Raw genomic sequence first — 60,948 nt, forward strand, 5'->3', positions numbered from 1 at the left:
ACTGGTGATCTATAGCCTGTTTTATATTGTAATGTCCTCAATAGGATATTATTGTAAGTTACATCATAGCTTTAAATCTAAAACTGTGATATTCTTGTTACTTTACATAGCATAACCTTAAACATTATTTAAGTATGATCAATTTTAGTCACGATATGGCTGTAATATTGCCAAAGTGACTTTAGATTTTAACTCACTCACTCACCTTTGATGTTGATAGCACAAAACAAGCATTCAGAATACTGACACCGTCACATGATGACGCATGTTAGAAAATAAATGGCACAATACTAGGTCTTCCCTCAACCGATAATATTTATCAATCATATTGGGATGGCGTGGTTTGATTAAGGCTTGTCACGATAGAATTTCATTGGGTACGTTTGTCTGATAACTAATTCTCTTGTGATGCATGTCAGCGGTTCAGTAATACTTTGCTTAAAAGGGCCAATGACGTTGAGAGAATCTCAATGTCAATGTTGATTTTGCTGATGGTTTAGTATGGCTGTACGGTACAAAAGTGAGTGTTAACCATGCAAATTGCCACATCAAATTGGCACTGGCTCGGGGTTTTCAAGGGAAGACTCACTGACGATCGCTACACTGAGGTTATGCGCAGCGTGTTGTGAGGAATGGCAACCTTGCTGAGTCATTTGCTTTGTCAGCCGACCTGAAAAGTAAAACAGGAAGTGTTCTGTTTACTGCTCAGGTCCAGTCCCTTCCCTTGATTTTGTCAACACGAACATTTATGATTTGCCTATTGAACGTTTGACTGTGCCTATATCTATTCTGCTTGCACGTACTGAATTGTGTCACCCCATCAAACAGAGACCAATTTGGAATACTAGCTAGAAGTTATGTGTAAATTGGAAACGTATTAGTGGATCCACCGTGCTGCATATTTTGCAGTAGACACAAAATATACACCTTGCATGTTGTGTGGTACGCTAAAAATGCCATGCCTATAATATACGAAACCAATAAACTACACAATGACGCGGTTTACATGAAATGCACTAATTCACATTTTTGTGACAAATATACAGTACATCATATAAGTAATGGTTTGCGAAAAAAAGGTAGAATCAGTCCAAGATTTATACAATTTGAGTAAACCTTTCTAAGCAACTCCCATTAATCTTCATTTGTTTACCCTGAATATAATGGACTAATACACGTCTTCATTTTTTTCAGATCGAAGATACTGATACTTGGAAGAAGGGGGGTTTCAGAGTAAGAAATATATCATTACTGCAGTAGTTTCCACTGTTATTTCCTTTAGTTCTGATTCCTATTCTTCTTTATTATAGACACACTAAATGTTTAAAGTGTAAATGAAATAAAGATATGAAGCATTCGCAACAATAGATTATGTCTTTTGTTTCAACTTCAATACTCCGGAAAGGTGCTTGAGACGTGACGCCCTGTTGTAACAGAAGAAACCTTCCTGAAAGCATTTTCATAAGCCACGACCATTGTACCATTATGTATATCCAGTACCTTTGACCCGATGCACTCTACATGTACTTACAAAACAAGGTGCGACTGTATCAGAACCAGATGATCCAGTGATTTCTATTGGATAGGCATATAGCAAGCATGTCAATGATAACAAGACTCCTGAGTCACCACATACGGCCAGCATACATTTGGGACTGAAGGTGACACACAGTCATGCACGTGTTCTCAGTCTAGATCCCCGTTATGGCGGACAATCCTTCTTCTATCAGGTGGATGCAGTATCCATACCATGACATCTGCAGGCATCGCTGCACACAAAGCATAAGACTTACAATATTTGGGTGAGTGGGTGAGTTTAGTTTTTACGCCACTTTTAGCAATAGTCCAGCAATATCACGGCGTGAGACAGAAATGGGCTTTACACATTGTACCCATGTGGGGAATCGAACCCGGGCCTTCGGCGTGACGAGCGAACGCTTTAACCACTAGGCTACCCCACCGCCCTAGATACAAGAAAGACGTTTGGAGACCCATCCGTACATTTTCCTACATGCCCCCAAAATGTACCGCCAGTCACATGAAACATCAGTAACACAGTTTAGATGGCAACACTTCGGGTCTAGGAAAACATAGGCACAGAGCAGTACAACACACAAATACATTTCAACGGTTTACTGTGCATACAGATTAAATCAAGTCTTTCCAAAGACGACCTAAAGTGTTCTGTAGCGTAATCCGGCATGTTTGACGAGTTGAATATTACTGTATCTGGAGTATAATAATCAAATTCAATTATCTACAGCTGGTCTCGTTCACATTCGAGACCAGTTCGTAGTATTCCTGGACAAGCCGAATAGTTACTCGTGCCCCACTTTAAGGATTTCAAAATGACGTATGAACATGAGAACTACTTCAAACAAGAACGATAACACTATTCCTGTTTGATTCCAATGGTACTTAATATCACCGAAGTATATTGTGTTGCTGGGTTAGGTTGTTGTTTTGTATTTCTGTCTTTTAAAGAATTAAACCTCTTTGATACAACTAAGCGAAGGAGAAAAAAAATGTTAAACACATATCCTAACGTAATTAGTACCAGCGGCTCACCATATATACTACCCATCAAAAGTTTAGACTCGCTTAAATCAATCACTATAAGTTATGTATGTGAGGTGAGGTGAAATTGGGTTTGACGTCGTACTTGAGAATATTTCGCTCATATGACGACGTGTATGCGTGTGTATGTGTATGTGCGGCTGCTTGTACTAGCCCAGACTTAAGCTGGATTTATAGTGCTAGCCCACTGAGATACCATGCCGCAGTGAAGCATGAATACCCCACTCAGACACATTATACTGACTCCGAGCCGACCAGTCCTTGTTGTACCCATTAATGCCGAGCGCCAGGCAGGGACCAACAAGTACCATATTTTAACGTTTTTGGTATGACGCGGTCGGGGATCGAACCCACGACCTTCCGCTCTCCGGGCGGACGCTTTAACCACTACACCACGGAGGCGGTCAGTTATGTATGTACATATGGTTACAACGAAGATGAATTTCTCCACTAACTTGGAGGAAACATCTGCAAACCTTATGCAGATGATTGCATGAGGAACATGCATCAAATTGCTGAAAAGCATGTGCAAATATCGTGCTTGTGAACAGCTGCGTTTTGGTGTAAAGTTTTGATAAAATCGCCATTTGTCACCGAGTTTCGTCATTTATTGAACACATGACAATAAACTTTTCAACGTCACGAATTTGTTTTACAATACATCAGTTTATGTGTAAACAGTACCTTTAAGCTGTATGAATTATTTTACAAAATCTCGTTCTGAACAGTTGACTGAAGTAAGTGGTGACATTTACACTAGCGAGTCTAAACTTTTGATGGGGAATATATTCCCAAAGGCATATTTCAGAATAGGGTTTAAGAATCATAAATGGGATTTGCGTTATGGAATATGCTATTAAATTGTAAACATATTATAAAATATCTATAGAAATGTGAAATGTAGGCCTAAATGATAAACATTTAAGGGGATTAGTGATATCATAATATATTGTTTTGAAAAGCGTTGCGCTTTACAATATATATTTCGTAAAAATGTCGGAAAGCGGACATAGAATCTCTGTAACAATCCCGTGACATCGTCAGAAAAACACTCACTTGCAACCACGATAGCTGTTGTGTACACAAATGCACGGGGTGTGTGCATTTGAATCTATCCCCGTTCATGGCACACCCTTATTAATAACTTCGCGTTAGGAAACAAAGTTCTGTTCTTTGTTTTCTATCCATCCGTTTAGCACTGAAGACAGACACGGAAGATACTGGCTCGCTCGGTTATCAAGTCAAAACCAGGCGCGTAGCTCGCCAATTTTTTCGTGTAAGCCCGATAGATTGCAAAGCGTTTTACTTACATAGTTTTGTTTATTGAGCAACAACAATACTATACCTACATATATTTTGGTTATGATGTGACACGTCATTTTGGTCCATATGCGATGTGCGCTACGACTGACGTCTATGTTAGGGTGGAGAGTGTCCGTTCCAATACTCTCAGTGGTTCTCTGTGGTATTTGGTATATTACTAGTGTTGCCATTCTCTGGAATCACCAGAGAATGGCAACAATGAAAACGTTGCACTTTCGCTCGTTGGTCATAAACATATTCCATATCAATACCTACCACTTGACGGAAACGAGGAAGGCGAGGCAGACTAATCACATGAAAATCATAACAATAAACAACAAACAATCGAGTAACATGATAAGAATGATAACAGATCAATACAGTTCTATAAGCACAGGCATAGGGCTGTCTACATGTACGTACAGTCTTGTCCCAGCATACGACATCAATAACATTATGGAGTACCTCATATTGGAGCGTGGCACAAACGAAAACTGAAATAAACACATATACTTTATACAAAAGCAAAACATAAAACAGATAATACCACACTCGGAAGTTCATGTCACATTACAATATCACAAAACGTGCACATGACATACACATTGTTTCAACTAAACCAGCTAACTGCCATACAATAGGTTATCCTAAACTTAGACACGGAATGTGACTGAGATAATCAGGTTGATGCATAGACAAGTTTTAGGGGTTACCTCCTCCCACCCACCCCGTGCCTTCATTTGAATGACAGTTGTAAAACCTTTCCATCATTTCGAAAACAGTTCGTTTGCAAAACAATGGATCTGCCTCAGGTCATAAATAATCGATAATTGATGTATCAGCTGATAAAAGTGACACTAAAACACTTTTTGTCCGCATTGACATCTATTAAAATAATTCTTAAACCAACTACATGTACACTCTTTTTCTCCATTTCCCTTGACATCATTTGTGTCAGTTATCCTGATTTCGTATTAAAAGTGTTTATAGTATATGATGATGACTATCAACATGTTATAAATATTTATTGAGTGAGTATGCATAAACGCCTTCTTTAGCAATATTCCTGCACTATCACGGCGGGGGACACCAGACATGGGTTTCACACTTTTACCCATGTGGAGAATAGAACCCGGGTATTCGGCGTGACGAGCGAACGCCTTAACCACTAGGCTACCCCACTGCCCCTTTTTTAAAAATAGGCAAAAATACATTTCAACGGTTTACTGTGATTACAGATTAAACCAAGTTTAGTGTAATCTTGCATGTTTTACGTATTTTACTATATCGTTTGTATAATAATCAACTTCAAATGTCAACAGCCGGTATCGTTCAACAGGGAAAGGGAGGCAAATCTGATTCAGGCGCATTTTTCTTATTCGTTCATTTTAATTTACCTTCAATTATTATAAAACTATAACTTGATTTAGTCACGATATTGCCGATGTGACTTAAACATTTTACTCACTCACTCACTATTCGTTTATTTCTCGCTACACACAGACACGGACGATATTGGCTCGCTCCGTTATCAAGTTTATGTCAATAAAAACAGTTTGCAGTTCGAAATGCGACGCCAAGATCTTCAGGCAGGGTGATTGTACAGACTCGATGGGAGAAAGAGGACAGTTGTTCACCTGGCAGGCAGCGAGGAAGTCACATCGGCTAAGCTGACGAGAATTGTTCCCGCCAAGTCCATCGCAACTACGGGCGAGTTATCCCCCTTGGTTGATGATCCGGCAAGCAGTTCTGAAGGCAACATGGATGTTATATGTGCAAGATCCAGAAATACTGATGTATTACCGCAGAATTTTGTTTCCTCAGTGTTATTGATATTGCCGTTGATAGCGGTGACAGGTGCTGTTCCAAGGACAGCTGGTTCTAGTCAGCCCACTTTGATGAGCATGACTCCTCCACGTTCACTTCTGCTGAACCATGGTACTCTCTTACAAAAACTTATGTCATGTATTTTCTGTCTGATTTGCATTTTTGAAGTTTGTAAGTGACCAAAACGCTATGATACATTACGGATGCTAACTTCTTTATCATATTATGATACGGCGTTTTCGGTACTGAAACTCCAGACAATCCTCAGTGAAGTCGCACAGAACAGACCTAAATACAGGACATCAGTTATCATCTGAAATGGAGAATGTGTTTATGATGTGATGTCTGGCACAGATAACATTCTCTAGTGGGGTAAGTTGGTGGTAGCCAGTGCCTGGCTGAAAGTGTCTTTACAAATGGCTGGTCTGAAGAGGCGGTGTCTGGCTGGCCTATGCATATTTACTTGACTGGAGTTGGTGGCTTGTTGATTCAAGCTCGGGAGATACCACTCATCTTTAGTAACTCCAGTGAGACAAACGCTTAATCTTCATACTGTGAGCTATGAGCTGCGATCTGCTGACATCTGATTTATTGGCATCAGCCAATAATATTTTGTTTTACAGAATAAATATTAATGCAGCAGAGAGAGGTCAAGTGGTCCAGGAAGAGTCAGACCGATTATCATCATCTCAGGTACCCTTGCTACACGCAGTTTAAGTTATGAATGGGGCCTCTCCTGTTATGATTCCCTAATACCGATGCTTCTGCATTACCTTGAGTGTCAGACGGGCAGGGTATATTTCTGTGTCAATAGATCAGTACAGATCAAGGCACCGAAAACAATAGGGAACCAGACGACAGTATGTGGTATCAAGTGAGACATTTGAAAAGTGAGGTGCTTACATTTATTATACATTTCATGAACATTGCCATTCACATTGTCTTCAAAAGAGACAAAATATTCAAATGCATTTGCTTGATCAAACGGTAGAATTATTTCTGAGGCTGTAAGTGGGCCTATTCCAAAGAAGTTTAACAACGTCATTTTCCTTGAAGCTGTGTTGGCGTAGCATGTTGTCAATGTTATATGTGGGTGGAGGTTTGTTAGGTTTAATCAAAGAGTACAACTGTGGTTTAGTGGCCTTAATTGAAAATTGTATATTGTTATTTGTTAGCCATTGCTGCATATCTAACTTCTTTGTATTGGAAGTTGGGCACCTATTGTTTGGATCTTGAACACTGTGATAGGGAGTATTGTCCATGACAACAAGACTTTTGTCAGGCAGAGCTGGCAACAGTTGTTCCTCAACATACTGTGTGAAAACCGTTGAGTTCATTTCTGTATGATAGTCCCTACCATCTGTGCTCTTTGACCGAAATACCAGATCACACCCAGGTAGGAATCCACGGTGGGAACCAGCATGAAGAACGATTTAACGTTCACCTTTGCCTGTTGGTATTTTCCTACCATCACTGGGATCAGTGGGTAGCCACTGTCTGGCAGCAGTATGGTTTGCATTGACCCAGGTCTCATCCAGATATATGGGTTCGAACCCATCCTCTCTTGCCTGCTTAATTTCTCAGATAGTTACACCTTATTTTCACAATATCAGATCTCTCACACATTACAAGTTTATGGTTTGCTACCTTCTTGTACTTGTATCGAAATTTGAGCAGTAGTTTGCTTCGCATAAACCTAGAAACATTAATGTCGTGATCCTCTGCAAGGATGTGTTTTAACTTTCTTGTGGACAGGTGTTCATTACTAGCAAATAGCCGGCGAATGCCATCTCTGATGACCCTCATGTCAAAAAGAATCTAACTTTGGATGCCTACCTTTTTGTACAAGGTTTTGTTTATTGGTTGTTGGTTTATTTTTCACAATTATTAGCACGATGTTCTTTTTCATGCCAAGAGCAAAAGTTGTACGTTTCATGTAATCCGACACCTTATAAATCGGTTTGCTACGTTTGCTCTCTTTTTTAACAAAATTCAACACATTTCTAATTAAACGTTTAGCATCATCTGAATAAGCTTTCACGATGACAGCTAGAAGTAGTCAATGTGAATGATCCAAACGGTCTATCACTGTGCAGTGCACAGGTAACTATCATGAACTGCATTTACCTTTATGACCCAACACTGCCGCTGTTACAGGTCATTGGCTCCCCTCCCTCTGCAAGCCGTCTGCGTTCTGCTGTTTATTTTGTTGACAGTTACATAGACAGATTCTTTAATACAAATGCATTAAATAGGTGATTTACAATGTGATTAGGTTGTCTGACACAACATCCACTTGCACAGTTTGAGATCGATTGGGTCATTGGATGAAGAGATATTTACCAAAAAACCGGGTCCACATGCATTTCATGCAAAACTATAGGGCACATGGTTTATCTCCCTCCAAGAAAGTGAGGGGTAGATTCCCTATCAATCCACCTAAAAGATTGACTACGGTCTAATTTTAATGAAATACTGATATTATTCTAGGATCTAACACCATCATCATCATCATGTTACTGCCAAAGCAGCACTCAACAAAGCTGTGACACAGTTCTCATTCCATACTCCGATTACAAAGCTACCGTTAGATCGTGCATTTGTTATCTGATGCTGAAGAAGTTGGACACTCACGTAGGTATCAAAAATTACATGCTGTAAAACCCTATATTGGTTACACCTATTTGGGTTGTCAGTCCAGATCTGAAGATCATTTTAAGAGGATGTCGACCATTCTCGGTATACTCACGACTACCTGGAGTGTTAAAAGATGAGGTTCCTCTCACTGTATCCCTTGTGATGAAAGAATCACGGTCAAACATGATTTTTCTATCACAAGAGGTCGACATTTCACAGTTTCATCCCTAAAGAATCTCTTTAATGTAAGTCTTCTTTTGATCATCAAGTCTTTAAAAAAATTAATTAATTGATCATTTTTTTCATGTATTGTAATCAGTTAGTGATTTAAAATTAGAAGAATGATTGAGTTACTATGATTGTTAGTGGCTGTACTTTTAAATCGGGTTGATGTACTGTGCAATAATTGTCCCACTGAAAGGGTACATCAGACCCATTTTTTTCCATCACAAGGGATAAATTAATTCAATGTCACAACTGTGAAGGATCTGTTTAATAAAGTAAATTATCATTAAATCATTGAGTTTCTAAAAGAAATATTCGATCCCCGACCGCGTCATACCAAAAGACGTTTAAATATGGTACTTGTTGGTCCCTGCCGGGCGTTCGGCATTAATGGGTACAACTAGGACTGGTCGGCTCGGAGTCAGTATAATGTGTCTGAGTGGGGTATTCATGCTTCACTGCGGCATGGTATCTCAGTGGGCTAGCACTATAAAACCAGCTTCAGTCTGGGCTAGTACAAGCAGCCGCACATACACATACACATGCATGCACGTCATCATATGAGCGAAATATTCTCAAGTACGACGTTAAACCCAATTTCACCTCACCTCACCTCTAAAAGAAATAGATTTGATTGATAAATTTTGATTTATATGCTTTGTGAATAGAATTTTTTTTTTATTATCGGTAGAATACATTAGCAACTAAGTTAGTGGCTGTATCCTCGAAGGGGTTTAATGTACTGTACTGAGAGGGTACGTAAGTCCCAAAACTTTCCTGGTCAATTTAGCTCTACACACCTTTTTTAATCGTAGAATATTTGTTGTTTATTTGTTGGCTAATTATCAGTACAATCACCAAAGGCTGAAGGGATGGTATACATCCAGCTAGGGTCCATGCAGGTAGCGAAAGCACTGTAAGTCCCCATGGTTCCTAGAGTGGTGATCTACCATCAGTTCTTGGCGATCAGTAGCCAATTTTTACGTTGTATTGTCTAAAATAGTTTTCTTTACTGTGTATCTTTACTCTTCATCATCAACAATTTCTAATTTTATTGATGTTTAGAATGGTAAATGATTATTCTTGTAACGATATGGATGACATGTTGCCGATGTGACGACAAATATTAACTCGCTCACTCACTCAATTCAAATTGGCTTCGCCTTTGCTAAAGAGGTCGATGTCTATCATGTAAAGGAATGAGTAGGCTTTGTTGGGGATCTGTGCAGCGGAGGTCCAGGGTGATAACGTACCTATCTATTGAGGAGAGAACGCAATGAAATGAGAACTAAATTAACTCTCCTGGAATATGCCCCTCTGCTTCTGTCCTTGCGAGTACACCTAAGCTTGAGACGACCAGCAACTAACAAAAGACTTTCGTAAATGAAGTAGTCATGGACTTCCGTATCCATCCGTCGTATGCTTTTTTAGTCAATCCAGCAGATGGAGAGGTTAAGGTGGTGTGTTTTGGCCTCTTCCAAAATGTGTACATGAAAATAACCCTGGTATCCCCAACATCCCTCCTCGCTAACGTCTGCTCTTTATGAAGTATTGTTGGAAGAGCAGTAGGATGACACAAGGTTTGTCAACACCCTGTGAAGATCTTATAGTGTATAGAACAACAGTTTCTGTGCTGAGTGGAGTTTAATGTAGAATAAACACACAAGAAGGTGGATAATTGAGAGTAATCTTTATCTCATATAGTTATGTTGCATGGTACATTGTTATGTCAGCATGTTATTTTACATATACTATGCACATGTAATGTCATGAGGAATATATTACGATGAAGTTGTGCAAGGTTTTACATGACACGTGATTTCTGCGTATTTGATTCAACAATTTTGGACCCAAACTAATTTCATACCAGTCACAGCTGATGCAATATTTATTTCAAGTAAGTTTATCTTGAGTGAGTGAGTGAGTTAATATTTAACGTCACATCGGCAATATTTCAGCCATATTGTGACGAGAACATTTTACATTGTAATGGGAAATGTATATATTATAAAACCTGTCATCGAAGGACAGTAAAACAACTAGAATATCACAATTAGATTTAAAACTAGTGTGGAAGGTTAAAACTAATAGCACTATTAGGACAATACAAGATAAAAACAGGCTATAGATCGCCAACAACTGAAGGTAGATCACCATACTAAGGCCCATGGGGACTTACATTACCTTTGCTACCTGCATGGACCCTAGCTGGATTTACACCATCCCTCAGCCATTGGCGTTTATACCGAGAATTAGCCATACATTAAAATGACAAAATACTACGATTAAAACACCTGGTATACCTAAATGTACTTGAAATGTTTTGGGACTTACGTACCCTCTCAGGAGGACAATAATTTTACGCTACGTCAACCCCCTTTGAGGGTACAGCCGCTAACAATCTCAGTGACTAATTTAAATTACCAATAATAAAATATTTATCTATTTACAAATCAGTTAACAAATCTAATTCTTTTAAAATTCAACTATTAAATGATAATTAACATTATAAAAAGATCCTTCAATGTTTTGACATTAAAATACTTATCCTTGTGATGGAATATTCTACACAGTCAAGCAGGACATGCTTGACCGTGATTCTTTCATCACAAAGGGATACAAAACGGAGGATCCTCACCTTTCAATAGGTACTCATGAGTATATCTTGTGTGGCCAATACGACATCGTCGTATGATGACCTCTTCAAATCTGGACTGACAACCCAAGTAGGTGTAACCGATAGTTGGTTTGATTGCATGTAATTTATTGATACCTACTTGGGTATCCCACTTCTTTTGCATCAGATCGCGGATGTATGTTTTAATGCTGGCTTTATAATCAGAGTATGGGATCAGAAGTGGTGTCACAGATTTGTTGAGTGCTGCCTTAGCAGCAAAATCGGCCATTATATTCCCAGAAATGCCAACGTGGCTGGGTAACCAACAGAGGACGATGTCGTATTGGCCAGTTGCAAGATCATTATATAATTCTATAATTTCTATTAAAAGTGGATGTTTACAAGAAATATTTTTAATGGCCTGAAGGCAAGAAAGAGAGTCAGAAAATATGATATATTGTTTATATTTAGGGTGTCTATTTATATATTTAAGAGCTGTTAGGATTGCGTTTGCTTCAGCTGTGAAAATTGAACTGTCATTGGGTAATCTGGAAGATATTGTTCTGGACCCAATGACAGTGGCACAAGCAACCGCGCCACCATCCTTGGACCCATCTGTAAATAAGGATTTATATGTATTATATTTACTTTTTAATTGATTATATTCTTGTTTATATTGCAATTCATTAGTTTCTGCTTTCTTAAACTTAGTCAGTGTGAGGTCGACCTGTGGCCTAACCAATTGCCAAGGTGGAGAAGAAAGAAGACGGGAAGGAGATATATTTTCCAGCTCAATGCCGGCAGCAGTAATGAATGGCTTAATCCTGAGCCCAAGAGGCGGAACAAGAGAAGATTTCTTGTTGTACAAGTCCTCATAAAGAGGATTAAAGATGCACTGAAACGCAGGATTAGACTCGTTAGAATATAGCTTGGTAATATACTGTAATGATAATTTTATACGGCGTTGGGTAAGAGAAGGCTCATCTGCCTCGACGTAGAGACTGTCAACAGGAGATGTTCTGAAGGACCCAATACAAAGTCTCAGACCTTGATGGTGGACTGAATCTAAGAGTTTTAAGTTGCTTTTACAGGCTCCACCATATACGATGGAGCCATAATCAAGCTTCGAGCGGACAAGTGATCTGTAAAGGTGTAGGAGCGTAGTTTGATCCCTTCCCCACCTTGAATTAGACACGACTTTCAATAAATCGAGTGCCTTCAGGCATTTAGTTTTTAGGGATTTAATATGCGGAAGAAAGGTTAAATGAGAGTCGAAAATCAGACCCAAGAATTTGGCCTCTTTGACAACCTTGATGGGAGTGCCATTTAAAAACAGTTCTGGGTCTTTATGAGGCTTATATTTTCTACAGAAGTGTAGACAATTAGTTTTTGATTTAGAAAATTTAAAGCCGTTTTCAAGACACCATTTATTTATTTTATTTAAACACAACTGCAGCTGTCGTTCAATAGTGTGCATATTTTTACCACGACAAGAGATATTAAAATCATCCACAAATAATGATCCATCAATTGAATCATTTAAAACTTTTGATAAACTATTTATCTTTATACTAAACAATGTGACAGACAAAATACTGCCTTGCGGCACACCTGATCCTGATTGTAATGGTCAGACAGGGTTGAACCCACTCGGACTTGAAATTGTCTGTCTTTTAAAACTGTGATATAAAAGAGGTAAACGACCCTTAAACCAAAATCATGTAAATCCTTTAAAATGCCATGCTTCCAGGTGGTATCGTACGCTTTCTCGAGATCAAAGAATAGCGATACTGCATGTTGTTTATTGACTATTGCATTTTTGACAAAGGATTCTAATCGTACCAAATGATCAATGGTACTACGATTTTTCCTGAAACCACATTGAATATTTGTTATGAGATTATTGGTTTCAAGATACCATGTTAATCGATTATTTACTATTCGTTCCATGGTTTTACAGACACAACTCGTTAAAGAAATTGGTCTGTAATTAGACGGATCAGTATGATCCCGGCCAGGCTTTGGTATAGGGACTACAATGGCATTACGCCACGAAGGTGGGAAATTTCCTGAAGTCCATATTGTGTCAAAAATATTTAGAAGAGTTTCCAAACATGATTCCGGTAAATGCTTCAAAGAGCTGATAGGTGTATATTATCAGCTCCTGTTGCTGTGTCATGAGCTTGCTCAAGGGCAGTGTGGAGCTCATGTAATGAAAATAATTCATTATAGTCTTCGCCATTGTCCGAGTTAAAATTTATTCTTTTCTTCTCCTGTTGTTTCTGATATTGTTGAAATTCAGGGACATAATTTGACGAAGAAGAGTGTTTGGCGAGTGTTTCACCAAGCTTATTGGCAATGTCAGACTTACCAGTTAACAAATTATCACCATCCTTTAAATGGTGAACGGTAGATTTGGAACCTTTGCCCTTTATTCTTTGTATCATGTTCCACACCTTTGAAATCGGTGTGCGTGAATTTATTTTGGAAACATAGTTTCGCCAAGACTGGCGCTTATTTTGTTTAAAAGCGCGTCGCGCCTTGGCATTTAATATTTTAACTTTATCTAAATTATGGACAGTAGGATGTCGGCGAAAATATTTTTCTGCTTTCTTCCTACACTTTCTGGCCTGTTTACATTCGTTATTGAACCATGGTTTACGAATATGTGGAACTGCAGAGGACTGAGGAATTGTTCTGTCAGCAATGCCATTAAGGATATCAGAAAACGACTGAATAGGATCTTCACTGTTCCGAAAAAGATCATGCTTCAAGTGTTCAACACACAGAGTCTTATATAATGACCAATCAGCCCTGGCGAAGTTCCTTCTTGATACAGATGGATCAGCACCAGGGCTGATGTTTTTGAGAATGGTGGGGAAGTGATCACTCCCACATAGGTCATCAGAGACCATCCATTCAAATTCATTATATAAGTTGGAATCAGCTAGAGATAAATCCAGGGAAGAATATGTTCCCGTAGCTGGATGTAAATAAGTGGCAGAGTCGTCATTGAAAATGCATAAATTATTATCGGAAATGAATTCCTCAAGGATTTTGCCTTTATTGTTAGTATGGACACTTCCCCAAAGCGGGTTGTGTCCGTTCAGATCGCCATGATAACACATGGCTTTGGAAGCTGATCATAGAGATTTTGAAGATCCGATTGTCGAATATTTGATGAAGGAGGAATATACAAGCTGCACAGGGTCAATGCAATGCGCAGGGTTAAACGAACAGCAACTGTCTGAAGATTTGTATTAAGTGGGACAGGGCTATGTATGACACCCTGCCGCACCAAAATTGAAGCACCTCCTGTTGCTCTATCTCCTGGAGGAGAGAATGAGTGATAATCACTGTACTGTCGTAAATCAAAATTATCTGTGTTTTTTAGATATGTCTCTTGGAGACATAATGCTGACGGGCGAAAATCTTGAATTAGTAACTGTATTTCGTTAAAGTTATTTTTAAGTCCTCTGCAGTTCCACTGAATTATATTGGCCAACTGAGTCATGGTGGCTCAATTGGGGATCGTTCACGGGTATGTGAGGAGGAGCTATCCCTCCGCCTGTCCTGTGAGGACAGAGCAACCTCCATGTCTAGAGGTTCAAACGGGTTTTGAAGAGGAACCTCGGAAGGTGAAGAGACAATAGGTGGTTGTTTTCTGTTTAACTTTTTTTCCTTTTTTCTTTTTGATTTGGTCAGTAGCTGGTTGAAAAGTAGATGGCTGTGAATCAGACGTCTTGGATGTCGCAGGCTGAATTCCAGTCTGAGACCCAGAAGTAGACTGAGTGACTGGTGAAGTAGGTGGGTTTGTTGAATAGACAGGTCTGTCTGACGTGACCCACGTCAAGTCAGTCTGACAAGCAGTAGAGGATGTTGCTACAGTGCGGGAGACTGCAGCAGAATAAGAGATATTCAATGGAGTTGAATTCTGACTTGTAAACAGTTTTTTTGGCTTCAAGGTAGGAAAGGTTTTTTTCGCATTTGATTTTCATTATTTTTGATTCCCTTTGATAAACAGGGCACGACCTGGATGAAGCAGCATGTGGGCCTTCACAGTTTGCACATTTATAATCATTCACGCAATCTGTACTCTCATGATTGTCACCACAGCGGTGACACACCACAGAGTTTCGACATGAGTGAGACCCATGACCGAAATGCTGACACTTGTAACACCGGAGTGGATTGGGGACATACACATCCACCCCGATGTTAACATAACCTGCTTTTATTGACTGTGGAAGGGAAGATCGCGAAAAAAGTCAAGAGATAGGTGTTAGTTTGAGTGATAGTACCCTCTTTCTTGAAGGTGAAACGTTTCACCGCTGTAACTCCTTGTTCCTCAAGTTCTAGAGCTATCTCCTCCTCTGACATATCACAGAGACAACGAGCTCGGTCTCGTATGATACCGCGGCAAGAGTTCAACGTTCTGTGCACAGACACAGCAACCTCGATATTGGCAAAGGTCGTGATAGACAGCAGATTGAGAGATTGCTGTCTCCGTGCACACTCCACCAGAAGCGAGCCACTACGGAGACGGGTAACGTTCTTTACCTCTCCACAGATTCCAGAGATAGCTTTCGAAATAGCGAAGGGATTAAGTTTGATCGGTAGAAAGTCCTTAGATTCGATCACAAGAAATCGAGCCCAGGAATCCAAGTTTACAGAAACAGTTTCAGCTGGACGATCTATTTCAACCAGACGCCTCTTTTTTTCATAACGAGATGAACCAGTTTGTGGGGATGCCATAATGAGAACGAAAGAATTCAGCATCCCTGCTCCCCACCCACCAAAAAGTCTAGTAAATACAATATCGAAGCAATGCATCAGATTACTTACAAATAATTACAGTATCACAAAACAGGCTTTGACAGCCATTGCTTGATTCAGAATTAGTAATGGAATTATTTTCTGACAAAATATTTTCATGACTCGCACACGTATCTATTAATACAAGGAGCAATTTTCCTATTTCTCAAAGTCAATGTAGTACAAATAGTACACAATTCTAGTACCCTTGTAACTGATTTAAATAAGGAAACACGTGAACATATGTTGTGGTAGTATTCTGCTTTCAGTAAACAAATTAAAAAGATATATACAATATATCATGATGCAGTAAAGGAAGGCCATACAGGGCCAAGTAACAAAGCCCAAAGCAAACTTAACATATAATCTATATACAAGGCTTCAGGGAAAGAACATCCTACATTCACTGTCATAGAATATTCAGTGTTAAACATAACAAAACAAACACAGCTGTGATAAAAATTGGCCTTGCCAAAAAGAGTATCTAAGATGAAGGAAATAATGCAATGACACGGTAAACATTGAAATGACAAGATGAATTGTTTTCACAGTTCCCTAGTAGCGATTGTAAATTATCTAGACCAGTCAACCCAGTGATTGACATCATGAGCACTGTTCTACGCTGGTTGGATACAATGACCAGCATTACCCAAGTCAGCGAGTCTGACCACCCGATTTCATTATTCGCCTCTCCAGCCTCTGGTGTTTACATTTCACAACCTTTGAGGTACAATCCAGCGTGTTCCTTTTTATCAGGATTTCAAAGAGTGACATACCACTCTTGCTCAGAAGTTGTTTGATCAAGGATATAACATTCAAGGCCTCAGTTTTATGGTAGACATGTGAAGGACATTTCCAAATTTGATGCATCATTGACAAAAATTATGTCCGATGCAATTCTCTATTTTAACTAATACTATGCGTTCCCGAATTATTTGAGGTCAACAACTGACTAGACTTAGCATAAGTTTATGACGGGTGCCTCTGGCAGGATACGCTCCCCTTTAAGCGAACACCTGGCATCATTCCCATTTCATAGTGATTCATAAACACATGCTCTGTTATCGTATCACATAGTGACAGTCACTGGATTGGCTGGTTCAGACTCGATTTGTTTACAAACATCATCATACAGCTGTAATGCTGCTGAAACAAATACATGTATATGCTCATGATGTGGTCATTTTTGTACAATCGACTCTGCTTTCAGCAGAGATATCTTATGAAATGGAAAGGGTTTGTCGCTTCTATTTACGACATGCATGCATTGCTGAGCACCAATACTAACTCGGATGTTCACGGGTTATATGCATTTAAACCCCTCCAGATACACATATACATACAGATCAATACACTGCTATGAATACTGTAAAATATAAGCTGCCATAGCAGTGGGTAAACACAGTAAACAGACAACAAACAGAACCTCCACTCCCACAGCCAGTATTTTGGCGTCCGCTAGTACAGACATCCCTTTATCATTGCCCCCTCCGTGCCATTGTAAAATGTCGCACACAGATAATGAAGACACATACCCACACAGACATCTTTGTCGATACCTCACGTTTACGTCAGTCCAGTGTTCAGAGGCTATTTGCTGCTGAATATACATGTACATTTTCTTTTCCATTTTTTGACATCACTGATGTCAGTCATCCTGATTTCGTATTCAAGTGTTTATAAAGTCAATGGTGATGGTGTTGCTTTATTGGGTGAGTGTCGCTTTTAGCAATATTCCAGTAATATCACGGTGGCGGACTCTTGAAATGGGCTTCACACATTGTGCCCATGTGGGGAATCGAACCCGGGTCTTCAGTATGACGAACGAACGCTTTAACCATTTTCATCCCCACCGCCCCAATTTGTTTAAAAAACCCGTTGTTAAGCAAGTACATGTATCTTCAAGTGTCGAATAACTTAGTGGCTGTTGTCAACATACCTCTGAACCTTCTCTAGGAGTAATCCGATGGCTGACGATATCCCTTGTTCACTAGGAAATCCCAAACCTTACTCGTCTGTGCTGCATACATCACTGGTGTTTTCCCATTGCTGTCTCTGTTATATATGTCAGCTATCCCACGCGAGAGAATATACTCAACAATACCTACATTATCACCCAAACATGCAGCATGTAGAATGTTTCTACCCAGAGCATCCACCACCGACAGGTTGCATCCTTTGCTCACCAGCAGATCAACAACTTTCTTATTGCCCTTCTGTGCTGCATACATCACTGGTGTTGCCCCCTTCTTGTCTTTGCTCTCTATGTCATATCCGGTAAGATCCTCAATAATATCATTGTCACTCAAACATAAGAATGTTTCTACCTAGATCATCCACCACCGACAGGTTGCATCCTTTGCTCACCAGCAGATCAACAACTTTCTTATTGCCCTGCTCTGCTGCATACATCACTGGTGTTGCCCCATTCTTGTCTTTGCTCTCTATGTCAACTATCCCATGCCGGAGAAGATCCTCAACAATATCTACATTGTCACTCAAACATGCAGCATGTAGAATGTTTCTACCTAGATCATCCACCACCGACAAGTTGCATCCTTTGCTCACCAGCAGATCAACAACTTTCTTATGGCCCTGCTCTGCTGCATACATCACTGGTGTTGCCCCATTCTTGTCTTTGCTCTCTATGTCAACTATCCCACGCCCGAGAAGATCCTCAACAACATCTACATTGTCACTCAAACATGCAGCGTGTAGAATGTTTCTACCTAGATCATCCACTACCGACAAGTTGCATCCTTTGCTCACCAGCAGATCAACAACTTTCTTATTGCCCTGCTCTGCTGCATACATCACCGGTGTAGCACCATCCTCTCCTCTGCTTTCTATGTCAGCTATCCCACGTGAGAGAAGATCCTCAACAAGGTCTACATTGTCACTCAAACATGCAGCATGTAGAATGTTTCTACCTAGATCATCCACTACCGACAAGTTGCATCCTTTGCTCACCAGCAGATCAACAACTTTCTTATTGCCCTGCTCTGCTGCATACATCACTGGTGTTCTCCCAGTCTTGTCTTTGCTTTCTATGTCAGCTATCCCACGCGAGAGAAGATACTCAACAACGTCTACATTGTCACTCAAACATGCAGCATGTAGAATGTTTCTACCTAGATCATCCACTACCGACAAGTTGCATCCTTTGCTCACCAGCAGATCAACAACTTTCTTATTGCCCTTCTGCTGCATACATCACTGGTGTTGCCCCATTCTTGTCTTTGCTCTCTATGTCAACTATCCCATGCCGGAGAAGATCCTCAACAATATCTACATTGTCACTCAAACATGCAGCATGTAGAATGTTTCTACCTAGATCATCCACTACCGACAAGTTGCATCCTTTGCTCACCAGCAGATCAACAACTTTCTTATTGCCCTTCTGCTGCATACATCACTGGTGTTGCCCCATTCTTGTCTTTGCTCTCTATGTCAACTATCCCATGCCGGAGAAGATCCTCAACAATATCTACATTGTCACTCAAACATGCAGCATGTAGAATGTTTCTACCTAGATCATCCACTACCGACAAGTTGCATCCTTTGCTCACCAGCAGATCAACAACTTTCTTATTGCCCTTCTCTGCTGCATACATCACTGGTGTTGCCCCATTCTTGTCTTTGCTCTCTATACCAGCTATCCCACGCGAGAGAAGATCCTCAACAATGTCTGCATTGTCACTCATACATGCAGCGTGTAGAATATTTTTACTTCGATCATCCACAACCGACAAGATGCACCCTTTGTTCATCAGCAGATCAACAACTCTTTTATTGCCCTTCTCTGCTGCATACATCACCGATGTACCTCCATCCTTACCTCTGCTTTCTATATCAGCTATCCCTAGCAAGAATAGATCCTCAACAATATGTACATTGTCACTGAAACATGCAGCATGTAGAATGTTTCTACCTCGATCATCCACAACCGACAATTTGCATCCTTTGTTCATCAGCAGATCAACAACTCTTTTATTGCCCTGCTCTGCTGCATACATCACCGATGTACCTCCATCCTTACCTCGGCTTTCTATATCAGCTATCCCTAGCAAGAATAGATCCTCAACAATATGAACATTGTCACTCAAACATGCAACATGTAGAATGTTTCTACCTCGATCATCCACTACCGACAATTTGCATCCTTTGTTCACCAACAGATCAACAACTCTTTTATTGCCCTTCTCTGCTGCATACATCACCGGTGTAGCTCCATCCTCACCTCTGCTTTCTATATCAGCTATCCCATGCGAGATAAGATCCTTAACAAGGTCTACATTGTCACTCAAACATGCAACATGTAGAATGTTTCTACCTCGATCATCCACAACCGACAATTTGCATCCTTTGTTCACCAACAGATCAACAACTCTTTTGTTGCCCTTCTCTGCTGCATACATCACCGGTGTAGCTCCATCCTCACCTCTGCTTTCTATATCAGTTATCCCATGCGAGATAAGATCCTTAACAAGGTCTACATTGTCACTCAAACATGCAACATGTAGAATGTTTCTACTTAGATCATCCACTACCGACAAGTTGCATCCTTTGCTCACCAGCAGATCAAAAACTTTCTTACTGCCCTTCTCTGCTGCACATATAACCGGTGTTCTCCCCGTCTTGTCTGTGCTATCTATGTTACTTATCCCATGAGAGAGAAGATACTCAGCAATATCTACATTGTCGCTCAAACATGCCACATGTAAGATATTCTTACCGTCATCTAATTTATTGGAGAGGTCACATTCCTCCTTGACCAAAAGGGTAAATAATTCCACATTTCCCTTGAAAGCAGCAATTAACACGGGCGTCCATCCAGCCTTTGCTTTGGTATTAATGTCGACGGAACTGCTTGACAGGAGTTCTTTCACTATCAATACTTTTTCGTCCAAACAAGCCTGCAGGAGCATGGAATTACGGTCATATGAGATGAGCTTCATGCTGCCATCCTGAACTTCCCATCTGAAGGTTATTTGAGGCAGCTGACCTTCAATACAAACAAAGTATAAAGTGTTTCATTATTTTTACATTATGATAACGGCTTCTTCTTATCAAACATGAGGAGACCAGTGGTACACTAAAACAACATAGTAATAGATGTGATAGGATATATAATAGAAACACGAGGAGCCTTCATGGATGACTGCGGCTTTACCTTGTCAGCTTCAGTAATGGTGATGGTGTGTGTCTTTCTGTAGTTTATTCTTGCAGTAGTTTTTTCAAGCTCTATCATGTTGTTATAGCGTACCACTGGCTGCTTTTATGACGTCATCACACAAGTGTGTGCCATTTTTGTGACCTAATCGATTTTGACAGTGAATTGTGAGCCCATAAACCCCTTCCCCCTTTTGGATGAGTTCCCTTCCGAGGGGCATCAGATGACCTGTGTTATGTGACCTCATTTTGGGTATAAAAATCACAGTGTTTTTCACATAACTTCACTTGCACTATTTCTGTCAAGATGGACTCCTCGGATTTGAACACCCTTCCACATAATCACTGTGGAACCTGTGGCCAATCCTGAACCAGTACAGTAGAGCTTACATAATGGTTTGTCATTTTCGTCACATATATATATCAATAACTAGATACACGTATTCTGTGTATTTTCCATGAATTTTCATAATTTAACAGCATGCATTGTATTCTTTGTAGGAAAATCAAGACACTAAAATAGACTTCAACTGAGCTTTACTGTTGACCTTACCAAGATGTGGGCCCATGCTTTAGAACAATGTGTACAAGCACTCCTGCTCAGTGGAGAACAAGAAGCAGCCAGACTCCTGGGACGGAGGGATGGTAATGATAAGACAGAGTTGCAGAATTCTCGCTGTCATCTGGATCTTGGTGAACATATGTTTGTGACAACCAGGGTATGGGAAGATGCAGTAAACATTCACATCAGGGAGTATGACGTGTACTCGAGTGGCAAGTCCTATCCTGACAAACAAGGCATTATGCTAACTGTAGAGCACTGGCTGGAACTTTCCCGTGTGTTCAATCAGCTGAAGGAGGCCATTAGTCACCCAGGTTCACATGCACATGTTGGAGGGAAAATGTCTGCTACATTGGACTGCAATGGTGTGGAACTCAGACAGTGGAAAATGAATCTACAGATGGGAAAGGTCGTACCTACTGCAAAGGGTATCTTGTTGTCCCTTGACCAGTGGAAGAAACTGAGAGACTGTGTTCAGGTAATACCTGACTTTATACCTGAGCTGAAAAAGATGGTTCCTTGTATGCTTCAGGACGATCATCAGAATCAGATGGGGTACCACATGTGTTCCTTCTGTAATGCTAGTGACTACAGTCACTGGGTGTAAACCCATTCTTGCTTTAGACACTCTACTGTGCGGGTGTGTAGCCACTGCTCTCACTTCTGGGATATCATGGATGTGTGTGGACATTATCCACACGACAAGACTGTCGTTGCCGATTGCTGTGCAATCAAGACTGAATGGACATAAAATCACACATCAAATGTGCCAAATCACTGAACTCTTTCAAGTCCCTTCTAAAAAACCTATTACTTCTGCAGAGCCTTCTCTTAGATCTTTTCTTCCCTTTTAACTACAACTATTTGTATTCTCGTGTCAACATCGTACATAGACTTACTCCTTTTGTAGCGCCTTGAGCGAGCATTGAATGCACGTATATAGGCGCAGTTACAAATACCCACTATTATTATTATTATTATTATTATTATTATTATTATTATTATGTTTTACAGATTAAAGATAGTATGCAGCAGAGAGGGTTCGGGTGATCCTGGCACAGTCAGGCTGGTAAGGCTCATCATCAGCTCAGGGCCCTTGCCCCCTCTACACGCAGCCCAGACAGCGAATGGGACTTCTCCCAGGAAACGCTGCCTAGTCGAACCCACCAAGAACTTTCCGGAGAATATGAAGGCTCCCCAACACTGCAGCCTTCTGCATTACCCAGAGTGTCAGAAGGGCTGTACTCCCCGGTGGAGAACCCAGGCACTCTCCTGATCTGCGCCAAGAGATCAGGAGGTACCAAACCAAGGGCACCGAGAACAATGGGGAGCCTGACGACAGTGTACTTGGGATGCAAGCGAGACATTTCGAAGGCGAGGTCCGCATATTTATCATGCTTTTCCTTAATCTTGCCAATCACATTGGTGTCAAAAGGGACAGAAAATTCAATGATATAAATAAATTCATTGGCTTTATCAAAAAGCACAAGATCAGGTTTGTTGGCTGGAATTCTTCTGAGGCTGTATATGGGCCTATTCCACAGAAGTTTGAAAGCTTCATTTTCCATGACGCCCTGGACATGTTCAGGGTCGTTCCATGGATGGACCTCGGAGTCAAAGCCACAGGCATGTCGGAGACGGTAGTAAAAGCAGCGAGCCATGCCATCATGTCGTTTAAGATATGCTGTTTGTGCCAAGGAAGGGCATCCACTGACAAGGTGTTGGACAGTCTCTGTGAATTCATTGCAAAGTCGACATTTCATGTTAATATTCTCTTTAAGAATCACATTTAGGCGATTACGAGTGGGAAGTGACTGGTCCTGAGCAGCAAAAAGGAAGCCCTCAGTTTCACATTTAAGACCAGCCGACTTCATCCAGGCGAAGGAGTCGGAGGGATTGCTATTCTGTTGCGCACACTGCATGTACACACGATGCGATGGCTTCTCAGAAAGCTTCTCCACAAAAGACCGACTCTGGGCAGACTTGGTGAAGGACTTCACCTGGTTTACTCCCATCGCTGTACCGTCCAGCAGTACATCGCCATCAGCAAAGTCAACCTCAAATTTCAGATTCTGTCCAACAACCTTGGCACGCTTAAAATAGCTGTGGAATTCCTCGCTTTCATCATGAGTCTTGACATGCATCACTAGAGGATCATCCGATAAATAAATATGTGCAAAAGTACACAATAAAATTCTGTCATGAAGAGCCTCCACATTAATCAAACCCCGACCTCCAGAATTGATTGGCATATATAAACGGTTAAGAGAGGAACGAGGGTGGTGGGCTCTGTTATCAGACATGATCCTTTTGGTCAGGCGGTCAAGACTCTGGATGTCTTGTTTCGTCCAATCAACTACTCCAAAGGAATAGGAGAGGACTGGCACAGCAAAAGTATTGGTGGCTTTGACCTTGTTTCGAGCATTTAGCTCTGAGGTCCAGATTTTCTTTAAACAAGATTTGTACTCGGGCCGAAGTTTGTCTTGAATCTGGTCATTCTGGAGCTTATCTCGAACTTGCATTCCAAGATAGGTGTAGGCCTGATCTTCCACAAGATGCTCAATAACTCCGCCCCCCTTGTAACTTGACCGATCCATCATTAGTTACCTTGCCACGTTTCAAATGAAGAGTATTACATTTGTCGAGTCCAAATGTCATGCCAATATCATTCGAAAAGGACTCGACAAGGAGAACCTGCTCTTTCAAATTGGTATCTCCTTTGGCAAGGAGCTCGATATCACCCATGTAAAGGAGATGAGTAAGAGGTGTTGGGGATCTGTGCTGAGGAGGTCCGGGATGGTAACCCTCCTCTTTATTGAGCAGAAAGCTCAAAGGATTTAAAGACAGACAAAAAAGCAAAGGACTAAAGGAATCCCCCTGAAATATTCCCCTTCTGATTGGAATAGATTCCGAAGTCTGCACCTGCCCAGCGAGTACATCTGAAGTTGAGTCGACCAGCAACTCATTAAAGACTTGAGTAAAATCAAGTAGTCGCTGAGGGAGGTCAATGCAATGAAGAGACTTCAGAATCCATTCGTGAGGGACAGAGTCATATGCTTTTTTGTAGTCAGGTTGCGGTGATATGTTTTAGCCTCTTCCAAAATCATTTTCTGTACAAGAAGTTGATCCTTGCACCCCCAACATCCCTTTCTTGCTCCCTTCTGCTCTCTGTAAATGATATCATTGGAAGAGCAGTAAGATGACACGAGGTTTGTCAAACACCGTGTGAATATTTTGTATTGTGTCTTCAAACATGTGATAGGGCGGAAGTTTTTGGGATCAGTCAAGTCTCCTTTCTTGTATTATTATTATTATTATTATTATTATTAAGTATACATTAAAAGTATAGTGTCAGAATATTTTAAAAAATGAAATCAGATGTGTGTGGAACTGCTCATCAAAACGTAATTTATATATACTCTCCCAAAAAGGAAACGCATATAGGAATTTCAACTGTATTTTTATGTTTATTTTGAAACATCTTGTAGGCTTTATGAGTCAATGAAATATAGCGAAATTGCACACTGGGAATGCAGACTTATCCGTCTTTGGCACCAAGTCGAGGAAAGTCAGTTTGAGTGTCACATGGAGACGTGTGGTGGCGCTGAAGTCAATACCTAGTGTGACCACCGTGGGCATCCAGAACTGCACGTCATCGCCTCGGCATCGAACGAATAAGTGTCAGAATTTTGTGTTGCCCAATCACAGACCACTCTGCCTGTAGTGCCTGTGCGAGTTGCTGAAGTGTCTGGGGCTGAGGGTTACGGCATCGCACCCGTCTGTCGAGGGCATCCCACAGATGTTCCATCGGGTTTCCGTCCGGTGATCTTAAGGGTCAGGGGAGCACATTGATGTTGTGGTTCTGGAGGAAGTCTCTAGTGTGACGTGGTGTGTGGGGCCTGGCATTGTCTTGTTGAAACAACTCCCTCTGGCGATCAATAATTTGAAGGAGGTGTGGGCGTAGGATTTCGTCACAGTACCGTTGAGCTGTCAGGTAGCCTTGGATCATCATCAAATCACTTCTCCTATGGCAGAAGATCGCTCCCCACATCATAACACTGACCCGGCCGAAACTGTCCACCTGGGGAAAGCAAGCGTCGGCGAAACGTTCACATCGACGTCTGTACACTCGCCTTCTTCCAGTAGAAATCGTGATTCATCGCTGAACCAGATTCTATGCCAATTCGGTAGGTTCCAGGCCTGAACGTTGGTCCACCATTGAACTCGATGTCGACGATGTTGTCGTCGAAGCACAGAGCCAAAATAAAAAAAGGTCTTCTGGCACGTAAACCAGCCTCTCTCAGCCTGTTCCTGATGGTCTGTGCAGAAAGCCTCCTCAATCTGGGTATTTGTCGAGCGGTACTGGTCGCCGTAGCTGTTCGCAGGTGTTATACCCAGATGTAGCGATCCTGTGCCGCAGTGGTCGCCCATTACGAGGGGCATCTCCTGCATGCGATATCTCTCCCAGAGCAGTGAAATGGTGCTTTGGTGAACATTCATGCGTCGGGCAACTGCACGTTGAGAGTGGCCAGCTTCAAGCAAACCAATGGCGATATGACGGTTGGCTTCACTTAGACGTGGCATTTTGCATTCGTCAACAATATTCCAAATACAGTGAATAATCGACAGACAGCGATCAACCTTTTGTACCCATCATTAAGACTATCTGATCACTTTCACGTGCATTGCATGTGAATTGTGTATTCTGTGACACTACACGCCGAAATTGAAAATCATGCTGTTAAATACATGTATTTTACAGATGGTGCGTTTTGTTGTGATGTTTCAAAACATAAACACCATAGGACTCATAAACAGAGCAAAACCTTTTGTAAAATGAATCAAGTTTCAATTCATTGCTACATGAAATTGCAATTTTCATGATGCGTTTCTTCTTTGGGAGAGTATATTTATAACTAAATGTTACATTCTTCATGGAATTTCTTCAATTGTCAGGGATGTGTAATAATTCGTGTCAATTCGTATTGCACTTGGAAATTAAACAAACGGTGCTTTTCTCAACTGAAAAACACCGCAAAATGCATGTCACTTAAAGGTTTTTCATAGTAAAGGATCGTTTTGTCAATGATGGTGCATGAAGGGCAACGCGTATGCTGGGCTCTGTCTTTACATGTAGCAAGTTGCCACAGTGCACATTGCATCAGGAACCAGACCGGAAGCAAGAAGTTGGACCGTCACTTATATCATTTCAAAAGGAGAGTTGGCCCTTGCAACAGAAAGATCGCCCATTAAAATCACCTGGCGGGTAGACATACCAGCATTTAGGTAACTCAGTGCTCACTCTCATTCCTGAGCTGATAGACGCGATGTATCGTCACTTGACGTTGGGTCAGTTGGTTGAATGGAGAAATACAGTATCAAAGGGTATTATCGGGGTTAACAGGATGAAATAAATCACAAAGCACGAGCATTTCGTGTAACACAAAATACCTTCTGCATTTTCGCGTCCTGGTGCATCCTTAAAAATACGTAACTTATGTTTCTCTTTACACATATTTCAAGGGCGTAGCTACCATTATGAAAAAATGCCCAGGCTTACACATGATTGTCGGTAAAAAGGTTGGGAAAGCCCTCAATACTATCTAAATATAAAGCTTTGCAACCTATCAGTAGCTCTTCATTAGATGAATGAAGGCAATCTGTTGGTCAAGCAGAGGATTTTGTAGTCGCTTCTTGCCTTGATGGGGAGCCAGTGTAACTGTTTAAGAACAGATTTGATGTGACCATGTATGGGAATTCGACTGATGATACGTGCGGCAGTGTTCTGCACCTTCTGTAACTTATCCAATAGCCTCTGACTGATCCCGAACAGCAAGCTGTTGCAGTAGCCCAGCCTTGAAATCACAAGCGCCCAGACTAAGGCATGAGCGGCTTCAGCTGTAAGGTATTGACGAATGCTGCTGATGGAGTTGAGATGAAAATAGCAAATCTTAAAGATATTGTTCACCTTCGAAGTATATGCCTAGATCTTTGACAGATGAGCTTATAGGAACAACTGCATCGGCGTTGGTTAGGCTCTTAATGGGACATCTTGAAATTTGGTGACTTGTTCCTACCAGAAGTGCCTCAGTCTTCATGTCATTGAGTTAAAGCAGAAGAGTTGTCATCCAGGACTTGATTTTCCATGTGCAGCTAGTGAGTTCTTGAAGTGACTGACTTAGATTTTGCAGTGGTATTTTCTTGAGGAGTTGGGTGTCATCTGTGTGAGAATTATGCAACATGTTGTGGACTGATGTGATGTTGGCAACATGTCCTGTATACACAGACAAGTGTGTATACTTGTTGGGTTGGGTCCCATCCGGGATTCAGACCCGCACCCTTAGAGTCAGACACCTAATCACCAGCACACAAAGCCAGCCGCCTAAACTACTCAGCCACCGAGGCTTCCACAAAAACTGGTGGTCATGCCCACGGACTTTGTGTACCTCTCTGATAAGTGATTGCTAGTTCTGGTATAGTTTATGAGAACATACAATGATCTTATACCTGTGTATAAAACTATGCCTAGCAGACCAATTGGTAAACCATCATGTCCAGTGAAAAAATATCTCCGGATCTCACCTTTTTTCGACCAACCTGATCACTGTTTGTTACCTGTGCATATTAACGATGCTTGCCAAGAGTGTCACGCTTTAAGCCTTGAAAGTATTATTTAACAGGAAGAGGAGGCCCAATATGTGCTTATCAAGAACAAAATCAATTGACTTACCAGGTTATTGAGCTGTAACACGTAATTGAAACTTGATCTTTTGATATTTGCTTTATGAACTGTACAATGCACGTGGTCCTTGCCCGGAGGATCCAAATTATTATGCAAGTAAAAGTTGCTATATGTGAGTTTGGAATAAGTTGTGCTGCAATAATTTCTTCTATGCTTATATTTCAACTAAATGCCAACAACATTTTACATAGACATGAGAAAGAAGGGTAGTTATATAATGGGGGCTCTAATACAGGTACCCTGCTGGTATTCTTATGGAGTAATTCTGTTCCCAGCATGTATTAAAAAAATGGTGAGAGTTCCTTGTGTTCGTGGATGGATATCCTGTGTATCCAGCAGTAGTCAGACCTGCATTTCCTGCCGCAAGTCTCAGCATTTCCCAGAAGCAGGTATTTGCAATGACAAGGAGTTCGCTATATGCACTTAGATATACGTTTGTCTAATTGATGGATGAACAACACCGTTGCGGCTAACCCTAATGCCACAAAGATCAGCTCCTGATCTTTTTGACCAAGGGGCTGTAATACTGCGAGAGGGTAGGTTCGTCGCAGAGAGGCTTGAGGCGTTTCCCTGTGCAGGTAGTACTCTCGCATGGCCTCTCGCGGCTTGTAATTTCTCCACATCCAAATTGTGCCGTTTCCGTTCCGCTTTGATTTCGGTTGCGTTCGATGTTCGTAATTTGGAGAAGAGATAATTGCTCCCCCAAAAGCCAGGGCGTTGACTAAAGCCCCTTTTGATCATCAGCGCGATCGAAGCAATTATATATTTTATACTTTCTTACTTTAATATATTTTCTGGAATGATCCCTTGCTTAATAAGCATATCTTTGGTGGCCATCGCCATTCCCAAACGAGCATGCCCATGTTGTACACATTGAAATCGAGTTTGGGAGTTTGTTGTTTTGTGATCATTTAACTTAAAAGTGCGTAACCGATGACTAGAATGCTGTCCACGGTGGAGTTGTTCGCGTTGTTGACACATTTTTTTCGTTGACCGCGGAGCTCTTTATAACATAAAGTGTGGGTTTATCTCTAATTGTTGTTTTGTTAATGGTTGGACTGATGGTGGTGGTGGTATCATCCTTTCGCTTTGTTGACATAACCATACAGCCACGGTGATCCCCACGACAATGGCTGCCACGACGTATGGAATCCACTGTCGTGGGGTATGCTTTCGGGATACTCCAAGTCCACTTCGAATATGTAGCCTATCTCGAAGATTTTGGGGATGGCCATGATGGTCTTTGGATTAAAATTGTCACTATCCATCCACTCGAATCCCCCCCGTCAGGCAGATACTGGCTCATGGCCCAGCCATAGAGGTTGTTGGCATCGAGATAGAGGAGATGATTGGTCAGTTTACTCGAATCGTAGCCTTCCACGTATTTATTATTGGCTTTGTGTAGGGCTTGGAGACCATGGAAATGCCGCCGCGCATTCCTTTCTTGATAAACAGGTGCATGTCGTAATCCATGAACAATTCCAATTTAACTCTGGTTTTCTTAAGCAGAGCATCACACAATAGACGGAACTGGTGTAGTACCACTGTTTTAAATACGTTTTTCTGAAATTCTCGAGGTCGTGGTAGTCGCCTAAATGTTTACAGGCCAGTTTCTCCCACATGTTAAGGGCATGGTCATAATCGTCCTGCGCTATAGAGGACTCGGTCAACTGGCTTTAAAAGCCGTCAATGGGGGGTAATCGTGTCTCATCAAACTTACACATGTTTGGGTACATATCGTTCCTCAGCAGCAGAGGTCGAGCCTTGGAATCAATGTATCGATCGGTGATAGCGAAGGTATTGTTGGCCTTGACCAAGCTGTCGAGGGACGACAGGAGAAACTGGGCGCTGTCTAGAAATCTCAGACCGTTTAGCGAGAAGGAGATGTATTTTTCCATTTTGTTGGGGATACATTTGATGTTGCCATCGATTTTTTAGATGGCCTGCATGATAAGGTGGGCGTCATACCCTCTTAAATTTGGAAACACCACGGGGATGGGTATCATTTTTGGATTGAATCTAAGTTTGAGGTTGCACGTATTGTGAGTGGAGCCTCAGTATTGACCAGTGATGTGGCAATGATCTCTCACGGAATCATCATTCAGGGGTCCCCGGGATATGTGACAGCATAGAGCTCGTTGGTGAGCAGACTCGCCCTCTGGTGTCATATCCATCAGGGCAGGGTCCGACAAAGCTTCCCTGATTTTTCTCTCTTCACGTCATAAGAACATGAGAAATGCAAGTCTTCTCGACTGTAGCCATGCAGACATCATTCACAGAAATGTTTCTTTTCTCTATGCGTTGTTTGATCTTACAACAGACGGCTTAAACTTTTAATCCATACATAGTGGTACTTGTGGCCTTGCCGAATCAGAAATGAATTGATCCTGCGCACGGTTTTATCTAGAATGGGGCTTATCCTGTGCACGAAAACTATATTCCCTTCGTGACCGAACATGGTAATGGCCAAATTATTTTGTTTTTCGATCTTAGAGATTTGGGATAGGAGAATGAGTTCATTTATACCCTTAAAGGTAACTTTCACCCTTACCCTCATACAATTAGTGCCATTAATTTGGGGGTTAAAATCATAGCCTCTTTTTCCTGAAGTGTTCCGCCACCAGAAGGTACGATCCGCCTATAAACAATATGTAGCTTGCTACATCCGCATCGATACGGCCCACGGAGGGTATATTTCTCCAACGATTCTTGTATCTTTTGTATCAAAGTATTGATGGTCGAAGGGATAGAGTTGGATTGGGCCATGACTTCCTGTTTGCCTCTGAAATAAGGTTCGATGAACTCAATGCTGCCATCCGTAGGCTCATTGAACAGCGACATTTTAAGCGTGAGCTGATATTTTATACTTTTATAGCTCCTCGTTTACCTTGCTGGCTATAAGTGGTTTAACATCGTTGACATTGATATTAACATTTACGACCATCCGCCCGCCTCTTAAGTATTTCACCCTCCTGTGTGATCTTTCGGTACGAAATTTAATTCAACCGGCTCGTTCCAACACCTGCCGCACCTAATCCCATGCCAGTTGCCACGAGTGCAGTGTCTACGATAATATTCGTGGCCCTATGGTACTTTTTATGCAATACTAGTCATACATCGTATTCTGATTCCAGCTGGCCTTTGATCTCGCTGATCTGTCGCAAACGAAAACCATCCACAGTTTCAAGCATTTGAGCCACTTTGTCCATGGCCAAATACAATCCCATCTCGAGTATAATATAAGTTTAGGAAATAAACTTTAATTGGTTCTCCGTCAATCGTTGATGAATATACTTTTAACTGATGAGGTACATATGCTCGGATAAATTAATGGCATGGAATATAGTGTCAGTCTGTACATCTTGAATGAAAATCATGATCCCCTCGAGGCTTGTGGTGGGGACTGTTCCTGGTTGTATATAAATACAACAACGTTTATTTTGATGGCTATCATGCAGCGTATTTTTAACCCAACCACAATTGCCACATCTTTCGTGGGGGCATCTTCAAGAAAGACTTGAATAATAAGGGTAGAACCTTGTATCACAGTGACCCACAAGTCTGGACTTTCCCTAATGTTTTTTAAAACATCCATTTATCTTCTGTTCGGGATGGGTGACTATTACATTCTATTACCCATAGGGGCTAGGATACACAGGTGAATATTTTTGTGATAATCGCACATGTGCTTTTCAGTGATTCTCAACGTTGATTGGTCAGCTAGGCAAGTTCACTGGCAACCTTTTCCGTTTCACTGATAATCAGAACGTGCTGTACTCACACATTCCGAGATTAAATAAAGAAAACATAAAAGTTAAAGAATATGAATACTCTTTTTATTAGACATTATTATTTTGCAATAAATTTGCGTTATAAATTGTATTCTTAAACAATCATTTGCATTGTTTGTAAACAAACATGGCCACCATTAGGCTAACCCCGATCAAGGCTCGAAAACGTCTCATCAAGACCCTCTCTGACAATGGTGTACCAGCACATCAAATCATCCAAATGTCCTGGCACCAAAATGTTGAAGCAATAAACAGTTACTCTTCAATTAATGAGAAAGAACATCAGTCCCTCAATGAATTGTTGTCAAACCCTTGTCACTCCACCACTCAGTCCACTCACCCTCAGCCCCAGGCTGCTACCATGCATGGCGTCACAGTCATAGTCGCATGCCATAATTCTTCATTCTCTACATACAAAATTCATAGGTCCAATTTATGGTGGTGTATTCCACTTCAACATCGAATGACTCATCTGTCAGTCGACCATCTGCTCCAAAGAGAGGTATTCTTCCCATTGAGTCAGATTCCGACTAGAGTTATCCTTCTTGGAACTGTTGTACTCTACTGGGACCAATGACGTGACTGTAACACACTTCCACAGAAAGAATGTTCTTTTATCTTCAAACTTGTTGAGTTTCTTGACAGAAAACTTTTTCTTGATGAATTCGAGGGATGGTTGTCTTTTAGATTTTCCAACTATTAACCGTTGACTTTCCCCAAAATTGACAGGTTTTTGCAAAAGTGTATTTCAACACTATAGATAAATTAGCTGTTATTACGTTCAATGATGTATTTAAAAGATAATTTTTATCATATTAACAAATGTGAATTAGTTATTCGAGACATAATATTTTTGTTGTATTTTAAAGCGATTTTATGAGGTACTATTTTCCATAGCGTTGTTATGTAATTACCGCTGGAGAAGTTAGGTTTAATATGTGCATGAATACAAATCAGCTGTTTGAAGTCCTGTCTCTGGGTGTTTTTTATTTTATGGTTCTTCTTTTTAATTACATTATGGGTAATAAATAGAATAACCAACTTGGTACGAGTGATTATGGGAAATATGCCCGAGTTGACAGTGCCGAGCCTTCCATAACAGGATAGGGGTAGGTAAGGACAAGATTGATGATCCAGTGCAACTGAGATTCGATGAAAACTTTTCGTTGTTGGTACACGTTGTTTTGTAAGTGCAATACATATAAGACATTTTTCGTACCAGGTTGATCGAATCCTCATGTGTCCCCGAGATAGGACATCGCAATGGTGGCCTCTGAAACGTCACCCATTGTTATACTTGTATTACGGAAGAGCCTTCAATTGGTTTTCCGGCAACTTCTCATGTGTAAACTTTAAGCTGATGAGATAGATTTTGGGAGGATAAATTTTTTTTGTGAGCTCACTTTTTTCTCCAAGTTAATCGTCACCCCGTCGTGACTTGCATAAACAAGATGCTAATGTTTTTCAGGCCAACAGAGTTTTACTCCCGGTAATAAGTCAACATCTTGGTTGGGGGAGGCCTCCCCGAGAAAGACTTCGATATAAAGCATTGCATTGGGTGGAATCCTGTGGAGGACATTTGACACATATTCTAATTAAAGCACCAACTCTAAACTCGTATTTTGCCTATCCGGTCGATTCACTAGAAAATGACCAGCTTTTCTAGGCATGAGGTTCACGAGCACACTCCTTCTTTGCGAGCGGACATAGGCCGCAATGAGAATCCCCTTATTGAGGACTTTCATTAAATAATGATCATTCGCCTCCGCAAAAACGTAGGGCGAAACGAGGGTGATGTCAAGTAGCCACTCGATTTGGGAGGGGATCAAAATCCATTGGTTATCATTAGTAAGGATGAACTGGTACAACATGTTTCTTAAGAGACCTCGCGTTATGACATTGTCTAACTCACCTAGATTGCCCATTTATTATTGTCATTGAGGACGAGATTGTACTGCATGTTTTTTAAGAGACCTCCGGTTATGACATCGTCTAAATCTCCTAGGTTACCACCACCGTTCACTTCTGTTCGCCTGTAAATGTTGTTTCTTAATATAACTTGCCTTCAACATCGGGTTCATCAAGTCGCCGCTTGTCCCCGAGATCACATATTGCGATGGTATGCCATTTTCTCAGGGACATGGTTGTTCCGGGTCCAGAAGCTTGAGTGTTTGTTTTACGTGCAGTGTGACGCTGCGATATTCCATATACACCAGTTTATATCTAAAATGGATAGTTTCAATTAGGGTGTTCGCCTAAAATATTATTGGTCATGCTTACCCAATCGAGTTGAACGAACAGTTTGTGATAGAAAATGATGCTCGGTAATTTCAAACCAGTGACGGTGTCTTGGGGTCGTATTTCGTTCTACTGCAACCCATGAGTTCTTGACAAGGGCCTACCAAGTCGAATAGGTTTTTCCCCCACCGTTAACGTCAGTGTTCCATTCGATTCGTTTAATTTTAGATGGGCTCCAATGGGTTTGTAAATTTCATCATTGAGCATACACACGCTGTAATAACCGTCGGACAAATCGTGGTGTTTGCCATCGATGAATAGCCTGTTATTCCCTCTATTTTGACTGATATTCGACCATCACGGGTAATACACGAGATCGCAGAGAGCGACTTCAAGTTCCCCCGACATGTTATTGATTGCGTGCAGCAACAGAACAGGCTCGCTGCTCGTGATTCCTGGGAGCGTGAGGTACATCTTACATATATACACTACAATATGCATTCAAAATGTCTACACCCAAGTACACACCGGGAGTGATTTATCCTAAAAGCAATATCGTAAATGCTGCCTATTTTACCCAGATGAAGATCATGTTGGATGGTCAGGATGGTTCCCACTTTCGAGTTTGATTAATTTATAAAGTACAGGTTTCCCGTCACGAGTGTGAAAACGGTACATGCTTGGTTTAACAACCTGATACAATTCTGGTAGAATCAATTCAATTTCACCGTGTGGTGTGCTACAACCAGGTGCGGCATGACCTTGAATTGACACTTGTCATGATCCGGTGAGTCAGTTCATGTGTTATTTCCACGTGTACTAACAAATTAGACGCATCAAGAAAGAAATCAGCGCACCGATTCCTCAGGACAAGGCGTGGGATGCTGTAAACAATCCGTACGATCGACTGCTTTAAAAACGGGTTTGCGATGAATTCAAAATCAATCCCAAAACGGATGGACGTTTGCCAGGTGTGAATCATGGTTTGGCTATTCCTGCTTTGGAGCTCGATTTATCGATGTATTAAAAAAGTATAGGTTTCCCGTCACGAGTGTGAAAACGGTACATGCCTGGTTTAACAACCCGATACAATTCTGGTAGAATCAATTCAATTTTGCCGTGTGGTGTGCTACAACCGGGTGCGAAATGACCTTGTATGACACTCACCATGATCTGTTGAGTCAGTTTGTGTTCTATTTCCAGATCAGACACATCCTGAAAGAAATCAGCGCACCGAATCCTCAGGATAAGGTGTGGGATGCTGTAAAAAATCCATACGATTCGCGACGAATTCAAAATCAATCCGAAAACGGATTGTGCTTTGCCAGGTGTGAATCATGGTTTGGGTATTCCTATCGTTCACAACATGCTCCTCGTAGAAGCCAGTAAGAGGTTGCAAGAATGGAGTGGTAAGACGTATGCAAAAGCTTATGTCACAACAAATGAGTGGAGGGATGATATCATGGCCTTTGATGACAGTAAGGATTACTGTATTTGGAAGAACTGAGGATCCACAAAGTGGTTGGCTACAATGACGAAACCGTCATAGCGACCAACAATCAAAAGTTGGGCATCAACCCCGACCCCAATGTCTCCCACGTTGTACCACCCACCAACACCGGTGAAACATGTGATAGTGACACCAGCACCCTCACCGGAGACCCGTGTTCAACCCGCATCAACAACACATTGATCTTAAAACAGCGCTCATGGTTGGATGGAATCGCTGTCGGGTTGTGCCTTATTGGAATAAAAATTCTTTAGCTGCCCGGCCATTGTGACGATGAATGCCCACAGGTTTTGACCAAGCCATATGACCATTTTTGACAAGAAGCCAAACAACAAGGATACGATGCTGCCCAAGATGACGGGCATAACTTCAATGGCTTTCCGGTCAGTTTCACCAAGGCTTCCCTTAGGGATTTCAGCTGTTTATTTATCCAGTCTCTGACGTCGCTGCTGCCGCCCCTGCCTGGTGGGTGGGCTAGGACTCCAAGTCATACCCCTACCGGTCAGCAATAAGACCAAGGTTGATATAATACAACCCCAAACCGTCAGAATGCTGGCGATGGTGAAACCTTTTCCCCGGAATAACGTTTTAAGCCTTTCGGCCAATGTGGTATCTTCGTGGAGGACTCGGTCGATGGTTTCACGAATGCGATTGATCTGGATTCGAAGTGCTTCTTGGTTGTACGACGCTGCTTCTAATCGGGTCGATCTTTTGTCTCACAACTAACAAAGCCTATCCTCAATCCGATGTCAGGTGATGTCGTCATCATCCTCATGGTTTTTTTCGCGGGCAGTGTGCTTGTCGAGTTCTTTCAGTTTGGCCATGTTGTTCACGAGCGATCTACAAATGGTTTGCAAGGCCTTATCTAGCCCTTGCAGTTCCTGAAGGGGAAATTCAAAACCAGGCAAGGGTTTGTTTATGTACGTGGCCAATATTTATGTACGATGCCAATGTCGTTCAAGGGAACTTGTCCTCATTGCGGCATGTCTTGTAAATTGTTTTGATCATTCGCTCTCGATGTGGCTCCCAGCTCGGTCCACACCGTTTGTAACCCCTGGGTTATCTTCGGAGGAAGTTTGGGTCCTGCACCGCCATACACTTGCAGGTTTAATTGGTCACGGACAAAGTCGGCACCATGGCGACTGGCCAGCGTGGAGAAGGCGAGAGGTTTTCTCGTACAGAAATGCATGAGATTGGTGTTGGGAGTCTCTTTCAGTCGCAGTATCCCTCCATGATCGATTTCAAACCTAGAAAATAATCGCGATAAAAAGAAGCGAGATTTTCGTTTCGCCTTATGGTATAGTAATAATCGTTTTAACTGGGTATCGCCTATGCATACCCCCATTAAAGAGGTTTCTTGTTCATCGGGGATTCTATCCCCACCCAAATTGTCCATCGGAATATCTTCACCGCCTTTAGCCATGGTTCTGTTATATTAAAGATATAAAACATACTTTTGATAGAAACACTTTCATCATTGGCATACAAATGAAATTTAGACCCTTTCCGAAGATTAAGGGAACACTGGGGGTTCAAAGCCGTGCATCAATCTGTGACTGTCACCAACAATCCGAACACAAATCAATCAATCAAAACCAAACGCTGCTGGTGCGATTCCCCAACCTGTGCGAGAACGACGTCTTTGGAAAACAGTTTGAGATCCGGTGATGCTAAAAGATAAGTCATGGGGAACCTGGGTTGCGCCATGGTGAAACAAAAACACGATGATCAAAATCAGCGGGAATAAGATATTGAGCATCATCAACAGCGATGTCTTTTTTATTTTCACGGACCTATTGAAAACCCCGACCGAACGGGATAATATAAAATACCAGGGAATTTGTCCGGTCAATTGTCCATGGACTCGGTTGTGCATGGGGTATGCTTTTGAACAAGCCGAACTTGCTGCTATGGTGAGAAAGCATAATGCTATAGCTGAGGCTAGGTGATAGGCTGAAATACGATCTTGTACGATCGTGTGCTGCGCCATCGGAAAATCGTCATGAATAAAAGCGATACGCTGTGGAATATCAATCTGAACATGCCCGCTCGATCGATGAAAGGCATTTTGATCCTGCCGGTGGGAGAATTTTCCCCGTTTGAGTCAGCAAAAAATATTGGAACCCCGAGATCACGAAAGTGGAAGTGACTATTGAAGACATACCCAACCAGCTCTTTAGCCAAGGCATGCGAGCTTATAAGCAGTGGGACGAGATCCAAAAATTACCGGCAATGAAGCATCCATCGGAAATCAACGCGATCATTAAAGAACTCAGTCTTGCCTACGTAATGCTAGGACAATACCTAACATCCAATTACGGCAGCAAGGTGAGTAAGTGAGATATTGTTTAGCGTCACATCGGCGATACTTCAGCCATATCGTGATGAGAACAATCTAGTTTATATCAATATGAAAATTTAGAACATAAAACCTGTCATCGACGAAGAGTAAAAATACTAGAGTATCACAGCAATATACATCTAAAACTAGTACGCTATCGTAAAATTGAATCACGATAGACAAGACAAAATAAAAACGGGCTATAAATCACCAACAACTGTAGGTAGATAACCATACTAGGGACCATGGGGACTTAAAGTACATTTGCTACCTGCATGGACTCTAGCTGGATTTACACCAACCCCTCAGCCATACATGATACAAGAGAAATCTAGCCAAAAATTAAAAGCACACATATTCTACGATTTACAAATGGCAGGTTTAAAATTACTTTAATTGTGTTGGGACTTACGTACCCTCTCAGGAGGACAATACTTCAACCCCCTTTGAGAGTACAGCCACAAACAATAGAAGTTGATAATCGAAACTACCAATTATAAAACCTTATCTATTTACAAAACATATATCAAAATTCATTTAACAAATCTATCTCTTTTAAAAAATCAATGATTAAATGATTATTGACATTATTAAAAACATCCTTTGCTGTTTTGACATTGAAATATTTATCCCTTATGATGGAGAATTAAACACTGTCAAGCAGGATGTGCTTGACCGTGGTTCTCTCATCACAAGGAATACAAAACGGATGATCCTCACCTTTCAAAAGGTATGCACAGGTATATCATGTGTGGCTAATACGACATCGTTGCATGATGCCCTCTTCAAATCTGGACTGACAACCCAAGCAGGTAAAACCAATATAAGGTTTTATTTCATGTAAGTTATTGATACCTACTTGGGTGTCCCACTTTTTGGCATCAGATCACACATGTAGGTTCTGATGCTAGCTTTGTAATCAGAGTATGAAATAAGAAGTGGTGTCGCAGAATTTTGAAGTGTTGCCTTGGCAGCAAGTTCGGCCATTGTGTTCCCAGAAATGCCAGCGTGGCTGGGTAACCAACAAAAGATGGTGTCATATTGGGCAGTAGCATGATCATTATACAATTCAATAATTTCAATTAAAAGTGAATGTTAATAAGAGAGATTTTTATACCCTGAAGGCAAGAAAGAGAGTCAGAAAAGATTATATATTGTTTATGTTTAGGATGTCTTTGAATACATACTGAACATCATTGAAAATACACCACCTGTACATTTTGAAATATGGTAATAGGATTGTTTTGAGAGTGAAAATGAACGTTGGATATGTTGTTAATAACACACAAGACAATAAATAATTCTGTACAGTAAAGGACGGATTGCCCGAACACATCACGGAACACATCACATGACAACAGCAAAATTCATGCACAACACACGAAAAGCACAAACTGCATGTGTAAAACATGCTGATTAGGGGTATAAATGACCGTCGGCAAAACAACGTTCTCATTTTAGCTGTACCTCCGCAAGTATTTTTTGCAATGCCAACATTGTCACCAGAGGAACGAGAACGGGCGTTGGGCATGTTGCAGGTTGGCACATCAAGCAACATTATTGCCAGACGATTTGGTTGCCATCATTCCATCATCATAAGACTTGCCAACAGGCACCAACAAACAGGAACCACCAACGTCTTGGCCATGCAAGTGTTAACACCCCTCGCCAAGATCGAGACATTGTTCGGTGCCATATTCGCGATCGTACGTTGCCGGCTGCCAGAACCGCCAATGCTTTCCAAGGCCGACGTGGTTTGATCAGTGCTTCCACCTTCCGACGCCGTCTCCGTGCGGCAGGATTACGGTGTCGACACCCATATGTTGGACCCATCCTGACAGATAGACATCACCGTGAACGCCGACAATGGGCTCAGCAGCATCGTTTGTGGTTGTAACGACGTTGGCATGGTGTTGTGTTCTCCGACGAGTCACGTTTTCACTTGCGAAATGCTGACGGGCGTCTACGGGTATGGCGTCGACGGGGAGAACGTTACCATCAGGACTTTGTTGTGCAAACAGATCGGTGGGGTGGAGACGGCATTATGGTGTGGGGAGGGATCAGTTATCATCACAAAACCACTCTGGTAGTTTGTCTTGGCAGAGTTAATGCCCTTTACTACCGTGACACCATTCTACAGGACAACGACGTTCCCTTCTTTAACAACATCAAGATCTGCACACATTCCAGCAGGACATGCTCGAGAGCACACTGCACGTGTTGCAACACAGTCTCTGGCAAACAAAAACATTCCTCTACTTCCATGGCCTGCATTGTCACCAGATTTGTCTCCTATTGAACACTTGTGGGGATTACATCGGCCAACGCCCCTCACGTCGCGCACAGATCAACAACATTAGGGAACTTGAGAATGCCTTGCAACAAGAGTGGAATGCATTGCCTCAAAACATTATTCAGAGACTTATCAGTTCAACGAGGAGACGTTGCACAGCTTGTGGTGCTGCTAACGGTGGTCATACACGTTACTGACTTTCCAATTTGACTCCATCTTTCTTTCATGGTCAGTTAAATGGAAACTTTGCTGTTTTGCTGGATTGGTTCTTGTTTGTTTTCTTTACCAATCATTGGACTACACAAGTATGTAAAATTTTCAATGATGTTCAGTTTATTTAAGAGCGGTTAATATTGCGTTTGCTTCTGCTGTAAAAAAAAGCTGTTATCCGGTATTCTAGAAGATATTGTTCTGGATCCAGTGACAGTGGCACATGCCATCGTGCCACCGTCCTTGGACCCATCTGTAAATAAGGATTTATATGTATTATATTTAATTATTAATTGATTATATTTCTTGTTTATATTGTAATTCATTAGTTTCTGATTTCTTAAACTTTGTCAGAGTTAGATCAACTTCAGGCCTCACTAATTGCCAAGAAGGAGAAGAAAGAAGACAGGAAGGAATGCCGGCAGCAGTAAGGAATGGTTTAATTTTGAACCCAAGAGGCGGAACAAAAATCATCAAAGATGGGACTAAAGACACAGTTGTATGCAGGGTTCGATTTGTTAGAGTACAGCTTGGTAATGTATTGTAAAGATAGTTTTATACGGCGTTGTGTAAGAGATGGCTCATTTGACTTGACGTAGAGACTGTGAACAGAAGTTCTAAAAGTCCCAAGACAAAGTCTGAGGCCTTGACGGTGTACAGAATCAAGTAGTTTGAGGTTGCTTTTACAGGCTCCACCATATACGATGGAGCCATAATAAAGTTTCGAGCGGACCAGTGATCGATATAGGTGTAGGAGGGTAGTTTGGTTCCCTGCCCTCTTTGAGTTGGAAACAACTTTCAGCAAATCGAGTGCCTTCAGGCATTTGGCTTGAAGGGATTTAATATGTGGCAAAAAAAGTTAATTGGGAGTCAAAAATTAGACCCAAGGACTTGGCCTCCTTAACAACTTTGATGGGAGTGCGATTTAAAAATAGTTCTGGGTCCTAATGCGGCTTATATTTTCTGCAAAAGTGTACACAATTTGTTTTGGATTTAGAAAACTTACAGCCGTTTTCAAGACACCATTTATCTGTTTTGTTTAAGCACAACTGCATTTGCCGTTCAAAAGTATGCATATTTTTACCACAAGAAATATTAAAATCATCCACAAATAACGATCCATCAATTCAATCATTTAAAACTTTGAACATACTTAAGAGTGTGACAGACAAAATACTGCCTTGAGGAACACCCTGATCCTGATTATAATGATCAAACAGGGTATAGCCCACTCGGCCTTGAAATTGTCTGCCATTTAAAAAAGTTGGCTATAAATTGAGGCAAGCGGCCTCGCAATCCCAAGCCATGTAAATCATTTAAAATGCCATATTTCCACCTAGTGTCATATGCATTTTCTAGATAAATAAAAGATAGACACAGCGAGTTGTTTATTAATGAGAGCTTTTTTTAACAAATAAACAGAACTTCTGTTTTTGCGGAAAGCACATGGTATATCTGTTATAAAGTTATTTTTATGTGTTTCCAAGTACCAAACAAGTCGATTATTTACCATGCGTTCCATGGTCTTGCAAACGCAGCTAGTAAGTGAAATTGGCGTATAATTGGAAGGATTTGTATGATCACGTCCAGGTTTAGAGATATGAACAATAATAGCATGACGTCACGAAGGAAATTGTCCAGATGTCCAAAGATCATCAAGAATATGTAAGAGTGTCTCTAAACATGATTCTGGTAAGTGCTTCAGGAGTTGATAATTTATGTTATACGGCAGCAAAGGGATCACCATCCAAATCACCAAAAAGGCTCACACTGCGGGTAAATTAAACCTATATTTGTACGTGGTTATGGACGCACAACTCATTATACAAAATGGAAGATTCGTGCAAGCCATCTTTTAAGTTTGATATTGAACTGCCCCTGGAACTGCATTGCGCCATCGTGTGCAGTCAGACTGGGAGCGGGAAGTCCGTGTTTGTATTGAATATGCTGGAAGGGTATTATTGGAATGTGTTAGATCATATCGTGATTCTTTGCCCTACTATACTTATCAATAAAACGTACATGGAGAGAGCGTGGGCGATGAACGATGCGAAGGCATATAAAATCGACCCGGGAGTACAGTTACAGGACAGCCTTTCACGAGAAGTTCGAAGGAGAATCGACGCTGTTTATCCTGGACGATTGCAGCGCGAATAAAGAGATCACCAAGAAAAGACATGTTATCGTGGTGACCTTGAAGATAAGGTCAAGGTCACGCAAATCGACTGGTGTCTGCGTAATCCCCCAATGTAGGCTGACACCAATATTGAAGACATTGGGTACAACAGTTCATGAGATATCGCCTGAACAAGAGTTGGAAAAGTGGTCAAAGTGTCGTGGTGACCTTGAAGATAAAGTCAAGGTCACGCAAATCGACTGGTGTCTGCGTAATCCCCCAATGTAGGCTGACACCAAATTTGAAGACATTGGGTACAACAGTTCATGAGATATCGCCTGAACAAGAGTTGGAGAAATGGTCAAAGTGTCGTGGTGACCTTGAAGATAAAGTCAAGGTCACGCAAGTGAATGGTGTCTGCGTAATCCCCCAATGTAGGCTGACACCAAATTTGAAGACATTGGGTACAACAGTTCATGAGATATCGCCTGAACAAGAGTTGGAAAAGTGGTCAAAGTGTCGTGGTGACTGTTGTCTGCGTAATCCCCCAATGTAGGCTGACACCAAATTCGAAGACATTGGGTACAACAGTTCATGAGCTATCGCCTGAACAAGAGATGAAAAAATGGTCAAAGTGTCATGGGTGACTGGTTGTAATCCACCCAAATGTAGGCAAACACCAGATTTGAATGAGTATCCTGGTACAACAGTCCCCAAGAATAGTGACAAGAAATTTGAAAAGTGGTACAACAGTGTCGTAGTGACTGTTATCTGCGTAAACACCCAAATGTAGGCTGACACCAAATTTGAAGACATTGGGTACAACAGTTCGCGAGCTTACCGCCTGAACAAGAGATGGAAAAGTGGTCAAAGCGCTCGTGTGACTGTTGTCTGCGTAAACACCCAATGTAGGCTGACACCAAATTTGAAGACATTAGGGTACAACAGTTCATGAGATATCGCCTGAACAAGAGTTGGAAAAGTGGTCAAAGTGTCGTGGTGACTGTTGTCTGCGTAATCCCCCAATGTAGGCTGACACCAAATTCGAAGACATTGGGTACAACAGTTCATGAGCTATCGCCTGAACAAGAGTTGGAAAAGTGGTCAAAGTGTCGTGGTTACCTTGAAAATAAGGTCAAGGTCACGCAAATCGATTGGTGTCTGCGTAATCCCCCAGTGTAGGCTGACACCAAATTTGAAGACATTGGATACAACAGTTCATGAGATATCGCGTTAACAAGAATCGGGACGTACGTACGGACGGACGGACGCTGCTGAATACATAGTCCCCACAAAAATATTAAAAATTCAGAACATTTATACGAGGTCTACTCACGGTATCCACTCGTTTCAGCCAATGAAGGCGATTCTGTTCTCATGCACAGACCCATTCGGGTTTCTGGAAACAAAATTCAAACACTTTATTTCTAAATTTACCCTTAAATCAAATGTCATTTCCAGTCTCATGCATCAGGTCACAGGTGCAACTGTTGTCTAATTGGGTGCCGCAAATTACTGTATATAATTGTATCCCTTGGGCACGTCACACAATGACTGCAGGCTTTCCACACACACTGACCTGTCACCATATACCACGCTGTGATGTCACTGGAGCTTTCCATGTACTTTCACCAGTCACCATATACCATGCTGTGATGTTACTGGAGCTTTCCACACACACTGACCTGTCACCATATACCACGCTGTGACATTACTGGAGCTTTCCACACACACTGACATATCACCATATATCACACTGTGATGTTACTGGAGCTTTCCATGTCCTTTCACCAGTCACCATATACCACGCTGTGATGTTACTGGAGCTTTCCACACACACTGACCTATCACCATATACCACTATGATATTACAGGATATTTTTATAATATCTCTGGCACCCATGAAGGGCCACCTCCTCGTGGTGGGTGCTGGGTCACGCCAAGCGCCCTTCAACACCCCGTTGTGGACCCGGGGGGATATTAGGTCCAACAAACCGTTTGCCGTGGGTTGCGCCCCTGTGTCGGTGGAGGACGGGATTCTGGTGGTTGAGGGCAGGGGCTCCAGGAACAGCGTTCCTTTGCCCAATACACCACTTCGACCCTTACTTCACCTAGACGGGTGGTTGAACTGGCCCGGTTCAATCAATCGGCTGGTCACGGCAAGCCCTGTGCTACAACTGTAAAATGTTACACAAAATTTGAGAATTAATATATGACATTTTTAAGTCTTGGCAATTTTTGAATTTTTGAATGTCAACTGCACGATTTCATGTATGTTTTTGCCTAGAGTCGTATGCCCAGAAGGCGGTGGCTCATGGGCCAATCTGGTGGATTCATTAATCTTTTAATTTTTCTGCTGGAGTATGTCATCCGGGTATCCTTGGTGCTGCAAGTCGGAGATCCGCTTGTTTTTAGCATCGTCCTTGTGATACTCCGTGGTGGGTGGGGAGCTCGGATGATGAAATGTAATACAATAACCATGGCTTACGAAACACCAACAAAAAAAAAAACCAAACGTCCTCTTGACAATGACCCTGTTGATGATGACCACAGACTACCTAAATCGATTGAGTATTTGCCACGTTTCCTTGTAATCAAGACTCTAGACAAGAGTCCATTAAAGTTGAACCCTTTTGCAGTATCTAAGGGTATTCAAGGTATTGCTGGGGATGTAAAGAACATCAAACGTCTCCGTTCAGGTGCGCTGCTAGTTGAATGCGCGAAAAAAACACAATCAACCAACTTGATGAATACAGAATTGTTCGTTGGCATTCAGGTCTCGGTCTCTGCTCACAAAACTTTGAACACAAGTAAAGGAATCGTCAGAGACCGGGACAGATTGTTTGATGATATGTCAGAACTTGACATAGTATCAGAAATGAAAGATCAAGGTGTTCTTTACGTTAAGCGCTTTACAACCCGGAAAAACAATGAAACTTTCAGAACGAATACCTATCTTTTTTCCTTTTCATCCCCAAATGCTCCCAAATCGCTGAAGGCAGGTTACTGTAACATTCCCCGTTGACACCTACATCCCTAACCCACTCAGGTGTTTTAAATGCCAGAAATATGGACACGGAGTAAATACTTGTACATTGTCTGTTGTGTGTGCTCACTGTGGTGAGAAGACACACACAACAGAAGATTGTAACAGTACTTTTAAAACATGCACCAACTGCTCGGGCGACCATTCAGCTTTTTCTAAAGAGTGTCCCATTTGGAAAGAGCAAATGGCAATTAACAAAATCAAATTTACCCAAAATATCACTTTTTCTGAGGCCAAAAAACTGGTAAAGGGATCCGACCTTCCAGAGAGTTATGCTGCAGTAGCCAAATCACCATCTCAGTCTAGCTCTAAAATAACAAAAGCATCCACTAGCTGCCAAACAACCTTGACTTGGGTCAAAGGGGACTCTCCACAGAATTTGTACCCTGAGATATCGTCTCAGACTGAGGAATCACTTCCTGGTACGGCAAAATCTTCTTCTCAATCACGCTCGCTCACTCAATCGTCATCTGACAATCAACAAATTGTTCAAAGTAAAGGTAAAGCCTAAGCCTGATGCTAACAAGAAACAAAGTGGCAGAGCTCCAAAGGGTCTCAAAATAAAATTCAGTTGTTTAACAAATATGGATCTCTTGAGGACATGGACGTATCTGAAAACGTCCATTCTAGGGCACATAGCTTGTCGCCCTCCAAACAAGTGCGGGGTAGATCCCCAATAAATCCCCCCAAAAGATAATGTCTTTTAATAATCTTGTACAGTGGAACTGCAGAGGGCTAAGGAATAACTTCAATGATTTGCAGCTCTTAGTCCAGGACTTCACACCATCAGCCATTTGTCTCCAGGAGACATATTTAAAACAGACGGATACATTTGAATTACGTAATTTCAATGCATACCACTCCTTTTCACCTCCAGGTGATCGGGCCACTGGAGGATGTTCGATCCTTATCAAACAAAGTGTTATCCACAGCCCTGTTATACTTAATACTGGTCTCCAGGCGGTTGCAGTAAGACTGACGTTACATGTTGCGTTCACATTATGCTCATTATACTTCTCACCATCTTCAACTCTTCGGAAGTCTGACCTTCAAAATTTATATGACCAACTCCCAAAACCTTGTATCATTATGGGAGATTTAAATGGCCACAACCCGCTCTGGGGTGGTACAACAACTAATGCCAAAGGTAAACTATTAGAAGACTTTTGTTCAGATAATGATGTATGCATATATAATTGATGGTTCGAGCACATATTTACATCCTGGCACAGGAACTTATTCAGCCCTTGATTTATCAATTACAGACTCAGACTTATTGAATGAATTTGAGTGGTCAGTCCACGACGACCTGTGGAAGTGACCATTTCCCCAACAATTCTCCAACCCGTGATTCCATCTGATGTTCCTCCATCATCAAGATGGAACTTTAAGAAGGCTAACTGGCCTTTATATGAAACTTTCTGTGCTGACAAAACTCAAACCTGAACTTTTTCATGATCTTCCTGATGCCATCAAATGTTTTCAGATGAGCTCAGACACATAGCTGACAAGTGTATCCCCAAATCCTCTGCAGTTCCTCATGTACGTAAACCATGGTTTAACGCTGAATGCAAACAAGCTCGCAAGGCACGGAAGAAAGCTGAACATTATTTCCGTCGCCATCCTATGGTCCACAATTTAAACAAATTTAGAATTCTAAACGCCAAAGCACGGCGTACTTTTAAACAAAATAAACGCCAATCTTGGCGAAACTATGTCTCAAACATCAATTCGCGCACGCCAATATCAAAGGTGTGGAACATGATACAGAAAATAAAAGGTAAGGGCTCTAAATCTAGCATTAAGCATCTAAAAAATGGAGATGAATTATTAACTAATAAATCTGACATAGCAAATAAACTTGGAGAAACTTTGGCCAAACATTCTTCCTCATCAAACTATGTACCTGAATTCCAGAAATATCAAAGACAGCAGGAAAAGAAATATATTAATTTCAATTCAGACAATGGGGAAGACTACAACGAAACCTTTTCGATACATGAGCTTCATACTGCTCTTGACCAAGCTCACGATACTGCTTCAGGAGCTGATGGTATACATTATCAACTCCTGAAGCACTTGCCTGAATCATGTTTAGAGACGCTCTTATCTATTTTTTGATGACATTTGGACATCTGGACAATTTCCTTCGTCGTGGCGCAATACTATAATTGTGCCAATCCCTAAACCTGGACGTGATCATACTGATCCTTCCAATTATAGCCCAATTTCATTAACTAGCTGTGTTTGCAAGACTATGGAACGCATGATAAATAATCGATTTGTTTGGTACTTGGAAACCAATAACCTTCTAACTAATATACAATGTGGTTTCCGTAAAAACCGTAGTACCATCGAGCATTTAGCATACGACACAACATGGAAACATGGGATTTTAAAAGATTTACATGACTTTGGATTACAAGGCCTTTTGCCTCACTTCATATCCAACTTTTTAAATAACAGGCAATTTCAAGTCCGAGTGGGTTCAACCCTGTCTGACCATTTTAATCAGGATCAGGGAGTCCCGCAAGGCGATAGTGTGTTTGTTACACTGTTTAGCATCAAGATTAACAGTTTATCAAAGGTTTTAAACGATTCAATTGATGGATCACTTTTTTGTGGATGATTTTAATATTTCTTGTCGCGGTAAGAATATGCATACTATTGAGCGGCAAATGCAGCTGTGTTTAAATAAAATACATAAATGGTGTCTTGAAAACGGCTTTAAATTTTCTAAATCCAAAACTAATTGTATACATTTTTGTAGAAAATATAAACCGCATAACTGTTTCTCAATGGCACTCCCATCAAAGTTGTGAAGGAGGCCAAGTTCTTGGGTTTAATTTTTGACTCGCATCTAACTTTTCTTCCCCATATCAAGTCCCTAAAAACTAAATGCTTGAAGGCACTTGACTTGTTGAAAGTCGTTTCCAATTCTAAGTGGGGAGGGGATCAAGCTACCCTCCTACAATTATATCGATCATTGGTACATTCCAAACTTGATTATGGCTCCATCGTTTATGGTGGAGCCTGCAACAGTAATCAAAAACTTTTAGATTCTGTCCACCACCAAGGTCTAAGACTATGTCTTGGTTCCTTTAGAACTTCACCTGTTGACAGCCTCTACGTCGAGGCTGATGAGCCACCTCTTACACAACGCCGTATAAAATTAACTTTACAGTATAATACAAAACTTTATTCCAATGAGTCAAACCCTGCATATAACTGTGTCTTTAATCCACTATATGAAGATCTGTATAACAAGAAGCCTTCCCTTGTTCCGCCTCTTGGTATTAGAGTGAAACCTTTTCTTTCTGCTGCTGGCATTGAGCTAGAACATATAGTTCCTTCCCGTTTTCTTTCTTCTCCGCCTTGGCAGTTGGTTAGGCCACAAGTTGACCTAACATTAACTACATTTAAAAAAACAGAAACAAATGAATTACAGTATAAACAAGAATTTAGTCAATTAAGAAATAAATATACTACATACAAATCCTTATTTACAGATGGGTCCAAGGATGGTGGCGCAGTGGCATGTGCCACTGTCGTTGGATCCCGAACAATATCTTCTAGAATACCGGATAACAGCTCTATATTTACAGCAGAAGCAAACGCCATCTTAACAGCTCTTAAATATATTAATAAACACCGTAAATATAAACAATATATCATCTTTTCAGATTCTCTTTCGTGTCTTCAGGCTATTAAAAACCTGTCTTGTAAACATCCACTTTTATTAGAAATTATTGAATTGTACAATGAACTTGCTACTGGCCAATGCGACATCGTCTTTTGTTGGTTACCCAGCCACGTTGGAATTTCTGGGAACACGATGGCTGATATTGCTGCTAAGGCAGCCCTCAACAAATCTGTGACACCACTTCTGATCCCATACTCTGATCATAAAGCTAGCATTAGAACATACATCCGCGATCTAATGCAAAAGAAGTGGGACACCCAAGTAGGTATTAATAAATTACATTCAATAAAACCCTACATTGGTAACACCTACTTGGGTTGTCAGTCCAGATTTGAGGAGGTCATTACGCGACGATGTCGCATTGGCCATACCAGATATACTCATGAATATTTATTGAAAGGCGAAGATCCTCTGTTTTGTATCCCTTGTGATGAAAGGATCACAGTTAAGCATGTCTTGCTTGACTGCATTGAATATTCCATCACAAGGGATATCTATTTCATATCCAAAACTCTGAAGGATCTTTTTAATAATGTCAGTCCTCATTTAATTATTGCATTTTAAAAAAAAATAGATTTGTTGACTGATTTGTAAATAGTTAAATATTTTATTATTGGTAGTTTATATTAGTAACTGAGATTGTTAGTGGCTGTACCCTCAAAGGGGGTTGACGAAGCGTAAAATTATTGTCCTCCTGAGGGGGTACGTAAGTCCCAAAACTTTCAAAGTCAATTTAAGTATACCATGTTTTTAATCGTAGAATATGTGTGCTTTTAATTTATGGCTAGATTTCTCTTCTGTCGCCGATGACTGAAGGGATGGTGTAAATCCAACTAGGGTCCATGCAGGTAGTCCCCATGGTTCCTAGTATGGTGATCTACCTTCAGTTGTTGGCGATCTATAGCCCATTTTTACATTGTATTGTCTTCTTTAATTGGAATATTTTAGCTTTGTTCGCTAGTTTTATATTGATATCTGTGATTATCTAGTAGTTTAACTGCCCTTCGTCGGCAGGTTTTTTATAATAACTATATATATATTCTATTGCAATGCCAAATGTTCTCGTCACGATATGGCTGAAATATTGCCGATGTGACGTTAAATAATAACTCACTCACTCACTCACTTTTATAATCTCTCAGAAAAAGGGGCGTTTGCAAATGATGTATACTGACAAAATATGTTGTACCTGTTGTATCCGCTTTCCTTTCAGACTGACTCAGGTCTTGTAGTTTTATGTGAAGTGTTATGTCCTCAACTTCGGAGTCGATTTGACGCAAGCAGTGTAATATCAGGTGTTCTACTTCCCGATGCCTCCTTATCATCTGTATAGCATCCTTTTTGGTTTCGTGCTCAAACACAAACACTATACTGCCACTTTGTACTTCTTTCAGGTTAGCACGATATATTTGCCGAAATGAATCCTTTAAGTCGCAAAGTGGTTCTATCTCCCCCGAGGAGGGATCAACATTTAGCACCTTCTTGTCTGGTTTTGTCTCAAAAGTCCAAATAGATTCGCAAGCGCTATAATATGCTTCATCACTGTCTTCGTCTTGAGACTGGATATCCGTTTCTTTTGTTTCTTTCCCATCCAGGAATCTTGTAACTGAAAAGATATGTGCATAGGGCGCACAATCAATGTATAGTTTAAGTTGGTGAACTGCAACTGATATTTTTTAACTATTGTGTAGATTTTAGCGTACACTGATGTTACCGTAAACCGTCCATCTTTTAACGAAATACGTAAGTGCCAAAAACATTCAAAGTATATTTAATCTTGTTCTTCTCATGCTTGGTTAAATTTGCCAATATTGCCAAGATCTGGTATGGTGTGGCAAAAATCGAGCTAGGGTCCATGCAGGTAGCAAAACTAGTTGTTGGCGATCTAAAGCCAGCTTTTATATTGTATTGTCTTGAATAGTAAAATAGTTTTACATTTACATGACAGTTTTGCATTAATAATAGTGATATTCTAGTTGTTCTTACTGTCCGTCATAGACATATTTTCTAATATATTTTATTTATTCATTTTTATTCATTTTTCAATGTATGAATTGTTTTAGTCACGGTAAGGCTGAATTATTGCCGATGTGACTACAAATTGTAACTCACTCACTCACTCACTCACTCACTCACTCACTATAAAATGAACCTAATTTACAAGAGATAGATGAGACGGTGAACATCAGATGCAGAATATTGTGAGGGCATTAAAAGTAATTGCAGCGATAGGAACGAGGTGACGCATTCACTAGCAGCCAGGATCATGGTGTTGAAAAGGTAGGTTTTAACCAAGTCTGATTTTCAGTGAGAGAGCGTCGGTAACAAACCTGACAGATCTGAGATTTCAGTTTCTTCCTTGAGATAGTGAGCACGTGTTTGTCAGCAGAAAGTGCTTTTGGTGGAAACTGTTTGTACGCGAGTTTCGTGGACATATTCGGTGGCGAAAATATTCACAGGCGTTATGATCAGTCCTAGCTCCAGCAGGTATCCTGTGTTGTGCTACTCATAATATATCTGTTCAGATTCATACGCTAGTCAAAGAACCATCACAACAAACAAGCTGACTGCTAAAACACCAAGCAGGCATAGTTACTAACTTCTCTTCATCGTCCAACCTTAACAACCTTCAAAACATCCTTACCCATCAACACCCGAGTGAAAGAACATCAGTCTTCCGTTACCAGTTCAAAAATCTCTGCTAACATCTAATCTAACCCTCATAAACATATCGTCACCATATGAACTGGGCCGGCATCACCATTCTTGACAAAATCAAACAGACTTCACCAAACGCAAACTCAACGAATGCCATTCACATCAAAACCATCAATCGATGATATTTCATTCAATCCGCTTTGTGAAGCACTCCTCCACCAAGTCAAGCCAACTTTATAAACATCTCCTCCTTTTTTTAATTTACCCCTTTCATTTGTACATCTCTGCACGTCCATGCCTTTCACTCTGCCAACTCATTGGCTCTAACAGCTCACTACCTATCCAGTTATGTTAATTATGTTGTTTTCTTTGTTACATTCCGCATATATTCATCGCCTCCACTTCAGGTTACATTCCTGCTTGACAAGAATCTGTATCGAAACGTCGCACAAACGAACAAAGAAGTTATCATTAAAGTTTGTCTATATAGTCTGTTTTACGTACTATCATATCTCCAGGTATCGGTTACTACTGTGTCAGAAACGCGAGGCGTATCTGTTAACCACTGCCTTCTCAAATTGCTTGGACACAAGGGACAGGTTAGATACAAAGCAGTACATTTTCAGGTGCTTTCCATTAAGGCCTGATTTGTTGATGAGGGGGATTTCTCTTTGGAGATATTCAAAGCGTTCCCTGTTACGTTTCTTATGAATTATCTATTGACGGCCTGGCTTGGAATGAAGCCTCTGCAAGAGCAGCGTCCTGTGCAAGATTTCCTATCATAAGTATGTGTTTATGGATCTCTATCCCCTAGTGACGATGCTAGGGTGGATGTAGCTATGACCACGTGTTGTTTACCTGTCTCACCTGTGATCAGTTTTTGCTATCTACAGATGTGACAAAACTCGGAGCTACTATATGGATGCAAAACATCTTTCAAAGAATGTTGCAACGTTAAGAAAACACAGAACCACAGGAAAATGGCAGATGAAATAAATGCTACAGCTGCAGCTGGAAATAATTGTAAAGAAATGTGGAAACAAATTAAGAACCAAATCCACACAAAGCACGTTTCTTCAATAGCAGCATCCGAATGGCAAGATTATTTAGGAAATTATTAAATCCTGTACTGATTAACACAAACTCTGATTTTGATGAACATGTTAAGGTTTCTTAGAACATCATACATGTAATGAGTGTGCAGGTTGTGCAAATAGTGACGCTTACTTTAACACTGAAATAACTGAGGATGAAATTACAACGGCAATATTGGACCTCAAAAGTGGAAAGGCTCCAGGCATTGATGGGCGTCCGTCAGAACTCTTCAAATTATCATCAAGTAACTCCGTATCTAAAGCTGCTATTTAACAAACTATAGGATGAAGGTATGTTCCCGAAGCAATGGAATATTGGAATAATCTTGGCACACTACAAATCGGGTAATAAGAAGGAGCCTACCAATTACATACGTGCTTTCTGCAAATTTCGGATTACCCACAACGATTTTAAAGTCAACATCTTGTGTCTATGCCTATTGAAGAGCTCTAGTGTACATTTTGCAATTCCCCACAAATTGAAGTCGAAAAACATAATTTCTTTCTGCAAACAGTACCAACACTTCCGTGAAAAATATCTCATTCAACTTAGAAATGTATACAACTGTCCACTCTCACCCCATAATATTTTAAGCTCTAAACATCCACGTATTATATTCATTACTGGTTTACTTATAGCCCACATACTCTCTTGCAGATATAAAGCTACAATGTAATTAATGAGAATGACCACTGCCCATCAGTACCTTATATTATGTAACTGTATTATGGGCCATTTGGCCGACATTACAAATTAAAATCTGTCTGTTTGTCTGTGATGCTAGATAAGCACATCCTGCTCTGGTCGCACGCGTCACAAACAAGTCAAATGCACGTCAATTTTTTACTTGAAAAACACGTGCTATAATAAAACATTCAAGCAGATAACTCTAAGACCGACAAAAGAATTCCAATTAACACATACCTTCTTTCTGCGGGTCTGCCATCTTTGAGGCTTCAAAGACTATATGGACATCACCTGTGGTTGAAAGAATAACCAAACAATAAGCAGGAAGTGGCATAATAATAATAATAATAATAATAATAATAAGGGCCTGATGATGTACGCCTCTTCGTGGTGGGCCTAGATAGGGGAATTACGTTCCCTGAACTGAACCTACATCACCCAGTTAGGGCTGATTCCCCGAAGCTGGGAAATTACTGGGTTACAGAAAACCAAGAAGAGTTCAATCTTTCACTTCCGCAGCCCAGTCAGCCTTCCTCCGGTAAAGAAACAAACCATACTGGAGATGGGACTTACCCCAGGGGAAGGCACAGAATCCGGCCAAGAATATCTTGGTCAAACCATCTCAAATCCACATAACTTGAGTGTGCGAAAGCGACAGGGTGGCCTGATAATCCACGCATTAATGGCAAGTCGCTTAAGCTGCATTGGGACAATGCCATGCCCATGTATGCTTACCTGACGGAGCAAAATCTCCGCGACCAATTCCGGCGTCTTAAAAATCTCATACACCGTGAGCCAGTTCAACCCACAACTGGTGCCCGTCAGGAACCTTTCCATGAGCAGAATGCTTAAGTGGCAGCAGACCCAAAACTTGTAATGGATGTCCGTGTCAACCTCTTTCCTCTTTCTGATGGAAACTCTTCTGGCATAGAGCCAATTGACCCCGAAATGTCGGACCCTCACTCTTCCTCTTCTTCAGTTGCAGATCTTTCAGAAAATCCTGTGTATATTTTGTTTCATTCTATTTATGATGAAATATCTGATATACCTTTAGAAAAACGGAGGTCAATTAAACAAACAAATTTATCTTTTCCCAAACATGAAATTGATTTATTAAATGACATTATTTCTATGAAACTTTCTACGGACTGTTCATTACATGAAGTTAATTGCTGTGTCTACGCTGCTGCTCGAACCTTGGAGGAACTTCACACAGTTTCCAAAGAAAAAAGCATCTAATACTAAGAAGACTACACCAAAGAATAACCGGTTTCAAGTGAAACTAACAGAAACTAGAAAATACGTTTCCTGGATAGAGCTGTGCCTGAAACTAAGATCATCAGGGAGTCCAATGTCAAAACGGCAAAAGACAATTTGGCGAAAACAAAAATTGCAGTACAAGACAACAAAACAAAATGTACTTCTCCAAATTGTCGATTCCCTTAAGGCAAAAATAAAAGTTTGGATTGAAAGAAAGAAAAAGTGGGAAAAGAAAAATAAATTTATCAAACAAAATAAACTTTTCAGAAATAATGAAAAACACTTCTACAGGCAATGCCAATGAAAGGTTCTGGAAACAGTTGTGGTCTATACCCGGCGACTGTAACCTGGAGGCACCATGGGTCAGTGATTATGACAATGCAATGCATGAGAAGGTAACTAGGTCGTTTGTCTGTTACATCTCACCAGATTGCCTGAAAAGTGTTATAAAAAAGTCCAAATCTAATACAGCTCCAGGGCCTGATGGCATTCGAAATCGGTATTGGAAACTGTTCCACTGTGTCCAAACACCATTACTACACTGTTTCAATACTCTCGTGGACACAAGTGATGTTCCTCCATGGTTCTGCAAAGGTCGCACAATTCTTCTCCCCAAGAAAGAAGACTTGACTGATCCCAAAAACTTCCGCCCTATCACATGTTTGAATACACAATACAAAATATTCACAGGGTGTTTGACAAACCTCGTGTCATCTTACTGCTCTTCCAATGATATCATTTACAGAGAGCAGAAGGGAGCAAGAAAGAGATGTTAGGGGTGCAAGGATCAACTTCTTGTACAGAAAATGATTTTGGAAGAGGCTGGATTGACTACAAAAAAGCATACGACTCTGTCCCTAACGAATGGATTCTGAAGTCTCTTCATTGTATTGACCTCCCTAAGCGACTACTTGATTTACTCAAGTCTTTAATGAGTTGCTGGTCGACTCAACTTGAGATGTACTCACAAGGGCAGGTGTAGACTTTGGAATCTATTCAGATCAGAAGGGGGAATATTTCAGGGGGATTCATTTAGTCCTTTTCTTTTTTGTCTGTCTTTAAATCCTTTGAGCTTTCTGCTCAATAATGAGGAGGGTTACCATCCCGGACCTCCTCAGCACAGATCCTCAACACCTCTTACTCATCTCCTTTACATGGATGACATCGAGCTCCTTGCCAAAGGAGATTCCAATTTGAAAGAGCAGGTTCTCCTTGTCGAGTCCTTTTCTAATGATATTGGCATGACATTTGGACTCGACAAATGTAATACTCTTCATTTGAAACGTGGCAAGGTAACTAATGATGGATCGGTAAAGTTACAAGGGGGGGGGGGGGGAGTTATTGATAATCTTGTGGAAGATCAGGCCTACACCTATCTTGGAATGCAAGTTCGAGGCAAGCTCCAGAATGCCCAGATTCAAGACAAACTTCGGGCCGAGTACAAATCTCGCTTAAAGAAAATCTGGAGCTCAGAGCTAAATGCTCGAAAAAAAGGTCAAAACCACCAATACTTTTGCTGTGCCAGTTCTTTCTTATTCCTTTGGAGTAGTTGACTGGACAAAACAATACATCCAGAGTCTTGACCGTCTGACCAGAAGGATTATGTCTGATAACAGAGCCCACCACCCTCGTTCCTCTCTTAACCGTTTATACATGCCAATCAATTCTGGAGGTCGGGGTTTGATTAATGTGGAGGCTCTTCATGACAGCATTTTATTGTGTACTTTTGCACATATTTATTTATCGGATGATCCTCTAGTGATGCATGTCAAGACTCATGATGAAAGCAAGGAATTCCACAGCTATTTTAAGCGTGCCAAGGTTGTTGGACAGAATCTGAAATTTGAGGTTGATTTTGCTGATGGCGATGTACTGCTGGATTGTACAGTGATGGGAGTAAACCAGGTGAAGTCCTTCACCAAGTCTGCCCAGAGTCGGTCTTTTGTGGAGAAGCTTTCTGAGAAACCATTGCATCGTGTGTACATGCAGTGTGTTGAACAGAATAGCAATCCCACCGACTCCTTCGCCAGGATGAAGTCGGCTGGTCTTAAATGTGAAACTGAGGGCTTTCTTTTGCTGCTCAGGACCAGTCACTTCCCACTCGCAATCGCCTAAATGTGATTCTTAAAGAAAATATCAATATGAAATGTCGACTTTGCAATGAATTCACAGAGACTGTCCAACACCTTGTCAGTGGATGCCCTTCCTTGGCACAAACAGCATATCTTAAACGACATGATGGCATGCCTCGCTGCTTTTACTACCGTCTCCGACATGCCTGTGGCTTTGACTCCGAGGTCCATCCATGGAACGACCCTGAACATGTCCAGGACGTCATGGAAAATGATGCTTTCAAACTTCTGTGGAATAGGCCCATATACAGCCTCAGAAGAATTCCTGCCAACAAACCTGATCTTGTCCTCATTGATAAAGCCAATGAATGTATTTATATCATTAAATTTTCTGTCCCTTTTGACACCAATGTGATTGGCAAGATTAAGGAAAAGCATGATAAATATGCGGACCTCGCCTTTGAAATGTCTCGCTTGCATCCCAAGTACACTGTCGTCAGGCTCCCCATTTTTCTCGGTGCCCTTGGTTTGGTACCTCCTGATCTCTTGGCGCAGATCAGGAGAGTACCCGGGTTCTCCACCGGGAGTACAGCCCTTCTGACACTCTGGGTAATGCAGAAGGCTGCAGTGTTGGGGAGCCTTCATATTCTCCGGAAAGTTCTTGGTGGGTTCGACTAGGCAGCGTTTCCTGGGAGAAGTCCCATTCACTGTCTGGGCTGCGTGTAGAGGGGGCAAGGGCCCTGAGCTGATGATGAGTCTTACCAGCCTGACTGTGCCAGGATCACCCGAGCCCTCTCTGCTGCATACTATCTTAAATCTGTAAAACATATAATAATAATATTATTCTTTATTCCTCCATCGGAGAGTACAATAACATGGACAGGCAGAAAACGTACATTACGTCTGAGAGATATTTAAAAGGAGAATACATTAGAGTCATTGGAGCAGCACTGGATTAGATGAGTTTGGTTTTAAGTCACTTTACGATAAAGTAAATCCGGTGTATTTACACAGTCTATATAATCCTTGAACGACCAGAGAAGAGTAGATGGTGTTGTCAGTGTCATCCAAAGGGACATATGGAGTGCATGATAGAAGACAGCATACCACATCCTCCTCAGGTTGGTTGAGCAGATTCACTCCCAGCTCTATTGGACCAATACTTGAGATTTCAAGCCACAGTTTATCTTTCGGCCGTGGGAGCCGTGCCTATTAACACTTATCAGAGGGGCACACAAAGTCTGCAGTCTAGACTACCAGTTGTCCGACTTCCATTTTTGTGGAAGCTGAGCGGGTTAGGCGGCTGGCTTTGTGTGCTGGCGATTAGGTGCCTGACTCTGAGGGTGTGAGTTCGAATCCCGGATGGGGCTCAACTCCAAAAGTACTAGATTTTGTACTTTACTAAGAAAGTGTAATCCCAAATATAACATATGTTACATTTGACCACTTTCTAAATGGCATTGTGTAATCATAGCTTTCGGCCGTGGGAGCCGTGCCTATTAACACTTATCAGAGGGGTACACAAAGTCTGCAGTCTAGACTACCAGTTGTCCGACTTTCATTTTTGTGGAAGATGCAGTAGCTGAGCGGGTTAAGCGGCTGGCTTTGTGTGCTGGCGATTAGGTGCCTGACTCTGAGGGTGTGAGTTCGAATCCCGGATGGGGCTCAACTCCAAAAGTACTAGAATTTGTACTTTACTAAGAAAGTGTAATCCCAAATATAACATATGTTACATTTGACCACTTTCTAAATGGCATTGTAATCATAGCTTTCGGCCGTGGGAGCCGTGCCTATTAACACTTATCAGAGGGGTACACAAAGTCTGCAGTCTAGACTACCAGTTGTCCGACTTTCATTTTTGTGGAAGATGCAGTAGCTGAGCGGGTTAAGCGGCTGGCTTTGTGTGCTGGCGATTAGGTGCCTGACTCTGAGGGTGTGAGTTCGAATCCCGGATGGGGCTCAACTCCAAAAGTACTAGAATTTGTACTTTACTAAGAAAGTGTAATCCCAAATATAACATATGTTACATTTGACCACTTTCTAAATGGCATTGTGTAATCATAGCTTTCGGCCGTGGGAGCTGTGCCTATTAACACTTATCAGAGGGGTACACAAAGTCTGCAGTCTAGACTACCAGTTAATCAAAAAGTACTAGAATTTGTACTTTACTAAGAAAGTGTAATCCCAAATAGAACATATGTTACAGTTTATCTTGTTCACTCATTTTATCTGTACAATGACAGATGGTATGGATGAGTAAGTCTTTGAAGCATGACTGACACAGCTCACATATGCCTTGTGCACCTCCTGGGCGCCATGATGCACATGGCTTGACCACAAATTTGCATTGCTGTTTAAGATGTGGGAATTGTCCGGCAATGAACCAGGCTCTGTGTGGGGCCAGCACAGGATGGATTTTCAAGAAATGTCTCATTTCAGGGTCGGCGTCGACACGTTGGTGCCATGCTACAGTTTCAGCATCAAAGATTGCCTTCTTGACAATCTGCTTCCATCGTGAGTATTGGCAGAGACGTCCAGAGTAGTAGACTTCTTTCAGATAGTCATACAAGTTATACTTCGTTAGGATACGAAGTATGTCTGAGATGAATCCTCCTGGGTCAACAACACAGTTGTTTCTCAAGGCAAAGATTCGTGTCATAAGAAGCTTGTAAGCTTGTATTCCTGGAAGAGGGGTGGCACAGCCTTCCAAAGAACAAGAGTTTGCTTTTGTTGATGTGGACTTCTATGGGTAACCATCCTAGCGAGCATTACACACGTCAGTCCTGGTTGTTTTGGGGAGATCTTGAATCACTTTAATGCAGAAACGTTGTGCTCTTTCAATGGCCAATATTTCACTTTTGGTGAGGAAGGACCAGGGTTCGCATCCGTAACACGCTTTTGGAAGACAGACTGTTTGCAGTATTTTAGAACTAGTGATAGGGTTCAGGGCGTCACCATTGCAACCAGACTTTAGCACAGACATCATTGCGGCTTTCAGTTTGGAGCAGGCTTTGATTGAGCGAGTTGAAGTTCTTGTCGAGTTCGTTTCCAACATGTTTGATGGACTCAAGGTTCGGAATAGGCTTCCCATAGAGATTAAGCTGAAGATGATGCATTGCTTTCATGTCTGTGAAGGTTAGAGCGCTGCTCTTTGACGGGGCGAAGCTAAACCTCCATCTTGACCGGTAGGCCTCACACATGTGCACCAGATCTTGTAGGTTGGATGTGAGCGGACTCAAGAGAGTGATGTCGTCAGCTTGCGTTGGTGGAATACATGTTCTCCAAAACGTTCCATATCGCACAGGAGATGCAACTTGTAAAGGTGACCAGCATGCCAGACCGTGTCAAAGGCTTTGGCACTGTCCAGGTACACGGCTCTGAGAGAATGCGATTGTTCCCCGTAATGGTGTGCAGTTTCCTGTATCACAAATGAGGTGTAAACTCGGATAAGT

The 60,948-nt window shown here is 41.3% G+C and overlaps 3 protein-coding genes across 4 annotated transcripts; all 3 read right to left on the bottom strand.

Moving 5' to 3' along the window:
• Window positions 1–17,790: 17,790 nt before the first annotated feature.
• On the bottom strand, window positions 17,791–19,686 carry LOC124282377 (serine/threonine-protein phosphatase 6 regulatory ankyrin repeat subunit C-like). Of its 2 annotated transcripts, XM_046718353.1 has the most exons (3): window positions 18,851–19,686; window positions 18,320–18,649; window positions 17,791–18,138 (listed from the first exon to the last, which is right to left on the bottom strand). In XM_046718353.1, the coding sequence occupies exons 1-3, from the start codon at window positions 19,208–19,210 to the stop codon at window positions 17,953–17,955; spliced, it is 876 nt and encodes a 291-aa protein (XP_046574309.1). In that variant the 5' UTR covers window positions 19,211–19,686; the 3' UTR covers window positions 17,791–17,952. The 2 variants fall into 2 exon arrangements, with proteins under 2 accessions (XP_046574309.1, XP_046574308.1); XM_046718352.1 differs by having other exon boundaries at window positions 18,320–19,686.
• On the bottom strand, window positions 19,390–20,958 carry LOC124282349 (serine/threonine-protein phosphatase 6 regulatory ankyrin repeat subunit B-like). Its single transcript, XM_046718315.1, has one exon. It carries the CDS (start codon window positions 20,956–20,958, stop codon window positions 19,390–19,392), a length of 1,569 nt encoding a protein of 522 aa, XP_046574271.1.
• A 23,345-nt stretch (window positions 20,959–44,303) lies between these two features.
• Window positions 44,304–54,464, bottom strand: LOC124282350. The gene is made up of 3 exons (XM_046718316.1): window positions 54,402–54,464; window positions 50,914–51,330; window positions 44,304–44,374 (listed from the first exon to the last, which is right to left on the bottom strand). Exons 1-3 carry the CDS (start codon window positions 54,421–54,423, stop codon window positions 44,304–44,306), a joined length of 510 nt encoding a protein of 169 aa, XP_046574272.1. The 5' UTR covers window positions 54,424–54,464.
• Window positions 54,465–60,948: the final 6,484 nt, after the last annotated feature.

The sequence above is a fragment of the Haliotis rubra genome, unplaced genomic scaffold (assembly GCF_003918875.1).
Source record: "Haliotis rubra isolate DU_JTF1 unplaced genomic scaffold, ASM391887v1 Scf299, whole genome shotgun sequence".
NCBI classification, from domain to species: domain Eukaryota; kingdom Metazoa; phylum Mollusca; class Gastropoda; order Lepetellida; family Haliotidae; genus Haliotis; species Haliotis rubra.

What these genes read in the sequence shown, in the direction of transcription:
- LOC124282377 (XM_046718352.1), bottom strand. Translation starts at nt 19,210, where the DNA reads ATGCAGCAGAAGGGCAATAAGAAAGTTGTTGATCTGCTGGTGAGCAAA. An exon ending in TGGATGATCTAGGTAGAAAC is followed by an intron (nt 18,139 to 18,319) that starts ATTCTTATGTTT and finishes CTGGGTAGAAAC; the next exon opens with ATTCTACATGCTGCATGTTT.
- LOC124282349 (XM_046718315.1), bottom strand. Translation starts at nt 20,958, where the DNA reads ATGAAGCTCATCTCATATGACCGTAATTCCATGCTCCTGCAGGCTTGT.
- LOC124282350 (XM_046718316.1), bottom strand. Translation starts at nt 54,423, where the DNA reads ATGGCAGACCCGCAGAAAGAAG. An exon ending in GGCAGACCCGCAGAAAGAAG is followed by an intron (nt 51,331 to 54,401) that starts GTATGTGTTAAT and finishes ATATCTTTTCAG; the next exon opens with TTACAAGATTCCTGGATGGG. An exon ending in AAGGAAAGCGGATACAACAG is followed by an intron (nt 44,375 to 50,913) that starts GTACAACATATT and finishes TTTTGTTTCCAG; the next exon opens with AAACCCGAATGGGTCTGTGC.